Source organism: Magnolia sinica, chromosome 12 (assembly GCF_029962835.1).
Source record: "Magnolia sinica isolate HGM2019 chromosome 12, MsV1, whole genome shotgun sequence".
NCBI classification, from domain to species: domain Eukaryota; kingdom Viridiplantae; phylum Streptophyta; class Magnoliopsida; order Magnoliales; family Magnoliaceae; genus Magnolia; species Magnolia sinica.
Window position 1 is genome coordinate 60,014,640 of NC_080584.1, and position 64,713 is coordinate 60,079,352.

Consider the following 64,713-nt stretch of genomic DNA (forward strand, 5'->3'; position numbering starts at 1 on the left):
ATTGCCCAAGCTTTATGATATGAATACTTATTTTATTCATTTTAAACACTTTATAGGCTAGCTAAACGCACAATCTGTTTACCTATAAATAGAATACCACTTAAAAGGCAAACAGAATCGCATATAAACTGATGACACTTGAAATTCTTTTCAGTTGTAATGTGTTTACAACTAAAAAAATTACACGCATCCAAACGACCCCTAAGGTTAATTTCAGTAAGATTTCATTGTTATAATCACCATATGAAATAAAAATTTTGTCACTAATTTTATAAAGAGTAAGGAAATTATCATTTTATGCCCTGTATTTAAATATAAAAAGATTATACACTTTCGGCAATTCAAATCAAATGCCATATATAACCCATCATTACATAGTTTGGATAAATTTTTTTATGAAGAGGTTCACAATACAAGTGGTTAAAATCTCACTTAAAATATATAAACATTATTGTGTTTGTATAGCATAAAATTGAAATTTCCTTGATTTCTACCAAATTAGGAACAAAAGTATTATTTCACATAATCAACGGTCGAATTTAACGGAAGTTAACCCTTGTGTGTGTGTAGAGAGAGAGAGAGAGAGAGAGAGAGAGAGAGAGACCATTTAGACTTAGACAAAAATGAAAAGTTTAAATAGGGCATGTTTGGATACCACCAAACATTACCCTACTTTTTACACTTAAGTTAGTTTGGTAAGTATTATTATAAAGGTAACTTAATACTAAAAGCTACTTAGTTCAATAATTTTTTTTTAAAAAAATAACTTTTCGACCTATTATTCTTTTATTTTTCTCTCTTCGTCATGGTCAATGTCAACGGAGGCTCTCTCATAGTCCTTATCAAAGGAGACCACATGTAATGGATTGTCCCCATCAAAGGAGGGGCCCACATGATGGAAAGTCTACATCAAAAGTGAGCCCCACTTGATGGATGACCCTATATTAATGTGGGCCCACATAATGGATGATCCACATTAAAGGTCAGCCTCTAATGATAAATAGCCCACATCTAAAGTGGATCGATATAATGGGCCACCCACTTCAAAGGTAGGGCCTACATGATAGATGGTCCACATCAAAGTTGGTCCACGCATGATGGGAAGTGGGCATTGAAGTGGGAACCCCACACGATGGATGACCCACATCAAGATGGGCCAAAACTGATGGATGGTCTACTTTCAAGGTCGACCCTTAATGATGAATGACCAACATCCAAGGCGAGCCCCATGTGATGGACAACCCACATGATGAACAATCCACATCGAAGGCTTCATAGGATGGATGAACCACATCAAGGCGGGCCCCACATGGTAGACAATCCACATCAAAGGTTAGCCCTAATGATGAGTGGTCCACATCCAAGCTAGGCCCAACATGATGGATGACCCACATCCAAGTCGAGCCCCGAATGATGGACGACATCCCACATTAGAGGTGGGGCCCACATGATGGATAGTCTATAGGATGGGTGGTGGATATTGAAGGTGAACCCCACATGACGGATAATAACATTGATGGTGGGTCCCCAATGATGGATGACCAACATCAAAGGTGGGCCCTACATATATAATGTATGAGGCACATTAAGGGTCGGCCCTTAACGGTGAATAGCTCACATCCATTATGGGCTCAGCATGATGGATGGCCCATATCAAAGGTGGGGCTCACACAATGAACAATCCACATCCAGGGTGGGGGTCACACAGTGAACAGTCCACATCCAAGGTTTGCCTCACATGATGAATAGTGAATATGAGGGTGAACCAAAAAAACATGAGGGATAAATACCCATGTGATATTGGAAACATAATATATTTTTTTACTTTTTAGCCGACATACATTGTTTACTAAGCAAGCTTGCTTACTTAATAAGTAGAAACAAAGATAAGCTATTTAAGGCTTTAGTAGTTTATCTAAAGTAACTTGCAATCAAAACCACCCTTTGGTGTAAAATAAAAAGAGGGAGTAGTATATATAAAAAATTTCGTGTAGTATAGTACTTGGGTTATTGCTTTGTAGAAGTGCGGCCCACTTTGATCCAAACTGTTGACATATTGGGATGCAGTGTGAAGGATCAAGAAACAAATATCTAGCTAACATACAAGTGGTTCAAGAAAGAAAATGACAAAAGTTTGCATTCAATGAATAAAAGATCAAATACTCTATCATCACTAGGATCTTCCAATGTGAGGGATTATGGGGGCAAGTATTTACAATGTGTCCTATCATATCAACACTCTGGATCATTGGACCATTGGGCCACTTGTATAAACTGATAGACCGAGCTTACTACGCAATATCTCAGCCCGAGCATAGTTACTATTTTTGGCCTAAAACCTTCACACTAGTAGACATCACGACCTTTTATAAATAGTTAGTTAACTATTTATAGTAAGTTGTGAATTCTAAGAGTTTTAGTTGTAGTTTGCTTGATTTCTCTCCCACTGCTTGGTATCCCTATTTAAAGGGTTGTGGACTCGTTTATTTCATCTATCAATCAAATTACGAATTTATTAGAATTTATTTCTATTTTTCTTGCTTTCTTTCGTCGTGGATTCGAGAAGTCTCTGTGAGGAGTCCAGAGAAGCTCCGTGGAGAGGGAGTAGTATATATAAAAAATTTCGTGTAGTATAGTACTTGGGTTATTGCTTTGTAGAAGTGCGGCCCACTTTGATCCAAACTGTTGACATATTGGGATGCAGTGTGAAGGATCAAGAAACAAATATCTAGCTAACATACAAGTGGTTCAAGAAAGAAAATGACAAAAGTTTGCATTCAATGAATAAAAGATCAAATACTCTATCATCACTAGGATCTTCCAATGTGAGGGATTATGGGGGCAAGTATTTACAATGTGTCCTATCATATCAACACTCTGGATCATTGGACCATTGGGCCACTTGTATAAACTGATAGACCGAGCTTACTACGCAATATCTCAGCCCGAGCATAGTGTAAAGGGTTGGCAATGGGCCCGTAAAAATCAAGGGTGAACATCTCTCCTAACATTTTTCTTTGTTGTGGCCACCATAATGTAGGCAAGCCTTTTTTATGTTTTTAGGCCTAAATGAGGGTAAATATCTACCGGTTGGAGTGGATCTTACATAAACATCGTAATGGGCCTCATGCGGCATCCTATACAATGGCTAGAGTGGAAGTTAATCCTTTTTATGATTGTATATGAAAAAAAAGTTTTTTGGAAGAGGTTCATTGTTATAGTTATCAAGTAATTGCTTTGTGGAAATGTAGCCCATTGTTCACTGATACAAATTGCCGGTGTCTTGGGATCCAACATAAAGGATATATGCAACGAAATATGTAGCCAACATATATATAAATGGTTTGAAAGAAAATGACAAAAAATTCGCATTCAATGAATAAAAGATCAAATATTTCATAACTTAGATATTCCATTTTGATGGGATTTTGGTGCACAAAGTATTGACCATGTGTTACATGGTATCAACATTCCATATCATTGATCATTGGGCCACTTGTATGAATTGAAAAACTAAGTGTACTACACAATATCTCCGTCGAGAGCATTGTATATAGAGGGCTAGCAATTGCTATTTATTTACCCCATTACCCAATATAACTAACTCGAAAAATTGAATTTAGATGTGTTTAACTTCTAAGTGGGCATATCCCACTTACACGTTTGATCGTAGAGTATTTTTATATTTTAATATTGAGAATTTTACAAAAAAACCAAATTAATATGGAATTTACATTCCAATACCTTAAAACAAAAGCTACCTCATTAATCATATAATTATCATTCCATTACCTTTTGTCAAGGAGAAAATGATTTAGTGGCTTAGGTGGGTCTAACAATGATACTTACATATATCCACCCCGACCACCAGGTGTATGTCACCTGACGTTAGGCCACATACCTGGAAATCAACTCCATTTATTATTCCGTGGGCCACATGATTAGCGATAATGTATAGGCCAATGCTCACCCTCCAAAATATTTCCAATACCCATGTGAATTACATATGAGTATAATTTTTGGGTCACATACCTAAATTTGTGTCTGTAATCTAATAGTTGGCATGAGTTTCATATAATTATATCATGGTAGGCCCAATAAAAATCAAGGGTATACATCTCTCTCCCAATTGTTTCTTTTGCTATGGCCCAACAAAATCACAATTGAGTCTTTCTTTTTCTCTCTAGGCGTAATATGAGATTAAATATCTAGAGGTTGGAGACATCATAGTGGGCCCATATGGTGCCCATACAATTCCTTCTTCTTTTTTTTTTCCTTTCTTAAGCAATATCTCTATGCAATTAAATTTGGATGTCGAACTTGATTTTTGGTGGGGCCACCACAATGTGTATACGAAATCCACTTTAACCATTAGATGTGTAATCCTAAAAGCAAAAAAATTAAGCTGACTTGTGAGGTAGTTGGGCCATCCCAAAAGAAAAAAGTTGGGAGAGACATGTCCATCCTTGATTTTTATGGGTTTATCATTGTGAATATATGAAATCACTGTAACCAACTAACCATTACATGCCACACGATTTTTATTTTTTGAAAGGTAACAAAAGCAGATTAATCACTCATATTACAACGTCCCTATCGCCAAATCTAACAAGTGTAAGAGCCGCACAAAAATTTAGGCCGGAGACTTAAAATTAAGGCCATCTGTGATTCAGATAGGCAATACCAAAGAAAACATTTTGGAGGGCAATCGTTGCCTGGTACACTATTTCCAACCAAGTGCTCCACCCGAATCACGGGTGACCTTGTCCTAACATGAAGGGTACATGCAACCAAATATCTAGCCATCATATATACCAATGGTTCAGAAAGAAAATGGCAAAAAAATTCGCATTCAATGAATAAAAGATCAAATATTTCATAACTTAGATATTCCATTTTGAGGGGATTTTGGTGCACAAAGTATCATTTAATTTAAATTAGACCGTACGAATTAGTGGTACAAATTTAGATCTATCGCCAAATATAACGCCTATTTGATTGTCTAACTATCAGATTGGTTGGCATTTATTGGACGGTCAAAATTAAAAATATCCAAGCCGCTTGTTTAATAAAGTGGCCAAGAATCAGCGGTTAGGATTGTGGATTCTTGGGTGTAACTTAGAGACAGTGGATCCCACGATGAACTCTAGTTTAACTTGGAATGTAAGACCATATGCACAATATCAAGTGCCTGTGTATTAAGCATTGTACTCTATCAGAGTACCAAACTAGTGCAACGAACTAGCCTCCTAATAGCCAATACCTATTTTAAGCCATGGGCAAAACACCCAAGCTCTGTGGGTTCCACAATACTGTATATGTAACATCCACTACATCCATTAGGTTTTCTCTTCAATAGGAGGCCCTAGGATAAAAATTATCCATAGCTTAGGTGGGCCACACCACATGGAACTATGGGGATGGCATGCTAAATATAGATACGAGGATACCATGAGGTGGGCCACACCACAGGGAACTATGGGGATGGCATGCTAAATATAGCTACAAGGATACCATGACGTGTATCTTTCATCAAACCTATTAATTACTCATGCCTAATTCACTGGGATGAAGTGAGGAGAAAAATGAACCTTGTTCAAAACTCGGATAGGCCATGCCACTCGAACATAAAAGATTTAGGAGCAATTTTACATTGTTCCCGTAGGTGAGACTTACATGGATATTCCACGTGCTCGTAAAACATATGTAGTGGACTACTGACATAGGGATGGGTGTGATGAGGTTGATCATCGTCTTCCTCAAGGATAACTACTCCGAATTCATGGAGCTTCTTTGAAATCCTTATAGAGATTAGCAGCTGATCCGGACTCAAAAAGTTCCTACTACAGGTTGCTGGGATCATCCAAGTGGGGGACTTTTGGAAACTCTTCATACGTGGTGAGACTCAGCAATAGTCATGATTACTTTACCCTGGGCCACACTTGTAAGAAATGGAAATTCACGCACACCTTGCAGAGATGCAGCCGAGAATGTCCAAAAATTTTGCAAGCATGTGTTTATAAAAGTGGGGTTTATCTGATAGCGCCAATCATCATCATAGTGGAATAAAAGTTTCCTACACCAGAAGATCGTAGCAGATGAATGTCATCCAATCCATTCAGTAGATGAAAAGCTTCATATCAGGTTTACTCTTCAAATTTTAGCCTAATCCTTGACATAGTTGTGCCACACAAATGGGAACAGCCAGGGGAGGTTAACGCCTACCATAAAAACATTGGAATGGAAATAGTCTATCATGAGATGTATATGCCATCCATCCCAGTGATGGGATGTGATTCATCAGGATGAAGGGACACCGAAATTCAATTCATTCCAAAGCTCATGTTGGCCAAATTCCATGAAAATATTAGGTTTGGGTGCTATACTGCATTGCTTTCTGTGGTGCTTCCAACCTGAGTTTTGGATTAGGATAATTTTGGGGATGTACGGTATGAGGAGATGCACCATATGCATAGAATGATTCTACATACACATGACCATAAACGCATATAACATTACTGATTGATTCAATCTCCTCTCCGATGGCTGTTTTATACGGTGATGCATCTCTCTCTTTCCTGGCTGTGAGAGTGATGAGATGTTGTGAAGGGATCTTTCTAGTTTAGATGATGGTAACCGTGATAATTCTGATATCCATTTACCCGTCTATCACACACATATTGTATATATTTGACAATATCTAGGGCTGTCAATAGCCACATTAGCCTGTAGCAATTTCGGGTCAGGCCTGGCTTGGACTGAAGTATCATGCTGGAGGGTGGGCTCACGGTTAAAGCTCCAGCCCATTTCTCAACCGGGCTAGGCTTGGATAGTGTACAAAAGCCTGTCAGCCCAGTCTAAATTTTAGTTTGGCATGTAATAGTTGTAGTGGATTTTAAATAACCATCATGGTGGGCCTGAAGATAATCAAAGATCAATGTCTCCCCTCTTAAACATCTTAGTGGGCTGTGTAAAAAATTAAGGGTGGGTATCGCTCTCCCAACTATTTCCTTCATATAGCCCACCTGAACCATAGATTGGGCTTTATTTGGGCCCTATAGCTAAATTGGGGTGTCGCACAGGTAATTGGGCTGGACCACTTAAACATTATGGTGGGGCACACTTCAGCTGGCCACACCTTGAGACCTCTGTCTCTACACACACCAACCTTAGGCTTGTGCTCAAGACCATCATAGACATTACGAGCCAAGCTCGATCTGGACTATCTTGGCTCTTCATGGGCCTGCATTAGGCCTGGACAAAGTTTGGCCTGACCTTAATCTGCCTGTTGACACCTCTAGGAATATCTGACCCGAAGCTTGATCCAACCCCAAACTGGCCTGTTGACACCCCTAAACCCGTATACAACCCCACCCATTTCACTATTTATTAAGAAATAAATGCTATGGGAGTCTGTGGGACTATGCAATCAATTACCATGAGCCAACAAGATTCAAACAAACATCATGAAATCTAAATTAAGCCAAGCCAAATATCTCACACCTCTTAGACAGAGTGTTTTGTGATCTGTTTCAAGCAAACATCTTGAATGTGGTCACTTGTGTATTCAATCCATATTATACAGACAATGTGTATAAATAGTTCAAACAAAATAAACCGTGGACATATGGAAATCAAAAAGATAAATAAAAAACAAAGAACTAAACAAGGTGCTAAATCTTTCCAGTTGAGGAGCTGAAACACATGCTGTAAAGATGGACAACCGCCAAGCTTCTTGCAAACCTACATTCCACAGAGGAGAAGAAAAGCAAATGTGAGACAAAAACATGCAGTAATTGCATTGGTTTTACGTAAATTGGCACTCCAATGATTTTCCCTTGCTTGTTGGTTAGCCCAACTTCACCATATATGTCACAATCACTGATAAATATTTTATCAGGTGGGCCACATGACAATGAATGAGCCTAGACAGTGATAGAACTATATGGTAGAAAACTTGTGTTTGTATCCCGTGGAGAACTAATGTTTATATACAACTATACAAAATCAAAGATAAACTCAAATATCCTGATATCATCAAAGATATCATAATCCTAGCATTCTAGTTTCCTCCATACTGTTGCCTATTGAATGTGAACGGACGTCCACATATTTTTTTTTCAACTCTGTATTTGAAAGACCATTGGCTGTAATGTTGTGATAGTCCCATGGCAACAATTTTGGGAATGCACCATATGATTTATGTGATGGCTATACACATAGCAGCATATTACAAACCCTGAATGAGTCCAATGAATAGTCATTTTGAGTAGTTTACATTAATTTGATGGTGTCGTTAGAGGTAGTTTTCATTCTTTGCATTAGCAATCTCACAATATTTTACTAGTGCAACTATTATGTAGCAGATTGAAGGATTCACCACTATGCTGAAACCCCTGAAACCTTTTTATCTGTCACTAATGACTCTGTACATAACTCATTAGTTTTAAATACTTTAAGTTCAAGTGGAGCTTGGATTTATGCTTGTAGTATGGAATTTCTTGTTTTTCACCCAAAATATACTACTACACAAAAAAAAATTTATTACATAGATTCCAAAGGAGGGAAAGAGAAGAAAGAATAAAAGGTTCATAATAGAATATTAAGGAGAAAAGTGTGGAATGCATTCTCCCTTTATTCTTTTCAATTAGAGTTATTAGGCTCTTGTTTTTTTTCAATTCGTTAATTGAAGGCATGAATTAGCCAATTTTATCTTCCAAGTTATTTTAGTTTAGTCGGTATCCAATTTGTGTGATGGGCAAAAGTTTTCAATTTTAGTCAGTGATGTAGAAAAGAAAGGAAATGTGTATTTACCTCACTTTGTAAAGAGAAGAATAAAAAACAAGTATTAACAACATGCCAAGTCTTCACATTTAATAACTGAATTTAAAAGATAACAAAAAGAGCCACAACGACTCTAAATACCTAAGAGGAAAAACAGATGCAGAGTTATAGAGTAAACATTGAATGAATTACAAGAAAATTCAGTTAGAAAGAGATCCAGTGAATGATTATATTATCCTCTCCAGAAATGAAAATCTCGAATGAGAAATTAGACCTGCCCATCCATGTATAGAGTACTAGATAGCTAGGATTCTCACATGGGGGCACTATGGTTCAAAATACTTAATTGTTGATCTGAGGGCCCACCATGGATGGGGAGTGTCGTGAAAATCTCCAATAGGAAAATTCAAACGCTTCAATAGGTGGGCACTTTCCTCATCAAATGTGGATGGATGGTCTACTTTATTTTCACTTCACCATATAGTTGAATTGAAGTATGATCTTCCCAACTTGGAGACTTCCTTGACAACCTCCATTTTTGTTGCGCCATCAAATCAACAATTTAGATCATTGAACAATGGGTCTAAATGTATGGAGCTCTAGACTATTTACTCTATTCACGATCATTCATTTTGCATGATATATATTTTAGGTGTGACATAGAGGGCCTCACTTTCTGGACGGTTTTGACTGAGGAACAAAGATTCCACACAATCAGTGGCTATGTGCATATGCATTGTCAATAATAATTGCCTCCATGAAAGGAAGTGCTAGTGTTCTGGGGCCTTAGAAGTCTTCCAATTTATTAGTATAAGATGTATAAAGCTGAACATAATTTCAGGGTGCTAATGTTCTAGGCCTTAGAATTCTTCCAATCTATTAGTATAAGAAGATGTATAAAGATGAATATATGATCTCCACTCCAACCATTATATGTCACACCAAAATTTAGTCATGAGCCCTAAAATTAGGCCCACAGGGGATTCAGGTGGGCCACACTAATGGAAACAGTTTAGAGGGTGAGTGTTGCAATGTACACTGATTTAAATCATGTGATCCACCTGAATCATGAATGGAGCTGATTTTTAGAGCATGGGGCCTAGCGACGTATCTAGTGGTTGGGATGGATTTCACATAAACATCACAGTGGGACCCACCCGTGCTGCCCACCCCTTCGGCATCACTTGTCCCCATTGAGAAATATAAGGGAAGGTATTCTATTGATAATTACTTAGATTGGTGAGATAGCTTACTGAAGACCTTTTAGCAAAGGTACAAGATTGTAAATTCTATAATAAGTAGGTAGTTTATCATAAAATTCTCTTAAGGAAACTATAATATACTCCTTTCTACTTTAATAAACTAATAACTGAATTTCAATCCTACAGCACATTCAAACGCAGACTGGGAGAAGGCTAGAAATCAGGAATACTCATAAAACAATACTAGCAATTTGAAAGGTATTGTTTTAGTAGATTAGAGGAGTAGCATCTTTAAAGTAAAGGACGAGATAAATAACGAAAAAAGAGGGAAGTTGATTACACTAATATTCACTGCAGTTGTCATTTGAGGAGCCTGTGTAAAGAGAAAAAAGAAAAGAAAAAGAAAGATAAATAAATAAAATATAAGGTTTTAGATGGGAAAAAATTTGATAATGAAACTACATACAAATTGACCATTACAAGGTTCTAATACGTAAGAATACAAACAGAGCTCAAGCTTCAAGTGTTGTGACCGTTGGTATGAAGGAGCCCACAACGGATCATGGTTGGTGAGAAATACAACATCATTTTGTGCATGGATCCGATGGATAGAATTTGGGGCATGGTCCATTAGACTAGTACTCATTATATCAAATAACTTCCATCACATAAATGTGGGTGGACTAGGGCTTGAAAATCTTCTCAAGAGAAGAATTCTAATTAATTAATGGAAAAAAAAAAGGAAACAAGAAATTGTAAAAATTCAACTGAAAAGAGGGAGCTGGAATATTTATGTCATGGCTTATCAACAACAGGCCACCTCAGATTGATGGTCTTTAATTCTATGCTTACAGACCATAGCCTTAAAAAAAAAAAAATCAAAATCTAGAAATTCATGACACCGTCCCATTGAAGGTAGGCCATGACAGAGCAATGGTTTGGATCGCCCAGTGGCAGATTGGAGCAGGCAACCTTTAATCCCCGGCAACGGCGCCAAAAACTTGTTCACTCCCCAAGTATAGGGTTGTGATGTAGTAATAAGCTCGGTGAGACCGAGGTCGAATCCCAAGGAACTGAAACCTATACATTATCTGAAACTAGGTAGAAATAGAAATACCTAAGATGAAATCGAAATCAAATATAAATTGATGAATAATGGTGAAATACTAATCTAAAACTTAAGGAATTCAGAGGAAGGAAACTAGGGATTCAGAGGATCCACTTGTAGAGATCAGGGTGATCTTATGCTTGTTTCAAGAACTCAACTGGACTTAGAGTCCCCTCTTCATCCAGTTGAAGGGTGTAACTATGAAAATCAAAACTGAACCTCCTTTGATATAGTTTTCAAGAGATGAAAGGTATATGAATTAGGATGGATTCCATCACCAAACCATGCCTAGAAGACAAAGCAAACAACAGAATTAAACTAATTACCAACCAATCAACAATGTATGAAGGTTAGGAAGGGTACCATCATCCGACCATGCCCAGGAGACGATGGTGAACAACGGGGCTTCCTAACGTCATAAACATATAAGGAAAAAGGAAATATTCAAAGCCATCGCAGATCCATTGTAATTTCAGTCACAACAGACCATTAAAAATGAAAAACATTCCCTTAATTAACTAAAATCAACATCAGTTCAGTAAAAACAAAAGGCATAAGCTAAAGGTCTCCCATCACACTACACGCTTCACCTCTTAGCCCTAGCTAAGAGGTTTAGCCTAACATGATGAGGCTAGAACACATAAGAATAAAATGAAACAAAATAAAAATCTCCAAAAGAACAACTCTCCCTGACCTCAAGTTCTCCTTCAATCTTCTCAGCTGCCTCCCCCCTTCTGTCCTCCCGTCTCTCTCCTCTTTTATCTCTAGAGTCGGCGAACCGACTCTCTTTGTGCTCCACCGTTCGCAGCAGACTCCTCGTGGGACTCTGCTCTTGACAGCAAACCATCTTGCATTGGGGTGATTGGTAGAGCACAAGATCAGCGTCGGTGGAGAGATCCACCACGTCCATTAGATGCGCCTCGCAATTTTGATCAGAGATGGACGGTTTTGGATTGGATTTGGTGTGGTCCACGGAATCAATCACGCTGCACTTTTTTGAACGCTGCAAAACAGTCTTCTTGTGACCTCTGTAGCGGGAATTTGTCAATGTGATATTACCCAAATTCAACATGGGTTTGACTGGTTTTCACCCCTCTGCGTGATGAACGGGTTGGATGGTCAATCTGATCGTGATCGGGATCATAGAACCAGCCTTCAGCGACCAGGTTTCTCAGACGCACGGCCTTTTACGCATTATCGATTGCAGCGAATGCTGTGGGGTCCATGTTCGGAGTCGAATGAGAAATCCACTCCGTCCATTAGTTTCCCCCCGACAAACCAATGGAACCTGATTGGTTTTGGAGCAGATTCATGGTGGACTGTGAATCATTTCAATTCACCGTCAGTCTTCCATTTAGACGGTCGAAAACCGATCTTCGCTGTTTCTTGAAATTCCGTCATCTAGGCTAGGATGATAGGGAGCGTGGGCTTCTGATGGACGGTCCTGATTAGCCTGATGGGCCCTGATGGTGGCCCACAGGAGTTGACTACCACTCCCTGTTGCAAAACAGAGACCGCACAACCGAGCGCTGTAACGTTAGTGGGGCCCATGATCGGTGATGTTACAAAAATCCACTCCGTCTACTCGTTACATCTCGAAAAACTGTTTATGATGGTCGATTTTGGGAGAACTTCTGGCGTGGCCCACTGAATTGTAAGCCAGCCGTCCGTCATGCATTTAACGGCTGGAAACGCGCATACACTCGCATGGGGGAAAAAGGACACCTAGACGTGGGTTAAAGCTCACATTCGGACACCATGGACGGTCCAGATCTAATATATAAGTGATGGGTGGGGCCCACAACCAAGAACCGGAGACCGTCGTCAAGACGCTTTTGCGTTTTGATTTTTGGAAGAAGAAGTCGGTTAAGGGTTGTTTGGACCGATTCTTCGTTTCTATGCACGGCCAATGCACTTATGCACTATGCACACTCATACTCCAGTGGAGTCCATTATGATGTTTTCGAGAAATCTGCTTTGTCTATCCGTTTTGTTAGCTCATTTAAATAGTTGAGACCAAAACTGAAGAATATCCAGATATCAGGTGGGCCCCACTTAAGGATTTAAGGGGTTGATCTATCCGTTGGGCCACTTCCATAGCTATCCAATGGCTGATTTTTTATTTGTACGGTTAATTTTTTATCCTCAGCCAACATATAGAGTTTTGAACTGGACGGATGGTGGGAACCTTACGATCTTGCATTCTGGACGTCTTTCGGGCTGCTTGAGCATCAGTTTCTCGATTTTCTTGGATCCCTGGCATGCAAATCTGTCGATCTTAGTCTCATGGGGTCCGTCACATGCTTCGGTGTCATTAGAGCGTTAAATTCATGCTTTAAGCACCCTTTTTCGGTCCATGCTCGTAAATACACTCTGCATCACAAACACGATTAAATCGAGCCATTAAACGGTATCATGCTTGTAAATCCATACAATAACTAGGTCTGATATGCAATATTTGACCCACAACACAACCCCCAACTAGCATTTTGTCAGTCCCGAGCAAAGCATGCGAAAATTACTTTCAGAACTAAAAGACAATTCCTATCACACAACAGGAAAGAGTGGTGATTGATCAAAAAACTTCTATTGGGACATAAAAGTTTTCAATCAAGCTGCGATTTTTTTATTTTTTATTTAAAAAAAAAAAAAAATCTTTCTCCAAGTTTGTGCGATCTTATCAACCATTTTTATTTTTAATGGTGGGCATTCAATCATCAATGTTTCCTATGGTATGGTCCACTTGATATGTGGATCTGCTTCATATTTGGGTTAACATACTAGAATGAGCCGGAAAAACGGTTAGATGGCGTGGATATACAATACATACATCAAGGCGGGCCCGAAAGTTAGGACCGCACCTAATCCCCTCTCCAAATGTAGAAATCGAAAACACAAGTGAATGATGCATGTCTTTCGTGTCATTTTACCTCTCATTCTACCAGATGAATAAGGGGTTGAATGCGGGCTTTAAGGCTCTCGTCTTCCCACTCCACCTCCTCCAACCATTCTTTGGTTGATGAGAATCTCTTTAGGTTTGGCGCGCTATTGGGTCCCATTGGGATCTTCTTGAAATTCTGACACCTCTCTAATAGAAGATATTCTAAGGAAGGCCAATCAAAAAGTACCCCAACTCCTTCGTAGAAGCTTGTTAGCTGTTTTAACCCCACTAATTTTAAAGTCCTTAACCTTGGAAGCATGCCTTGATCTGCCACTTCATTGTCTACTTCTTTTGCTATTATCGCCTCCATTCCCTCGCACGAGATGACTTCGAGATTTTCGAGTTGCGAGAGACCTTGGGCAACACTCAGTGTAAATAGATTCCGGAGGCCGTGACAATTATAGATGTCCAATGTTTGGAGGTTAGGGAACATTCCTCCATGTGGAAGTGAGTGAGGAGTACACATCAGTTCAAACTGCCTTGACCCTGACGATGACGATAATGATGCAGTTGTGATCTCTTCTTCTTCTACCCCTATCAATGTCTCCATCTTCTCGCACTCCCAAATGTGAAGGTTCTTTAATTGCTGAAGTCTTTCTGCCAGCGCAAGCGAGAGGAGATATCTCAGTCTCTTGCAATGTACGACTCTTACCTCCTCTAGATGGTGGAGGCTACCAAGAGGAGGAACGGACCCCTTCCAAATACTCGTCAGTTCTGGTAGACCAGACAAATCGAGTTTCTTTAATTTTGACAGCAGAGCATCTTCTTTTGAGGTCCCTTGGAAGTGAAAGACTTCCACCAACTCGTCGCACCAACTTACATCGAGTTCCTCCAGACTCTGTAATAGATCAGATGGCATGATATTAATTAATTTATTACAATAGAATACCTTAAGCTTGCTCAGGTTTTGGAAGGAACCAACTAGAAGTGGGGCCCAGTAGATCGTCTTTATATTCTTCAAGTCATACAAATTCAACTCCTTCAAATGCTCAAATACATTTTGCAGAGGCTCTTCTCCTTCTTCCACACTTAACAAATGTTCCATTTCACCACATTCTTTGATAAGGAGGATCTCTAAGCTATTGAAACCAAGTTCATGTGATTGACTAACATTCTTGAGACCCTTACAGCCCATTAATTCTAGCTCGTATGTTCTTTCAAACAACACCTTAACCCAACTTGCAATTAGAGTTGGTGAATTCTCAATTTTCATACTCCTTGTTACCACACTATTCATGTAATCTCCACCCACGCATATGCGGAATTTCGTCAGGTTTTTCCAAGGACCAGGGATGTCCCAAAACAAGCATTCGACATTTTCCACATGGATGTAGTACATTCAGGCAAACCAAGGATGCTAGCTCACCAAAGCTAGCATTGCTTTCATCTCCTTTTCCATCAACCTCCCACTTGCTAAAGCTTCTTCCCATATACAATTCTTCTAAGCAGGTTAGTCTTGATATCACATTACACGGTACCCTTTCGAGATAGATGGTATTTGACAAATCCAAGAGCTTTAGATTGGCCAATCTTCCTGTTTCTTTTGGGAGTTCACAGATGCCGGTTTCTTGTAAGCAAAGTATTTCTAGCTTCTTCAATCTGCCAATAAGAGTTACATCTTTTAACTGAGGACATCTATCCAACCACAACGTCCGAAGATTTTTCAGGCCCTCCACTGATGGGGGCAACATTGAGATATCAATGCCACATATATCCAAAACTTTAAGGGAATTCATCCCTTGAAAGAAATCATCGGGAATCTCTTTCAATGAATGATTCCCAAACAAAAACAAGGTTAGGAGCTGAGGACATTCAATTTGATACGGAAGTTTATTAATTTCATTGTACACAAATGAAATCCTCTTACATTTCTGCACATTTTCAATCTCTGGCCACTCTTTCAAACCTACTTTGGCTTTTACCAAAAACCCATGCTCAGCTCTTGATGCTATTGATACGGCGACGTCTCGAACAACATCATGCATTTTTACAGAGTTTGATCTATCTCCTTCTAGCAACAAGCATGAAGCCTTAAGTTTGTCGAACAACATATGAACTCTACATGATGCTTCCTCCAATGTATTAACATCCTTGAAGAGACCTTCCCCAATTCCATATTTCATCATCTCATTTTCAGAAACAGAATAACCTTCTCGAAATAAACAGCAAAACAAGAAGCATACCTGGGCCTCCTTACTTTCTAAGTAATTGTAACTCATCTCCAAAGAAGAGAACACCTTCTGATCCATACCCTTGATGTTTGTTGGATTAGACCTCTGTAATTGTAGTAGTGCATCATCCCACACTTTTTTATCCTTATCTTGTAATGCCATTCCAAGTGTGATGATCGCTAGAGGCAAGCCCCCACATTCCTTGACAACTTCTTTTGCCACAACATTCAATTCAGAGGAGTCGACAGCATCACCTGCCTTTTCCTTGAATAGATGCCATGCCTCTTTTTTTGATAACACATTGACAGGGATCTTTGCCTGGCTCTTCATGTGACTGCATACTTCCACTTTTCGTGTAGTAAATGTAATCTTACAACCCCTATCATTCCATTCTAAAGGGATTCCTATGTCATCTAGATCCAACCTTTCCCAAAGATTATCAAAGATTAAAAGGATCTTCTTGCCTTTCAGCAGATCCTGCGTCAATCTCTCTGACAGCTTCCCTGCTCTTACTACTTGACTCTCTTCCTTGAGTTCCAGTCCCAATTGCTCTGCAATCTGGTCTTGAATCTTCTTCAATTCAGGTTTCTGGGTTAGGTTCACCATGATCGCCTCTTGAAAAAGTTCTTCACTGTTCACCTTTCTAGCCACTTGTTTCATCAAGGTCGTCTTGCCTACACCCCCCATGCCATACACTCCGATCATGTGATGTTTTCATTCTTCATTGCATGAATGTCCTCAGCTCCTAACCTTGTTTTTGTTTGGGAATCATTCATTGAAAGAGATTCCCGATGATTTCTTTCAAGGGATGAATTCCCTTAAAGTTTTGGATATATGTGGCATTGATATCTCAATGTTGCCCCCATCAGTGGAGGGCCTGAAAAATCTTCGGACGTTGTGGTTGGATAGATGTCCTCAGTTAAAAGACGTAACTCTAATTGGTGGATTGAAGAATCTAGAAATACTTTGCTTACAAGAAACTGGCATCTGTGAACTGACAGAAAAAATGGGTGAGTTACACAATCTAAAGCTGTTGGATTTGATGGAAACGGATTCTCTTGAAATGATAGCACCAAATGTCATATCAAGGATGACTCAGTTAGAGGAACTGCGAATGGGAATTAGCTTTAGCAAGTGGGAGGTTATGGGAAATGGAGATGCAAGACAAGCTAGCTTAGCTGAGGTGGCATCCTTGTCTCGGCTAACTGTTTTATACATCCATGTGGAAAATGTCGAATGCTTGTCTCAGAACATCCCTGGTCCATGGAAAAACCTGAAGAAATTCCGCATATGTGTGGGTAGAGATTACACAGACAGCAAAGCAGCAAGGAGTATAAAAATTGAGAATTCACCATGTCCAAATGCAAAGTGGGTTGAGGTGCTATTTAACAGAACCAACGAGCTAGAATTAGTGCATTGTAAGGGTCTTTACAATCTCATGATGTCACATGAACTAAGTTTCAATAGCTTAAAGATCCTCCTTATCAAAGAATGTGGTGAAATGGAACATTTGTTAAGTGTGGAAGAAGGAGAAGAGCCTCCTCGAAATGTATTCGAGCATCTGAATAAGTTGTCACTAGAAGAGTTAATGAATCTAAAGACGTTCTGCCGGGGCCCACTTCCAGCCGGTTCCCTCCAAAACCTGAGAAAGCTCAACATATCTCGTTGTAATAAATTAATCAATATTATGCCATCTGATCTGCTCCAGAGTATGGAGGAACTCGATGTAAGTCACTGCCATGAGTTGGTGGAAGTCTTTCACTTCCAAGGGACCTCAAAAGAAGATGCTCTGCTTTCAAAATTAAGGAAACTCAAATTGTATGATCTACCAGAACTGACAAGTATCTGGAAGGGGGCCATACCTCCTCTTGGTAGCCACCACCATCTAGAGTTCGTAAGTGTCAGATATTGTAGGAGACTGAGATATCTCGTCTCACCTGCTCTGGCAGAAAGACTTCAACTATTAAAAGATCTTCACATAGTAGGGGAAATATTATTACAGCTCAAACAATACTTAAAGTCTAAGATACGACAGTAAGTAAAATCTTAAGATATCATTTGAACTCCAACGACTAAACTACATCGGTATGAAGGCTCTCCTTGCCGAACTCCTACTCAACCATCCTTGGAATTCCATCATAGGCGTCGTCTTCCTCTATCATACCTGTGTCTATTTGGTGCAACTGTACGATAGGGTGAGTGAAAACTCAGTGGGAACTTCTCGCTAGGATTCATGCATATCATATCATTCCAAAACAGTTTAAATCAACATATTCAAATTACAAGGAGACTAATCATGAAATTATAAATGAATGTATGGGTGTATGAATGTATGTACAAGTCACAGATTTGGGGATGCACATCTAGCTGTCAAAATAAGGAGTCGCCCAAGGCGAACTAGTCACCCGGAAAAATACTTGTAAGTACGCCCAAAGAGAACTAGCCACCCGAAAAAGACCATGCAGACTGCCCGCGGTAAATTATCTACCTGGAAAAAGCCATGCAATTGAGTGTGCCCAAGGATACCTCCTAGAAAAATACACAGGGTACACCCGAGGAGTGTATAATCCTGGAAAAGCCTCATGTAAAGAAAGAGCGCCCAAAGTGGCACAAATGCACATGCTTTGTGAGTTTAACTGAAGTGATAGAGCCTTCAGGAATTCAATCAGAGTGTGACTTACATTGAGCACTCGAAAAAGCTCATATGTCATGCGTGAATGTCATGTACCATGATACTCATGCACATTCCATATGATTAACAAGATTACTCTCATAAGCATGATCAAGGCTTGTAGTCCTTTAATAGGATCTCTAATATTCAAATATGAGTTCAATATAAATTCATTTACTTTCCCAAGGTCCAAAAGAGGGCCCAAACATGACATTTCAAACATATCAAGATAGTAATAGGATTGCTACACATATTAAGAAAAGAGATTCTTTGTACATCTTATGAGATAGAAGGAATACAAGCATCGCGATTCTTTTCTCCACTAATGAAACTATGTATAAAATTGAGAAATTTCTAGGATAGCATAAAGAATGCAATCCTAAGTCCTAGTCACATAATTATTAATCATTGGACTTGAGTGATAGAAGTTAATGAAATAACTCATGTTCACCACATCCAAATGAGAAACTAAGGAACCAAGTTATTATTTGCAATATTCTAATACTTCATTAACTTCAATTTAAAAATAAACTAGCATATATATTGAGTTAATGGAGCAACCTCATCATGGGAACAAGATCCATTACCTCTTAGTGCAAATAATAGAAGGATACATGTACGTAAGCAATTTCAAATGTGGCATAATGTGCATAATACAATTCTTATAAGATGGATTAAAACAAAAAGATTCAAAATAATCCCACATGATTATCAATGTCAATTCAAGATTAAAGGAAGCAAAATTAATATATACACAATTAAAATATCTTTATACAACTACTTTAGAATTCCATGAAATGTTGAAGCCGTGTGGGATATCCCTCTCCTGAAGTGGATGGAGTGAATGCTCTTCTTAATTTGTACTTCCTTGTGAGGTGAGTCTGATGAGTTTTGATTCAAGGAAATGTAAATCAAATTCTATTCTAGCTTAGGTATGGATTAGATAAATTTGAGGTTTCTTTCACTTACCTGATTTGAGGTTGACTGAAGGAGAGTATCTCTCAAGGATACCAGTTTGCAAACAGTACTTGGATAAGGCATTTCAAGATTTCGGTGACTCATGACCGAGTTGACTCAGTTGGGGTCTGCAACTAACGACTAGTGAAGAAATTTCAAGAGATCTACTAATCATGCGTTTAGGCTAATGATCCTTTGGATCAAATGTTTTCCAGATCCGCTCCAGATATTTCCAATATGGAGTCAACCAGGAGATTGGCCGAGTCAATCCATTGCTGAGTGCAGGGTTGATTCAGTAGGAAGACCAGTTGATTCAGCCCCCAACAGGGTAATTCTAGATCGCCCTGGACTGGGCCTTAAACTTGCAGTAATGAACTGCTAATCAAGCCTAGCTGAGTTAGAGTTTTCCTCCCTGCCGAACCTGAGTCATTGACTCATTAGTGACTTGAGTCAGACGGCCATCCACTAGCTGGTTGTGGTAACCATCGCTCGACTCGAAGTGTAGGTTCTAGCTTTGGACAAACTGAACATGGCCATGATGGCAGATCAGGGTTTTTACCCTGGAGTGTGGAGCTGAGTCACTCAAATCATGACCGAGTTGAGTTGACTGAGAACCCAAATGGATGAGCGGCTGAAATCTAAAAGGAAAAGAGGGAGGGTAGGCGTGGTTACCTGATCAGAAGCTATTCGAATGCTAAAAAGAGGTTTGGAATGATCGGTTTCACCCGTGGATGATGCAAATGGACGGCAAGTGGGTTTGGGACTTGATTTATCTGGTCAAGTCAAGCAACAACTGGAAACCGAATCCAACAGCTACTACTCACTCTCTCCCTTCTTCTGTCGAGAGATTTCAAACGGCCGGCTAGAAACTTATTCCAGCGGCAGCCATGTTCCTTCCTCACAATCACTTTCCTCCCTACTTCTATCTTTCTCACCAACTTCTTCCTCTCTCTCAATCTTACTTCCCTCACTTTGTTCTCTTTACGATATTTGAATGACACGGGCCGAGTCAAGTTGCTACCGAACCAGCAATTCGCTCAAACGGCGTTCGAACTCTCCCACTCTCTTTCTCTCTTACTATTCTATCTCTCTCTGCCTTGGGATCTGCCCTAACTACACGACTATTTATAGTCATACCATTTCTAGACATTTTTACAGTTAAATACGGTGGTTAGTGTATAGATTATCAGAAAGCATCTGAGAGCAATCATCATCAAAAGCTTCCCTAACATCTGATCTTGTGCATGGGCCCCAGAACAAACTTCTGATGGATATAATATGGGGTGGGCCACATGATGGACGTTTCAGATCAAAGAAATGATCATTACCATAGGATGCGATTTTTCCTGGCCGAACGGGGAAGATGGGTCCCTGATCATGGCATTTTTATGTTGGACGGGTGATTTAATGATCTGGGACATTCAAAAGGTCCAAATGGGGTCCAACAGGCTTGTACGGTCCATTCAATGGTGGGTGTAGATGGCGTTGATGATAGTTGTCTTAAAACGGAGTCGGTGCGAGATGTGGCTCTAACTCATCAAAATCTCATCATTCCTTATGAGATTTTCAACCGCCCTAACACAGACGGTCAGGATCTACTCCAGAGAAGCTTCCAGAAGTCGTAGGAGGGTGGAGATCATGAGGCGGATATAACGTCAAAGTGGCCATAATGCTTAGTTTATGTGCCTAAATGGGTATCATTTGACGATCCTCGAAGTTCTGACGATTAGATCTTTTCATACAAAGGTTTAGTTAGTGGTGGATTTAGTGATTAGGTCATTTAATATAGATGGTTAGTATTGGATCTTTACATTGAGTGATGGTAGTCTAACCATAGATGTATTTAGTGATCTATGCCACCAATTCCATGACGATTGCATTCATTCAGGAGTACCTATAGTACAAAATTAGGGATTTTAAACAATGATGTTAGGCGATCTAATAGTTGGATGGCTTGAATATCGACAAACGATAGTAGAGTTTTCTAGTTTGATCTGAGTTAGAATTTGTAGCTGATCATCTGGTTTACTTATAGTGTTCAATGTGGATTATAAAATAATAGTTATTGTGGCCTGATGAACGACGGGTTTGATGATTAGGGGTTTGTTATTGATGATGGACGGTTCATTCTACTTATCGAGGAAATCGAGGTCCTAGAAATGAAGTTTTCAAATGATGTGATGGTCCTACTTGGAATTCAATGGATGAAAGGATCAACCTATGGATAACAATTGTACTAGATGGTTGGATCCATGTTAGCATGAGGTTGAACATTTAAGTAGGCTAGATCTATGTTTACACTAAGTTATGTTTCCATAATAACACTCGTGTACTGAAAAGTACAGGGTGTTACAGGCATTAAAGAAACTCGATTTGTCTGGTCTACCAGAACTGACGAGTATTTGGAAGGGGTCCGTTCCTCCTCTTGGTAGCCTCCACCATCTAGAGGAGGTAAGAGTCGTACATTGCAAGAGACTGAGATATCTCCTCTCGCTTGCGCTGGCAGAAAGACTTCAGCAATTAAAGTTGCTTCACATTTGGGAGTGCGAGAAGATGGAGACATTGATAGGGGTAGAAGTTGAAGAGAGCACAAGTGCATCATTATTGTCATCATCAGGGTCAAGTCAATCAGAACTGACGTGTCTCCCTCACTCACTTCCACATGGAAGAATGTTCCCCAACCTTCAAACATTGCACATTTCTAAATGTAATGGCCTTCAGAATCTCTTTTCATTGAGTGTCGCCCAAGGTCTCTTGCAACTCGAATGTCTCTCTATCATCGATTGCAAGGGAATGGAGGTGATAATAGCAAAGGAGGCAGACGATGAAGTGGTGGATCAAGGCATGCTTCCAAGGTTAAGGACTTTAGATTTATCGGGGTTAGAACAGCTAACAATAGTGATATATTCACGATCCATGTGGTCCCACTATTTATACAATAAAAAGGGGACCCCACACTCTCCTGCATTTCACAAATACCCATCATTCATATTATAAGAAAAACCCACAACATCTATAAAGGAATCACTATACCCTCTTGTCTTTCACAAACTCTCACCATTCATACAATAAGAAAAACCGACAACATATATCATAGGATATAATTCTTTTGAATTCATCCGATGATAGTGCGCAAGTGATTGCATGCCAAATTAAATCTTTAATAGTGGAATTTAAATGAATAAAGGAAAGATAACACTTTAAACAAATCACAGTACAAAAATGTAAAGCAACCTCAAAATTCAAGTCTTGAGAGGTTGATACAAATGTTGTTCTAAGGACAACCATGCACCATAAAAACCAAGGGTTTATAGCAGGACAACCTTATTTCTAGGACGTTCTTTGTATCAAAAACTCAAACTAAAGAGGAATAAATAAATAGCAAAGAATCGAAATAAATTGTAGGAATTTAAATTTAAGTTATTACAACATTCCCCACCGTGCTTGAAATGTAAAAATTACAACATTCACATCCACACATACATTCCACAACTTGAATGATAAATGATAGAAAATTAAGCAAACATTCAAACCACAATACACAAGGAATTATAGTGGTTCGCCTGTGTGTTCACCAACTGTTAAAAAACAGCTACACAACTACTTCACTCCTAATATCCTCACACAGGGGATATTAGCGTTTACTATAAAAATAGGTTTCACAGGTTCACCTAAAACCTTCACAATTGTGTTTTTAACTGGGGCTTACACAATCTAAAAACCCACACTTTCTGAGTTTTCTGGCTCTCCTTAGATAACCAACATAATGAGATTTTTCTGGCTCAATCTCAAAAAAAACCAAAAGAATGTAAACTACATAATGTAAAATACTGACTTTCTCCTTCATTGTAGCAGCCCAGAAGAACCAGATTTGAATGTCAAAGTTCAATGTCCAATACTCACTTTATAATGGTTCTAGGTTCTAATAGATTTTAAATTAAACCAAAATGGGGTAGCTTTAATTGATTTTGATTCCAAAAAAAGGAAACTAACACTTCCTCTTTTCAGATCAGATTGGAATACAAAAAATAAAATCAATTTAAAAAGCTAAAGAAAAAGAATATTAAATATTAAAATTGCTTGAGTCGTTATTAATATTAAGAGATTCGTACTCTATTTATAGGTGAACAAATCGTATCTTCGACTGGTTTAGAGATTGCTACGACTGGCCTTAGAACCAACGGATATTTAAAAATTTGAGCGCGATAAGATAAGGAAGTTTCATGACTGGTCGTAAGTAGTCTACGACTGGTCGAAGGACACCTTCGACTGGTCTTAGGTTGATCACGACTAGTCGAAGCCAAGAAAAATACATTGCTATAGTTTGAGTCGTAGGTTCACGACTGGTCGAAGGAATAGTCGACACCGTTCATACGACTGGTTGAACAGACTCCAGGACTGGTCGAAGCTTAACAAACAATTTTGAATTTTTGCAACGAACTCACGAATGGTCCAGGAAAATCTTAGACAAGTTGAAGTAGTACTAGGACTAGTCGAGAAAGATCCAAGACTAGTCTTAGAGCAAACCAGATTCCCAAATATAAAACATTTGCATTATGTATCCGAAACGACCTACTCTAAAGGTCAACCTAAGGTCAAACATATCTTACTAGTGAAGTAAGGATATTAAACCCTTAAGATATGTATCCTTTAAAGAAAGTGAAGCTTGAAATCTTGATGTAGCTTTTTCTTAAAAGCTTCAATTACGCAATCTTGAACTTTACTTGTAACTTGTAAATTCAGTAGAACATTCTCGAGTCTTGACTTGTAAACATGTCTATTCTTTCGAAGTCGTTCTTGCAAGACAATGTTGAGGCTTGACATATCTTGAGTTGAGCATTGTGCTTCACTAATGTAGTCAACATCCATACACTGAGACTTGCTTCATCCATACATGCTTCATCCATATTGTGTCTCGAACATTTGCATTATCTAATGGTTGGAGTGGATTTCATATAATTGTCTTTATACATCTTCTTATACTAATAGATAATTCTGAGCCTGGAACATTGGCGCCTTAAATTATATTAAGCTTTATACATCTTATACTAATAGATTGGAAGACTTCTAAGGTCTGGAACATTAGCACTTCCTTTCATGGTGGAAAATATTACTGACAATGCATATGCATATGGCCACTGTATGAATGGAATTTATGTCCCTCAATTGAAACAATCCAGATAGCAAGGCCTCTATGTCACACTTGAAATATCATACAAAATCAATGATTGTGAAGAGTAAATGGTGGAGAGCTCCGTTCATATAGACCCATCATTCAATAATCTAAATTATTGATTTGATGGGCCCAACAAAATTGGAGGTTGTCCAAGAAGTCTCCAATATTGAAAGATTATACCTCTTTAATTCAAATAGATGGTTAAGAGAATGAAGTAGACCATCCATCCACATTTGATGAGAAAGTGCCCAGCTATTCCAGCATTAGAATTTTCCAATTGGAGAGTTTCAGGGCACTCCCTATCCATGGTGGACCCTCAAATAAACAGCTAGGTATCCTGAACCATAGTGCTCCCCATTTCCATAACCTAGCAATCTAGTAAACTATACATTGATGGGCAGGTCTAAGTTCTCATTTGATATTTTCCTTAATAGAGGGGATAATATAGTCATTTAATGGATCTTTCTCTATTTAAATTTTCTTGTAATTCATTCAATGTTTACTCTATAACTCTACATATGTTTTTCCTCTTAGGTATGTAGAGTTGTTGTAGCTGGTTTGTGATCTTTTCAGTTCAGTTATCAAATGTGAAGGCTTTGGCATGTTGTTAATACTTGTCTTTCTTCTGAGGTAAATAATATATTTCCTTACTTTTCTACATTACTTACTGAATTTGAAAATTGGCCATCACACAAATTGGATACTGACTAAACTAAAATAGTTTGGAAGATAAAATTGGCTATTTCCTTAATTCAAGAAGCAAATAAAAAAGAAAAAGAAAAGTCCAAAGATAACACAGTGAACGGCACGAGTCCGCACTACCCATGCATTAGATCACTCCCATTCTACACACTTCAATGTGAACCACTTAAGGCACCAAAGTGCTCACCTTCTTTTTGTGTACTAGTATATTTTGGGTGAAAAACAAGAAATTCCTTACTACAAGCTTAAATCCAAGCTCTACTCGAATTTGAAAGTATTTCAAACTAATGAGTTATGTACAGAGTCGTTAGTGACAGATTTAAAAGGGTTTTGCGAGTTTCAGCATAGTAGTTAATCCTTCAATCTGCTACATAATAGCTGCACTAGTAAAATGTTATGAGATTGCTAAAACAAAGATTGAAAACTACCTCCAACGACACTATCAAATTAATGTAAGATACTCAAAATGACTATTCATCGGACTCATTAATGGTTTGCAATAAGCCGCTCTGTGTATAGCCATCAAACAAATCAAGTGCATTCCCAAAATTGTTGCCATGGACTATCACAACATTATAGCCAATGGCCTGCAAATACAGAGTTCAAAAAAAAAAAAAGGAAAAAAAAAAAAGATTGTCTGTTCACATTCAACAGCCAACAATATTGAGGAAACTAGAATGCCAGGATTATGATATGTTTAAATTCATTTTGACTATATCTTTGATTTTGTATAGTTGTGTATAAACATTAATTCTCCATGGGATATAAACACAAGTTTTCCACCTTATAGTTCAATCACTGTCTAGGCGCATACATTGTGTGGCCCACCTGATAAAAGATTTCTCAATGATTGTGACATAAATGGTGAAGTTGGGATAAGCAACAAGCAAGGGGAAATCATTGGAGTGCCAATTTACATAAAACCAATGCAATTACTGCATGTTTTTGTCTTACATTTGCTTTTCTTCTCCTCTGTGGAATGTAGGTTTGCAAGAAGCTTGGTGGCTGTCCATCTTTACAGCATGTGTTTCAGCTCCTCAACTGGAAAGATTTAGCACCTTGCTTAGTTATTTGTTTTTTTTTTTTTATTTATCTTTATGAATTTCATATGTTCATGGTTTATTTTGTTTAAACTACTTCTACTCATTGTTTGTAAGAAGTGGATTGAATACACAAGTGATCACATTCGAGATGTTTGCTTGAAACAGATCACAAAACACTTTGTCTAGGAGGTGTGAGATACTTGGCTTGGCTTAATTTAGATTTCATGATGTTTGTTTGAATCTTGTTGGCCTAGGGAATTTGATTGTGTAGTCCCACGGACTCTCATAGCATTTATTTCTTTATAATGAGTAGAAGGGGCAGGGTTGTAAATGGGTCTAGGGGTGTCAACAGGCCAGTTAGGGCCGGGCCAATCTTCAGGTCAGATATTGCTAGGGGTGTCAATGGACAGATTAGGGTCAGGCCAAACTTTATCCAAGCCTAGTGCAGGCCCATGAAGAGCCAAAATTGTCCAGTTCGAGCCCGGCTCGTAATGTCTTTGATGTTCTTGAGCCCAAGCCCAAGGGTTGGTGTGTGTAGAGACAGAGGTCTTAAGGTGAGGCCAGCTGAAGTGTGCCCCACCATAATTGATGTAGAGCAGGCCGCGGACAGTTTCATGGCCAAGATGGATCAGAAAAGGTCTGGTCGATGACAGAAGTGATCCGGACCATCGGACCTTAGATCGGGCGTATCTCACAATATGGTTTTAAATGAGGGAAAAGGGAGAAATTTGAGGAGGGACAATTTTGGATTTTTTTTTTTTTTATAAAAAATGTAAACAGGCTGGGCTGGGCTGATGGGCTTTTGGATGGCTAAGTCCAAGCCTGGCCCACTAAAGAAATGGGCTTGGGTTTCAAGCCTGAACCCAGTCTGCGGGCCTGATACTCTCAACTCAAGCCCATCCCAAGGCAGAGGCTAATGCGGCTATTGACAGCCCTAGATATTGCCAAATATATACAATATGTGTGATAGACGGGTAAATGGATATCTGATTTATCACAGTCACCATCATCTCAACTAGAAAGATCTATTCACAAAATCTCATCACTCTCACAGCCAGGAAAGAGAGATACATCACCGTACAAAACAGCCAGCGGAGAGAAGAAGTTGAATCAATCAGTAATGTTACATGCGTTTATGGTAATTATATTATCATGCATTCGAGATGTGTGTGGCCCACCCATCATGTGTATGTAGAATCATTCTATACATCTAGTGGATCTTCTCATACAGTACATCCCGTACAGGGGAACATGGGTATTTAGATGGTCCTGATCATCCGATAAATGGAGTTTTGCCTTTTGTGTGAACTTATGTCTATCTCTGATTTATTGCCCGTTGGGTCCCATCAAGTGGACGACCACAGATCTTTTATTATTATTCAAACATGATTGGGAAGCCTATTTGCAGTGTCCACCGTATTGCGGCTGATAGATAGTGCGCATGAGAGAGATATTGATACTCTTAAGAGAATATGACCTGCCATGCTCATACACATACGCATAGTAAATGGGACAAATATACTCATCAATCTAACCCTTCTAAATTGTGGGCCCCATGAAAGGTGTGATGTGTTGGGCCGCAAAGTCAATGAAACACTCACTAATGTGTTACCCGGGTGACACCTAATCTGCTCCCCACCCCTATATGGGCCATTTTTTCTTAGTAATCAAACAATTCAAAGTTTCTTACCCTTTGATGAAATATTTTCAAGGAAACAATGTACTAGAAATGGAGTGTTTGGGTGACTATTTTCCTAAACCATTTGTTTTCTTCACTCAACAAGCCTCTGATTGAATGGCTGAGATGTGAAAACTAGCTCCATTTTTATCAATGGCCCCTTCATGATAAGTCCTTATAGTTGGACAGTTCTGATTTCATACATGTGCCCCAAATCCTATAACTTGTTTGCTAATAACATGAGCACGTGCGACAAAGAAGATGCCTGTATAAGAAATGAATCAAAGTGCATGTGTAGGAAACTGTACGTGCAGTGCCATACATATGGGAGACTGAGTTCAATGTAGTTGAGTCCTATCTTTAATGTGATTTTTTAAAAAGGCTAATTAAAATTAAATGATTTTTCTTAGCTTTTTTGAAATGATATTGTCATAAGATGTCATTGTGAATTGATGATAGAGATAAAGGAATTTTGCAATGAAGTGAAAGGATGCTTTATGTGTGACCTACCTATCACCTCATGTTTTTCTTATGATTTTGCATTATAAAAGCTTCGTATGGTATAGACTTATACCTATGAGATAACTCAAAAATGAGTTATGATAGCCATATAAATCTTTCAAAGGTAATTAATTTTATTTATGAAAAACATATTGCATTTCGTAAAGCAATTGTGAATTGTGTTTAATGGTTAATATACCCTTTGTCTATCACTATAATTAAATCGGTAAAAGTGAATTGCACATGTATGTTAATCAAGTTAACAAAAAAGGTGAATTACGTCTAAACATTGTGTTTGGCAAGGGAGAGGATTCACATTAACTTAACTCTCTCTCTCTCTCTCTCTCTCTCTCTCTCTCTCTCTCTCTCTCTCTCTCTTCATCCTTCTCTCGCGACTCGACAAGCTTGATTAGAGAATGAATCAATATATATATATATATATATATATATATATATATATATATATATATATATATATATATATATATAAACATTTACATAGAAATTGTGAGAAATGCGCAAGCCACTAGAGTGCGGATATAATGGCATTGGTTTCATTTAGCTAAATAAAGAGATCACTATTATTTTTTTAGAATTATTTACATTTAACAAATATTATAAAATGTTCTTATAATGTATATTTTTTTACTCATTGTGCCTCAACTATTTGTAACAGTGTAAACCCACTCCAACAAATGAAATATGGGAGGAAACTAAAAAAGGTATGGTAAATATAAAACACTAAAAAAATGTATTTATTATATATCTAAGTTCAAAATATAAAAGTTCTATCTTTACTAAGAATCAATTTTCAGGAATTTAACAAGAATTCACAAATGTAAATTCTTAAATGTACATTTTGATGCATTAACATCCTTGTCGCTATTGTTTAGATGATGAGAGAATGCTATCGCACAATATCTTGAGGACTTAAATTGTTGACGGAAAGATTTACCCACCAAAAGGATATTAGAGACTCGAAGTGCAGCAGGTATTGAAATATGAATAAAATAAAATTTTAATATTGATCAGAATTGTCAGAATTTCAAGAAGATTCAAATGGGACCTCATAGCGCTCCAAACCTAAAGGCAATCTATTCAAGCAAAGAATGGTTGGAGGATGTGGATTGGGAAGACGAGAGCCTTAAAACCCGCATTCAACCCCTTATTCATCTGGTAGAATGAGAGGTAAAATGACACGGAAGACATGCATCATTCACTTGTGTTTTCGGTTTCTACATTTGGGGGCGGATTAGGTGCAACCCTGACTGTAGGGCCCACCTTGAATTATGCATTGTATATCCACGCCATCCAACCGTTTTTCCAGATCATTCTATTTTAGGAACCCAAATATGAAGCAGATCCAAATATCAAGTGGACCACACCATAGGAAACACTGATTATTGAATGGCCACCATAATGTTTATTTCTCATCCAACCATTTGATAAGATCACACAGACTTCGATGAAGAAAAATAAAATAAAATTCAGCTTGATCAAAAAGTTTTATAGCCCAAAAGAAGTTTTTATCATCAATCACCACTCTTTCTTAGTGTGATCCACTTGAGATCTGGATCTGCTTCATTTTCTGGTTCATACCCTAAAATGAGCTGGAAAAATGGATAAATAGAGAGCATATAAAATACATACATCAAGGTGCATGGGCCCCACAGTCAGGGCTGCACTGTGTTGGGTGAGGCAGAGAAGATTTTCAAGCCCTAGTCCACCCACATTTATGTGATAGAAGTCATTTGATATAATGAGTACTAATCTATATAGACCATGCCCCAAATTCTATCCATCGGATCCATGCACAAAATGATGTTGTATTTCTCACCAACCATGATCCGTTGTGGGCTCCTTCATACCAACGGTCACAACACTTGAAGCTTGAGCTCTGTTTGTATTCTTACGTATTAGAACCTTGTAATGGTCAATTTGTATGTAGTTTCATTATCAAATTTTTTCCCATCTAAAACCTTATATTTTATTTATTTATCTTTCTTTTTCTTTTCTTTTTTCTCTTTACACAGGCTCCTCAAATGACAACTGCAGTGAATATTAGTGTAATCAACTTCCCTCTTTTTTCTTTATTTATCTCCTCCTTTAATTTAAAGATACTCATCCTCTAATCTACTAAAACAATACTTTTTTGAAGTGCTAGTATTGTTTTATAAGTGTACCTGATTTCTGGCCTTTTCCCAGTCTGCATTTGGATGTGCTGTAGGATTGAAATTCAGTTATTAGTTTATTAATTAAAGTAGAAAGGAGTATATTATAGTTTCGTTAAGAGAATTTTATGATAAACTACCTACTTATTATAGAATTTACAATCTTGTACCTTTGGAAAAAAGGTCTTCAGTAAGCTATCTCACCAGTCTAAGTAATTATCAATAGAATACCTTCCCTTATATTTCTCAATCGGGACAAGTGATGGCGAAGGGGTGGGCAGCATGGGTGGGTCCCATTGTAATGTTTATGTGAAATCCATCCCAACAACCAGATCCATCACTAGGCCCCATACTTAAAAATCAGCTCCATTCATGATTCAGGTGGACCACATGATTGGAATCAGTGTACATGGCAACACTCACCCTCTAAACTATTTCCATTAGTGTGGCCCACTTGAATCACATGTGGGCCTGATTTTAGAGCTCCTGACTAACTTCTGGAGTGACATATAATGGTTGGAGTGGATTTCATATATTTATCTTTATACATCTTCTTATCCTAATAGATTGGAAGAATTCTAAGGCTAGGAACGTTGGCACCCCGAAATTATATTCAGCTTTATACATCTTATACTGATAAATTGGAAGACTTCTAAGGCCGGGAACACTAGCACTTCTTTTCATGGAGCCAATTATTACTGACAATGCATATGCACATAGCCACTGTATGAATGGAATTTATGTTCCTCAATTGAAACTATGATTTTGTTGTTTATTTCCAGAAGGTTATTCTGTTGATGAGGATGAGATGACAAAATATGGAATTGGCGAAGGTCTCTTCAAGGATGTTAATATGTTGGAGGAAGCATCATGTAGAGTTCATATGTTGTTCGACAAATTTAAGGCTTCATGCTTGTTGCTGGAAGGAGATATATCAAACTCTGTAAAACTGCATGATGTTGTTCGAGATGTCGCCTTATCAATAGCATTAAGAGCTGAGCATGGGTTTTTGGTAAAAGCTAAAGTAGGTTTGAAAGAGTGGCCAGAGATTGGAAATGTGCAGGAATGTAAGAGGATTTCATTTGTATACAATGAAATTAATAAACTTCTGGATTGAATTGAATGTCCTCAGCTCCTAACCTTGTTTTTGTTTGAGAATCATTCATTGAAAGAGATTCCCGATGATTTCTTTCAAGGGATGAATTCCCTTAAAGTTTTGGATATAAGTGGCATTGATATCTCAATGTTGCTCCCATCAGTGGAGGGCCTAAAAAACCTTCGGACGCTATGGTTGGATAGATGTCCTCAGTTAAAAGATGTAACTCTAATTGGTGGATTGAAGAAGCTAGAAATACTTTGCTTACAAAAAACTGGCATCTGTGAACTGACAGAAAAAATGGGTGAGTTACAGAATCTAAAGCTCTTGGATTTGATGAAAACGAATTCTCTTGAAACGATAGCATCAAATTTCATATCAAGGATGACTCAGTTAGAGGAACTGCGAATGGGAAATAGCTTTGGCAAGTGGGAAGTTATGGGAAATGGGGATGCAAGATAAGCAAGCTTAGCCGAGATGACATCCTTGTCTCGGCTAACCGTTTTATACATCCATGTGGAAAATGTTGAATGCTTGTCTCAGGACATCCCTGGTCCATGGAAAAACCTGAAGAAATTCCATATATGTGTGGGTAGAGATTACACAGACAGCAAATCAGCAAGGAGTATAAAAATTGAGAATTTACCATGTTCAATTGGAAATTGGGTTGAGGTGTTGTTTAAGAGAACAAACGAGCTAGAATTAGTGAGCTGTGGGGGTACTGAGAATCTCATGCAATCACATGAACTAAGTTTCAACAATTTAGAGATCCTCATTATCAAAGAATGTGGTGAAATGGAATATTTTGTAAGTGCGGAAGAAGAAGAGACTCCATGGAATGTATTCAAGCATTTGAAGGAGCTGACGCTAGATGAGTTAATAAATCTAAAGTCATTCTGCCGGGGCCCACTTCCAGCCGGTTCCCTCCAAAACCTGAGAAAGTTAAAAATATTCCGTTGTAATAAATTAATCAATATCAAGCCATCTGATCTGCCTCAGAGTCTGGAGAAATTGAAAGTAAGTCATTGCGATGAGTTAGTGGAAGTCTTTCACTTCCAGGGGACCTCAAAAGAATATGCTCTACTTTCAAAATTAAGGAAACTCAAATTGAATGATCTACCAGAACTGACAAGTATTTGGAAGGGGGCTGTACCTCCTCTTGGTAGCCTCCACCATTTAGAGTACCTAACCGTTGAAGATTGCAAGAAACTGAGATATCTCATCTCACCTGCTCTGGCACAAAGACTTCAACAATTAAAGTTGCTTGGCATTGAGTCCTGTGAGAAGATGGAGAAATTAATAGGGGTGGAAGTAGAAGAGAGCACAATTGCATCATTATCGTCATCAGCAGGATCAAGGCAATCAGAACTGATGTGTCTCCCTCACTCACTTCCACATGTAAGAATGTTCCCCAACCTTCAAACATTGCACATTCAAGAATGTCATGGTTTCCAGAATCTCTTTTCGTTGAGTGTCGCCCAGGGTCTCTTGCAACTCAAATATCTCGATATCTCCTATTGCAAGGGAATGGAGGTGATAATAGCAAAGGAGGCAGATGATGAAGTGGTGGATCAAGGCATGCTTCCGAGGTTACGAGTTTTACAATTAGAGGGGTTACCACAACTAATAAGCTTCTACCAAGGAGTTGGGGTACTTTTCGATTGGCCTTCCTTAGAATATCTTGATGTGCCGAGCTGTCAGAATTTCAAGAAGATTCAAATGGGACCTCATAGCGCTCCAAACCTAAAGGCAATCTATTCAAGCAAAGAATGGTTGGAGGATGTGGATTGGGAAGACGAGAGCCTTAAAACCCGCATTCAACCCCTTATTCATGAGTTCATTTCAGGACATGTGTCAAAAATGAACCGTATCTAAAACTGAAGCGGGCCGTACTAAAGGAAAATGTGGTCAGGGGAATTCCTACCGTTGAAACCTACTTGGGTTCGACAGTGATGTTTACATGCCATCCATACCGTTAATAAATTCATTCCTACTGGGATGAACTGAAATCACAAATATTAGCATGATTCAAAACTTCTGTGGCCCACGAATATTTCAACCATGGAGGTTCTATTATCACATTTTCGGCCCACTTGAGCTTTGAAAATGGTTCATTTTTGGCTTCGTGTCTTGAAATGAACTCAAAAAACGGATGGACGGGTAGAATTTCTCACAAAGCTCATACGCGTACACAGTAGAGCAGAGTGTGGGGGTGCGGATTGGCTACTGGCATGTTAGAACCTGCTACTGAAATGATGTCACCAAGTTCCGCAGCCCCCACCAAGATGTGTGTTTTGTATCCACGCCATCCATCCATCTGGAGAGATCATTTTAGGGTAAGATTCAAAGAACGAGTCACATCCAAAGATCTAGTGCACCCCACTAGAGAAAATAGTGGGGAGAGTGACACCACCGTTAAAAAATTCTAAAGGACACAAAAGTTTTAGATCAAGCTGTATTTGTGTTTTCCCTTCTTTAATGTCTTTTTTAACTTTTGAACCGGTTGAATTTCAAAATAACATTATGATGGCCTCAGGAAGGTTTTAAAAGTGGGCATCAATATTCCTCAGCTAACAAGCTTCTACCAAGGAGTTGGCGTACTTTTCGATTGGCCTTCTTTAGAATATCTTGAGGTGCGGTTGTGTCAGAATTTCAAGAAGATTCAAATGGGACCCCACAGCGCTCCAAACCTAAAGAGAATTGAATCAACCAAAGAATGGTTAGAGGAGGTGGAGTGGGAAGACGAGAGCCTTAAAGCCCGCATTCAACCCCTTATTCATCTGGTAGAAAGAGAGGTAAGATGACACGGAAGACATGCATCATTCACTTGTGTTTTCGGTTTCTACATTTGGGGGCGGATTAGGTGCAACCCTGACTGTAGGGCCCACCTTGAATTATGCATTGTATATCCACGCCATCCAACTGTTTTTCCAGCTCATTCTAGTATGTTAAGACAAATATGAAGAAGATCCAAATATCAAGTGAACCACACCATAAGAAACACTGATGATTGAATGCCCACCATAATGTTTATTTCTCATCCAACCTGTTGATAAGTTCGCATAGCCTTGGATGAAGATAAAAAACAAATTTCATCTTAATCAAAAAACTTTTATGGCCGAAAAGAAGTTTTTATGATCAATCGCCACTCTTGACACGGAAGACATGCATCATTCATTTGTGTTTTCGTTTTCTACGTTTGGGGGCGGATCTGCCCATGCATCAGAGCTGCACCGTGTTGGGTGAGGCAGGGCTGCACCTAATCCGCTCCCTTATGGATCTGCCCATGCATCAGCGCGATCCAAACCATTGGTCTGTAACGGCCTACTTCGAAGGACTGTCTCATGAATGTCATCTTTATATGAAATTTCCAGATTTTGAATTTTGTGGCTATTAAATAGAAGGTGAAGTCATCAATTATCTACATAAATGAAAAAAAGCCAACATTAATTGATGGCCCAGATCTTCCAACATGAGAAAATTTAAAGGACCCAACAGACCAATGGTTTGGATAACTTTGCCATCACTCCCACTTATATAAAATAAGGACTCTATTATTGTGTGATACACTAAGGATATTTGCCATATAATGCATGTCATTACCTTTTAGGTTGTGCATATGGGGCTATGGTTTGATAGCATAGAATTAAATATCATCCATCTGATGTGTCCTGTTGTTGATAAGCCATGAAATAAATATTCCAGCTCCTTTTTTCAGTTGAATTTTGACAGTTTCTTGTTTTTTTTCATTAATTAATTAGAATTCTTCTGTTAAGAAAATTTTCAAGCCCTGGTCTACCCACATGTAAGTGATGGAAGTCATTTGATATAATGAGTTCTAGTCTTAATGGACCATGCCCTAAATTCTATCCTTCGGATCCATGCACAGAATGTTGTATTTCTCACCAATCATGATCCGTTGTGGGCTCCTTCATACCAACGGTCACAACAGTTGAAGCATGAGCTCCGTTTTTATTCTTACATATTAGAACCTTGCAATGGTCAATTTGTATGTAGTTTCATTATCATTTTTCCCCATCTAAAAGCTTATATTTTATTTATTTATCTTCTTTTTTTCTCATTACACAGGCTCCTCAAGTGACACCTGCAGTGAATATTAGCGTAATCAACTTCTCTCTTCTTTCTTTATTTATCTCCTCCTTTAATTTAAAGATACTCATCCTCTAATCTACTAAAACAATACTTTTTTGAAGTGCTAGTATTGTTTTATAAGTGTACCTGATTTCTGGCCTTTTCCCAGTCTGCATTTGGATGTGCTGTAGGATTGAAATTCAGTTATTAGTTTATTAATTAAAGTAGAAAGGAGTATATTATAGTTTCGTTAAGAGAATTTTATGATAAACTACCTACTTATTATAGAATTTACAATCTTGTACCTTTGGAAAAAAGGTCTTCAGTAAGCTATCTCACCAATCTAAGTAATTATCAATAGAATACCTTCCCTTATATTTCTCAATCGGGACAAGTGATGCCGAAGGGGTGGGCAGCATGGGTGGGTCCCATTGTGATGTTTATGTGAATCCATCCCAACAACCAGATCCGTCACTAGGCCCCATACTTAAAAATCAGCTCCATTCATGATTCAGGTGGACCACATGATTGGATTCAGTGTACATGGCAACACTCACCCTCTAAACTATTTCCATTAGAATTCACCAAAGCATGGGACGGACCCCAGGAGACCAAGTTCGACAGATTTGCACGCTAGGGATCCAAGAAAATCGGCGAAGCTCAAGTGGCCCGAAAGACATCCAGAATGCAAGATCACAGGGTTCCCACCATTTGTTCAGCTCAAAAATTCATACATCGCCTGAGGACCATAAATTAACCGTACACGTCGAATTTCATCCGTTCAATCCCTGTGCAAGTGTCCCAACAGACAGATCAGCCCATAAACCCTTGATTTGGGGCCCACCTAAGCTCTGGATACGCTTCAATTTCGGACTTAACATCTTAAATTAGATGGGGAAAAGGATGGACGGTACGGATTTCTTGAGAATATCATAGTGGACCGCACCTGCACTTGAGGCGTGCACTGGACGGTCAGCCCGGTCAAAGACTGGCTGCCCCATCTTCTTCTTGGGAAGGAATAGCGGACGGACGTTGTCCGTCCATTTTTTAGTAGTAGGGCCCACTCATCATCCAAATGGATGATCCAGACCATCCATTGAATCTCTTGGGTAGACGTAACCCTCACCTAGGTGTCCTTTTCGACCCATGAACGTACGGACAGGCAGATTACCGTTCAAACACAAGATGGACGGCGGAGTAGATAATCTCATGGGCCACACAGAATTCAATCCAAAAACGACCATATCCAAATCATTTTTCAAGTAGATCTCAATGGACGGCGTGGATTTTCCACCTGACATCGATCGTGAGCTCCACAAACATGACAGCAACTTGCGGCGACTCTGTTTCACAATCAGACGCCGGTTTCATGCAGTGGGGCCCACCCCTCACCCATCAGGGCCCATAGGTCTAATCTGGACCGTCCATTAGGAGCCCACGGGTTCTCTCTCCCTAACCTAGGTAACTCATTTTAAGAAACCGCAGAGATCAGTCTCCATTCGTCCAAACAGAGACTGATGGTACAATGAACAAGGCAGGTGGGACACACCAAATTCAGTCTAGAAATCATCCAGTTTTACTGAATTTTCAAGGGCAATCCAATGAATGGACTGGATTTCTTGATGATCGTCAGGAATGGGTCCCACCAAACAACCAGCGTAAGCTCTGTTACACACGTTCTATTACAGTGCGTAAAACTTTCGCACCGTTTTCTGTTGTGCGTAAGAGTTACACATGCAAGCTGCCACCGACTCCTTGCTTTATAAAAGGAAAAGAAAAAGAGAGAAAGACATTCAATTTTGTGCTGAGCGTGGAGCAGAGAAGCCTGGACGTGAAGTAGTTTCTACAGAGTTTTGTTTTCTTAGTTTTCTGTTTAATTTCTTTATGATATTTGAGGATAGCCTAATCATGTTAGGCTAAACCTCTTAGCTAGGGCTAAGAGGTGAAGCTTGTAGCATGATGAGAGAACTTTTTGCTTGTGCCTTTTATTTAGACTGAACTGAAGTTGATTTTAGTTTAATTAAGGGAATATTTTTTAGTTTTTAATGGTCTATTGTGACTAAAATTACAATGGGTCTGTGATAGCTTTGAGCATGTTCATTTCCTTTTTATGTTTATGACGTCAGGAAGCCCTGTTGTTCACATCATCTCCTGGGCATGGTCGGATGACGGTACCCTTCCTAACCTTCATATCATGTTGATTGGTTGTTAATTAGTTTAATTCTGTTGTTTACTTTGTCTCCTGGGCATGGTTTGGTGATGGAATCCATTCTAATTTATATAACTTTCATCTCTTGAAAACTATATCAAAGGAAGTTCAGTCGTGATTTTTATGGTTAGACCCTTCAACTGAATGAAGATAGACTCTTAAGTCCAGTTGAGTTTTTGATGCAGGCATAAGATCTCCCTGATCTCTACAAGTGGATCCTCTGAATCCCTAGTTTCCTTCCTCTGAATTCCTTAAGTTTTAGATTAATATTTTACAATTATTCCTCAAATTCAATCGATTTAGATTTCATCTTAGTCTAGTTCTATTTCTACTTAATTTCATATTACGTATAAGTTTCAGTTCCTTGGGATTCGACCTCGGTCTCACCGAGTTTATTACTACATCACAACCCTATACTTGGGGAGTGAACAATCCGCAAACCGATGGCCAGACCGAGAGGGTCAATCAGATCCTCGAGGATATGCTTTGGGCCTGCGTGATTGACTTCGGGGTAGCTGAGATGAGCATCTGCGATTGGCTAAGTTCGCACACTTGAATCACATGTGGGCCTGATTTTAGAGCTCCTGACTAACTTCTGGAGTGACATATAATGGTTGGAGTGGATTTCATATATTTATCTTTATACATCTTCTTATCCTAATAGATTGGAAGAATTCTAAGGCTAGGAACGTTGGCACCCCGAAATTATATTCAGCTTTATACATCTTATACTGATAAATTGGAAGACTTCTAAGGCCCCAGAACACTAGCACTTCCTTTCATGGAGGCAATTATTAGTGACAATGCATATGCACATAGCCACTATATGAATGGAATTTATGTTCCTCAATTGAAACTATGATAGCAAGGGCTCTATGTCACACCTAAAATATCATACAAAATCAATGATGGTGAAGAGTAAATGGTCAAGAGCTCCATACATATAGACCCATCATTCAATAATCTAAATTGTTGATTTGATGGGCCCAACAAAAATGGAGGTTGTCCAAGAAGTCTCCAATATTGAAAGATTATACCTCTTTAATTCAAATATATGGTTAAGAGAATAAAGTAGACCATCCATCCACATTTGATGAGGAAAGTGCCCACCTATTGAAGCATTGGAATTTTCCTATTGGAGATTTTCACGGCACTCCCTATCCATGGTGGGCCCTCAGATCAACAATTAAGTATTTTGAACCATAGTGCCCCCATGTGAGAAACCTAGCTATCTAGTAATCTATACATTGATGGGCAGGTCTAATTTCTCATTCGATATTTTCATTTCTGGAGAGGATAATATAATCATTCACTGGATCTTTTTCTATCAGAATTTTCTTGTAATTCATTCAATGTTTACTCTATAACTCTACATCTGCTTTTCTTCTTAGGTATTTAGAGTCGTTGTAGCTCGTTTTGTTATCTTTTCGGTTCAGTTATTAAATGCGAAGGCTTTGGCATGTTGTTAATACTTGTTTTATATTCTTCTCTTTACAAAGTGAGGTAAATACACATTTCCTTTCTTTTCTACATCACTGACTAAAATTGAAAACTTTTGCCCATCACACAAATTGGATACCGACTAAACTAAAATAACTTGGAAGATAAAATTGGCTAATTCATGCCTTCAATTAACGAATTGAAAAAAAACAAGAGCCTAATAACTCTAATTGAATAAAATAGGAATTCCTTCCGCTCTTTTCTTTTTAATGTTCTATTATGGATATTTTATTCTTCATTTTTCTCTCCTTTCTGGCATTCTACATTGTAAATCCTTTTTTATTTAGTAGTAATATTTTGGGTGGGAAACAAGCAATTTCATACGACAAGCATAAATCCAAGCTCCACTTGAGGTCGAGTGTTTAAGACTAATGAGTTGTGTACAAGATCGTTACTGACAGATTGAAAGGGTTTCAAGAGTTTCACCATAGTAGTGAATCCTTCAATCTGCTACTAGTAAAATGTTGAGAGATCGTTTGTGCAAGAACAAAGATTGAAAACTACCTCCAACGACACTATCAAATTAATGTAAGATACTCAAAATGACTATTCATCGGACTCATTAATGGTTTGCAATAAGCTGCTATGTGTATAGCCATCACACAAATCATATGGTGCATTCCCAAAATTGTTGCCATGGGACTATCACAACATTATAGCCAATGGTCTTTTAAATACAGAGTTGAAAAAAATTATATATGATATCTTTGATGATATCAGGATATTTGAGTTTATCTTTGATTTTGTATAATTGTGTATAAGCATTAATTCTCCATGGGATATAAACACAAGTTTTCCACCTTATAGTTCAATCAGTCCAGGCCCATACATTGTGTGGCCCACGTGATAGAAGATTTACCAATGATTCTGACATTCATGGTAAAGTTGGGCTAAGCAATGAGAAGTCATTGGAGTGGCAATTTACGTAAAACCAATGTAATTGTTGCATGATTTTATCTTACATTTGCTTTTCCTTTCCTCCGTGGAATGTAGGTTTGCAGGCAGCTTGGCGGTTGTCCATCTTTACAGCATGTGTTTCAGCTCATCAACTGGAAGGATTTAGCACCTTGCTTGGTTCTTTGTTTTTTATTATCTTTTTTTGAGTTTCATATGTTCATGGTTTATTTTGTTTGAACTACTACTCATTGTTTGTATAATGTGGATTGAATACACAAGTGATCACATTCAAGTTGTTTGCTTGAAACAGATCACAAAACACTCTATTTGGGAGGCGTGAGATATCTTTATTTAGATTTCATGATGTTTGTTTGAATCTTGTTGGGTTAGGGTATTTGATTGCGTAGACCCACAGACTCCCATAGCATTTATTTCTTAATAAATAGATAAGAGTAGGGTTGTAAACGGGTCTAGGGGTGTCAACAGGCCAGTTTAGGGCCGGGCCAATCTTCGGGTCAGATATTGCTAGTGGTGTCAATGGACAGATTAGGGCCAGGCCAAACTTTGTCCAAGCCTAGTGCAGCCCCGTGAAGTGCCAAAATTGTCCACTTCGAGCCAGGCCTCGTAATGTCTTTGATGTTCTTGAGCCCAAGCCGAAGGTTTGGCGTTTGTAGAGACAGAGGTCTTAAGGTGAGGCCAGCTGAAGTGTGCCCCACCATGATGTTTAAATGGTCCAGCCCGATCACTTGGTGCATCACCCCATTTTATTGGTAGGGCCCAAATAAATCCCAGTTTGTGGTTCAGGTGGGCCATATGAAGAAAATAGTTGGGAGAGCGATACCCACCCTTAACTTTTTTTACAGAGCCCACTAAGGTGTTTAAGAGGGGAGACAATGGGCTTCTGTATACTATCCAAGCCCAGCCCAGTTGAGAAAGGGCCAGAGCTTTAAGCCTGAGCCCAACCCTCCAACCTAATACAACAGTACAAGCCACGCTTGGCCTGAAAATGCTATGGGCAAATGCAGCCCATAGACAGACCTAAATATTGCCAAATATATACATTATATGTGTGATCGATGGGTAAATGGATATTAGATTTATATATACAATATCTGGGTGATAGACGGGTAAATGGATCTCTGATTTATCATAGTCACCATCATTTCAAGAAGAAAGATCTATTCACAGCGAGGCACCATCATCACAGCATACTCATCATACATCTCCATAATTATCCTAATCCAAAACTCAGGTAGAACGAACTACAGGAAGCATTGCACTATAACACCCAAACTGAATATTTTCATGGAATTTGGCCCACATGAGGTTTGGAATGAATTGAGTTTCGATGTCCTTTCATGCTGATGGATCACACCCCATCAATGGGATGGATGGCATATACATCCCATGAAGGACTACACGTTCCATTTGGATGCTTTTATGGTAGGTGTTAATCTCCCGCTAATGTTCCCTTTTGTGTGGCACACCTAACTTAAGTATTAGGCTGGAATTTGTAGGGTAGCTCTAATATGAAACTTTCTATCTAATGAACGGATTGGATGGCACTCATGATGCAAGATAGGACCCACATGGAAATCCTCCCGGACAGCCAATTTCTCTATAATTTAACGCATTGGTACTTGGAATGTAAAAATTTTAAACATGTTGTAGTGAGCCAGTCAATTAGAAGCTTTGTGGGGTCAACCATCAAGTATTTGTTATATCCACTCCGTCAATTATTTCCACCAGCTCCTATTTTGGACATCAGCTTAAAATAAAGTAAATTCAAAACTTAAGTGCATCACCACGAAACCTAACAGAACAAAATGGATACTCATGCTAGGGTATTACATAAGCATTTTTTTCCTTCATCCTTTGGTAATCACCTTATTAACGAGTTGGAGGGCACACAAACATCACGATGGGCCCAGGAAAGTTTGAATGGTAGGTATTCATTGTGGCCTACTTCAGATCTCGACCTCATGTCCTCTCCTGCATCACTAATGGATGGATGTCACACACAAACATCATGGTGGGCACCATGGAAAATTTATTTATCTGTGCTTCCTCTAACATGGGTTGTAGATGGGATAGTTGATGTAGAGCGGGTCGCAGAGACTTCCATGTCGACTAGAGAAGGCCCGATTAGAGGCAGAGGTGATCTGAACCATCAGAACCTTACAACAAGCATATCTCACAAATCGGAATGAGTTACTCGACGTACCATATGTGATTTTGAGGTAAGCGAAGCTACTTTAGCCAACCAACCTGTGTTGCTAGGTTTCCCACGTAGAATTTACGAGATTCCATCAGATCGACGGTCGAAATTCATTTTATTTTTGTTTTTACTATTTGTAGAAAGTTTTAGTTTGATTATAAATCTTCATTATTTGAGCTTTAGGAGTTGTGTCCAACATGAAAAGTACTTAGAAAGATTAAGAGAATAAAGTGGTTAAGCCAAATAGGACACTTACAATAAATAGTAAATTTACTATTTATAGTAAGTTACGAATTTTAGTGAGTTTAAGTTGGAGTTTGATTCTGAAACTTCTTCCAAGGTTTGGCATCACTATTTAAATGGTTGTAAATTTGTTTTTTTTATTATCTATCAATGAAATTTTGCATTTATTAGAATTTATTTCTATTATTTCTTTTTTTTTTCCTCGTGAATTTGAGGAATCTCTATAAGGATTTCAAAGAAGCTCCATGAATTCGGAGTAGTTATCCTTGAGGAAGACGATGATCAACCTCATCACACCCATCCCTATGTCAGTAGTCCACTACATATGTTTTACGAGCACGTGGAATATCCATGTAAGTCTCACCTACGGGAACAATGTAAAATTGCTCCTAAATCTTTTATGTTCGAGTGGCATGGCCTATCCGAGTTTTGAACAAGGTTCATTTTTCTCCTCACTTCATCCCAGTGAATTAGGCATGAGTAATTAATAGGTTTGATGAAAGATACACGTCATGGTATCCTTGTAGCTATATTTAGCATGCCATCCCCATAGTTCCCTGTGGTGTGGCCCACCTCATGGTATCCTCGTATCTATATTTAGCATGCCATCCCCATAGTTCCATGTGGTGTGGCCCACCTAAGCTATGGATAATTTTTATCCTAGGGCCTCCTATTGAAGAGAAAACCTAATGGATGTAGTGGATGTTACATATACAGTATTGTGGAACCCACAGAGCTTGGGTGTTTTGCCCATGGCTTAAAATAGGTATTGGCTATTAGGAGGCTAGTTCGTTGCACTAGTTTGGTACTCTGATAGAGTACAATGCTTAATACACAGGCACTTGATATTGTGCATATGGTCTTACATTCCAAGTTAAACTAGCTACATTGTGAGATCCATTGTCTCTAATTCATGATCCCAAAATTAGTGCTTTAGAAATCCTAACATCCTATTCAATGACATTTGTAGGTTAAAGTTGGACCATCATATATTTTTCATTTTAATCACATAAATAATATTTATAATGTACTTAAAATATTAAAGGGAATTTTATAAAAGCTATCTATTTTATGTTAAACTATGTATAAATTTCAGAACAATTTTTAAAAAAAGATTTCAAACACTTCAGTTTGATCTTTCATCATGAATAGTCGTCATGAATAGCTATGTTATTCTTGTACGGGATGCCCTTGCAAGAAAATACTCAGTGGCCTTACCATGATGCTTACATGACATCCGTTCTTTGCCAATGGTCTTTTCATCTCATGTTAGGACTGATAACTTGGTGGATATTTTGGATGAAAAAGTAGTAGTTGACTTTTTATATTGGTTTATCCCCAATGGAACTTATTTATAAAGATGTACAACCTATAAATCTTGTTAAACATGAAAGAAAAGTAAATTATGATTTATATTTATGGAAAATAATAATAATATGCTATCAATTCAAATATTAGATTACTGGAAGAATGTTTCTTTTTACATCTATCCACATAACCCAATGGACATTGTAATTGCTTTTTTGTTGGATTAATTGGGAGAGTGGTTCACATGTGATCTCTTCGTTTATGGCTCCTCCATCCTCTTTAAAGACCTTTGGCATTCTGGATCTGATCTCGCGCGCAGGCGGATAGAAATGACGGATGAGGGTAGCTTGTTGGTAAAGGATTCATTATGTGCTTTAGCCTTTGTACTGGATTTACAGATGGTTGATTGTTTTTTGCATTTCCACAATATAAGAGAAGTGCCAAGAAACATAAAAGACCACGTCGTAGATCTTCGAGTGAGGGCACGTCTAGCCCAATCAACATTGGCAAAGGCAACAAGCTCAATGGGAGATGTAGATGAAAAGAACAATGACCGATCTATAGTGCCTTGCAAATATTGTATAATCCCCAAAATGATAGTCATATGCAAGGTACGGGGCTTGGCAACGAACTAACTAACAACCTATATAGCATAGGCAATATCAGGTTTGCTCATTGTTAGGTAAACAAGACTACTAACGAGGCTATAGAATAGTGTGTTGTTCCAAGATATCACCATCAAGTTTACCATATTGAACATTCAATTCCATTTGTGGTTGTCTTTTAATTAAAAAGGTGGGCGAGGTTTATTAGATCCTGGGTATATTTTTGTCGGTTGACCAGAATTCCACGATTAGTACGAGAGACTTCCAATTCAAGTATGTAAGTGAGCCCAGATCCTTCATGTGTAAGGATGACTGAAGAACTTGCTGAAGCTCCATGATACCAGCTGTGTCAATGCCAATTAAGAGTAAATCGTCAACATAAACTATTAGAATCACAATACCCTAGGGTGAATATCGTGTGAATAAGGTGGGGTCGTGACCATTCTGAGTAAAACCAACACTAATTACAACGTTGTGGAACTGTTGGAACCAAGCACTAGGTGCCTGTTTGAGCCTATATGACTCCTTCCTAAGTTTGCATGCCAAATTTTGTCGACCTGTTAGAACCAAGGGGGCGAGCCATGCCATGAAGAAAAACAGTCTTAACGACCATCTGGCGAATAGCTTGACCATGAGTCACGACAACTGCAAGAAGACTACGAACAATATTCATCTTGACTACTAGGGCAAAGGTCTCCTCATAGTCAGTGTCATACTCCTGCCTATAGCCTTGGGCCACAAGACAAGCTTTATACCGATCAAGAGAGCCATCCACTTTGAGCTTTGATGGAATACGCCCATTTACTACCAATCACTTGTCAACCAGGTGGGCAGGGAACAAGATCCCATGTGTGATTATCTACTATTGTTTGTAACTCGTTCATCATAGCGTCCTGCAAACATATTGCACAGAAGCCTAAGAATATGAGGTAGGTATAGAAACAGACTCAAGACTAGAAAACATAAAGTAAATGAGTTTGTTTGGAGGGTGTGATGGACAAGTGGAACAATGAAATTTTTCAACAACCCGGGTTGAGCTTAATGGTGAATCCAAAATGCGCTTCGCGAATTTTTAAAAAAAATCCAAAATTGCCCCGTGCGACAAAGATTTTCTCCTTTTACGTGATAAACGACTCAACTTTCAACATGTGATACTTTTTTGGGCCCACCATGATTTATGTGTTACATTCACACTATCCATCAACTTTTTTATATCATTCTAAAGCATGATCCCAAAAAATATATGCACATCCAAAGTTCAAGTCAACCACACACAAAAAGTAGTGAGAATGGAACGACTACCATTAAAATCATCCTGAGGTCCACCGTGAGGTTATTTGCCATTTAACCTCTTTATAAGGCCACACAGATGAAGGGAAAACACAAAAATCAGCTTGATCAAAGCCTTTGTAGCCCCAAAAGTTTTCAATGGTAGGCACCAAATTTCCACCATTTCTTGTGGTGTGGCCAACTTAAGCCTTAGATTTGCCTTGTTTTTGTCTTAATTTCTAAAGTGATATGAAAAATAGATAAACAAGATGGATAAAACATATATATATATATATATATAGGCCCACAAAGCCCTTGACTCTACTATCTGTCGACCAGGCTTGGTGTGGGTAACTAATCCCCACCCAAATTTGTGGGGAAGTAGATTGTGTGGTGATTTTTTCGCAGGAAGTTCTTGCGATGGAAACCTAGGTGGGGCTCACGGTAATGTACCTATAAATCTAAGTTGTCCATCCGTGTTTTGAACTCATTTTAGGAGTTGAGATAAAAAATAAGTAGATACAAAACTCAAGGGGGCAGCACTAAAGGAAAAGGTGGGTAGGGGAATTTATACCGTTGAAACCTCCCCGGGTCGCAGTGATGTTTACATGCCATCAATACCATTCATAAAGTCATTCCTACTCGGATGACTTGAAACCACAAATATTAGCTTAATACGAAACTTATGTGACCCATGAATATTTCAATTATAGATGTTCAATCCTCACGATTTCCTAGCCATTTGAGTATTGGATTTGGCTCATTTTTGGCCCTATGATACGAGATGATCTCATAAAACGGATGGACGTAGTGGATTTCTCACAAACATCACGGTGGCCCCACCTAGTTTTCCAATCCACTAACTTCCTACAAAAGGCTTTCGCACGAAATCCGCGACTTAATATGGGGAGCGGATTAGGTGTGACCGAATCCACCGAGGTGGGTGAGACATTGTTGAGAGTCAAATATTGCATATTAGACCTCATTTATTACATAGATTTACGAACATGGTATGGTTTAGCGGCTCAATTTAATCGTGTTTGTGATGCAAGGTGTATTTACGAGCTTAGACTGAAAAAGGGTGCTAAATGCATGGATTTGACGCTCCAGAATCACCAAGGCAAGGGATGAACCCCATGGGAGCAAGATCAACGGATTTACACGCCAACGATCCGAGAAAATCGAGAAACTGAAGATTAACAGGCCCGAAATTGGTCCAGAATGCAAGATCACCGGGTTCCCACCATCCGTTTAGCTCGAAATTTTATATCTGGCTTGAGAAACTCAAATTAACCGTACACGTCAAAATTCAGTCATTGGATCCTTGTGGAAGTGGCCCAACAGACAGATCAGTCCATAAAACTCTGATTTAGGGCCCACCTGATATCTAGATATGCCTCAATCTTGGGCTCAACTCATTAAATGAGCTGACAAAACGGATGGATGGAGCAGATTTCTTGAGTACATCATGATGGACCCCACACGTACATTGCGTGTACATAGGGTACACATGCATTGGACGTGCACTGGTCCAAGATCCGGTCAACCATTGCGCTGACCCGTTCCTTTCTAAAAACCAAAACGAAATTTCTGTTTTCCGCTAGAGAAACGGATGAGCGTTCGCTGAACCACGAAGTGGGCCCACACCGTCCATTATATGTGCAATCGGGTCCATCCATTATGCTTGGGAGGAAAAATAGACCGTACACCAGGTGTTTTCTGGGACCCATGCATGTGTATACACACGGATGCAATTTCAAACGTATAACGGACGGTGGCTTTACAGATTTCGTGGGCCACGTCAACGCAGATCCAAAACCAGCCATCTCTGAATAGTTTTTTGTTCTGATTCTAATGGACGGCGTGGATTTACTATGGAACGTCGTCCTGGGGCCCACCGATCATCAAAGCAGCGGTCCGTAAGCTCTGTTTCACAACAGAGCTTGCAGAGGAATGTTGTGGGCCACCCTCTGAATTGATCAGTCCGATCTGGACCGTCCAGTGGACTCCAAAGGGCCCTGTAACCATCGCCTAGGTGGCAGATTCCCAGAAGGCATTGAGAAACGATTTCCAATCGTCTAAATGCAGGTCGGACGGCAGAGTGAAAAAGTCTATGGACCACACCGAAATCATTCAAGAACCGTCCATTCCTGATGGGTTTTTTGAGTTGAATCCGATGGACGGCGTAGATCTCTCAAACGTCGGCTGCAGTGGGCCCCACCGACATCGCAGCGTAATCAGTTACGCACCTGTTATAGAGCGTCCAAGACCCGGACACTGCAAGTTATTTTGCAGACGTGGCTAGGATCGGTCCGACGATCCTGGCCGTTAAAAATCTCTCCAAAGAAGGACCGACCAAGGCCAAGACGATTGAACGTCTTAGATTTTTTATTCATGGCCGTAAATTCGATCGGATGCAAGTGAGTTGTATGTTGCTGCCGCACCAAACTGAGGGTGCGTAAACACCTCCAGCCGTCTCCAGCCAGCTTTCTACGCACTGCTCCCTGTGCGTATGCACCATCCGACCGACCTTCCATCTCTTTAAAGGGAAAGAGAAGCGAGAGAGAGGGGGACGAAGGGTGGACGTGAATGCAAGTTCCCAACAAGATAGAGGGAGAAGGAAGAGAGATTTGTTTTATGTTTTCTTTTCTTATTTGTTTATTTTCTGAATTTTTGGAGGATTAGTCGAATCATGTTAGGCTAAACCTCTTAGCTAGGGGTAAGAGGTGAAGCTTGTGGCGTGATGGAATGATCCTACGGTTTTGATTCATGTTGAACTTATTATTGATTGGTTTGATTTTAAGGAAGACTTTAGTTTTTAATGGTTTATTGTGATTGATATTACAGTAAATTTGCGATGGCTTGAGTGTTTCCTTTTCATTATTCTAATTATGCAGTTAGGAAGCCCTGTTGTTCACCATCGTCTCCTGGGCATGGTTGGATGACGGAACTCTTCCTGACATTCATACATCATTTAGATTGGCTGTGAATTGGTTTAATTTTGTTGTTTGCTTTGTCTCATGGGCATGGTTTTGTGATGGAATCCATTCTAATTTACACCCGTCTGATCTCTTGAAAACTAGATTAAATAAAGTTAAGAATTGATTTTCAGGTTATATCTTCCAACTGGATGAAGATGGGACTCAAAGTCCAGTTGAGTTCATGAATTAAGCGTAGATCTCCCTGATCTCTACAAGTGGATCCTCTGAATCCCTAGTTCTCTACCTCTGAATTTTATATATTTTAGTTTACTATTTCACCATTATTCCTCAAATTCATTCGATTTAGATTTCATCTTAATCTAGTTCTAGTTCTAGTGAGTTTCAGATTACGCACAGGTTTCAGTCCCTTGGGATTCGACCTCGGTCTTACTGAGTTTATTATTACATCACAACCCTATACTTGGAGAGTGAGCAGACACTGATCGTGGGGCCCACTGTGATGTATGTGACTACATTCACACCGTCCATCAGCATTAAAAGCTCATTTTAGGGCATGGTCCAAAAATAAAGTAGCTCCAAATCCTAGATGGAGCATAGTATAGAAGCAGTGGTGATTGACCATTTAGAACTTCTTGGAAGACACAAAAGCTTTAGATCAAGATAATATTTGTGATCATCTCTTCATCTATTGTTCACTTGCATCAACAGTTTAGATGAAAAATAAATGTTTCCGTGGGACCTACAAATGTCTATAAAGGTAGGGATTCAATCAAAATTGTTTCATACGAGTAAATGTGTCAAATTAACATATTTCAAATATTTCGGATGTTAGTTAACAAACAAGTTGTTCTAAATTTACTACTAGTTTTCGACTTTAGATTTAGATTTTAGATTCAGATTTAGATTTAAGATTTAACAAACAAGCCCCAAGTAGTTTTAATATTAAGTTACTTTTATAAAGATGCTTACCAAATTAACTTAAGTGTAAAAAGTAACTTATTTTTTTTTGTAAAATTTGATTTTTTTCAACGGTGGGAATCATTTTTCCCAAGAAGAGAAATGAATGAAATTTTGAATTTGTGCTATAGGACTCAATAATGTTTATATATTTTGAGTGAGATTTTAATCACTTGTATTAGAAACCCCTTCTTAGGAAAATTACCCAAACTATGTAATGCTGAGTTATCTATGATATTTGATTAGAATTGCCAAAAATGTATAATCATTTATATTTAAATACAAGGTATAAACGATAATTGCCTTCTTCTTTATAAAATTAGGGACAAAAGATTTATTTCATATGGTTAATATGATGACCCTCAAATCTTACTGAAAAATAACCGTAGTGTTTTTTATTACTATGTGGAGATGAGTCATTTGGTAGATGACAAAAGACGACCTTCGTATACATTAAAAGCTCAAATAATAATTCCTTCCCTTCGTGGAGTGGAGCAGGTGTTATCCGGTAAATAACTTACTAGTGGGGTTACCCTAGCTCACGGGTGTTACCTTTATCTTGTGAGGCCCACCTTGATGAATGTGCTGTATATCCACAAATTAAGCATATACAAATATCTGGTAGATCATACCATTGGAAACATGGGGATTGAGATCCTACCATTGAAAACTTACTAGGACCCACCGTAATGTTTCAGAAATGTTTATTTGCCATCCAACACCTGTTGATAAGGTCGTATAAACTATATAGATGAAGGAAAAACAATAAATATTAGTTTGATCCAAAACTTCGGTGGCTCATTAATGGTTAATCACCACCGTTTCCTATGATATGGTGCTTCATTTTTTAGATAATGCCTTAAAATGATATGAAAATGAGTGAAGGTGTGGTCCCACAAAAAAGAAGAGGGAAAACAGAGAGAACCAAGAAGCCAATGCAGGGAAAAACAAGCCGCAGCGGCAGCAGAGAAAGCCTCTCGATCTCGATTGAACATAATACCATGTCTGAGCTCCGCACATCAACCTCAGCGAGAGACTCAGACCGGCCGAACATAATACCATGTATGAGCTCCTCCTGTATCCTCTCATTATCATCTACATTCGTAGTGTTTTTTTTTTTTTGAGAAAGGAAATTTCCTTTGAATTTAAAGGATCACAAATTGATTGATGCCCTTCATCCTATGGTCAGAGGCGATCTGCTCGATATCTTCCCAGCACTGACAGAAGCCGCAGGGGCCATCATCGACGTATGTCTATCCCTTTCCTTTTTCTTTTTTTCTTTTTTCCCTTTTTGTGTTAGATGTCATCGTTTCATTTTTTGGATGGAAAAATTATTTTGGTAGTTTCAATTTTGTATTTTAATGCAAGAGTCGATTATTTTGGAATTCTTTGTTTCTTTCATTCTGAAATTGGGTTTACAATGCGCGATAATTGGGTAGTGTGGGTTGATTAGTGAATGCTAATTCTATTGTTTCTGATTGGAGTTTTGAATTATACATGTTTGGTACACTAGAACCCAGGATGAGGTCAATGTGACGTTAAATATCCCTAATTAGGCATCACATCCTTATACTCCTTGAATAATGGTTCCACCACATCCGACACACTTTTCCTATCACTAACATCATGTGCTACCAACACATACACTTGCCCTCCTCTTTGACGCCTCTACAAATAATGACATGGAGACATGTTTTTGACCTCTTTCAAAGGCTTTGGTGGAAGGAATTGGATTGCGTGCTGAATAAACTATGTGGCCAACCATGGATGTATGCGTCTTATTCACGCCGTCCATCTTTTTCTCCAGATCATTTTAGGGCATGAGCCCAAGTTTGAAGCATATCCAAAGCTAGCTTCTCTATGCCCTCATGAGAAACAACATTCTCATACCTTCCTCTAATGTAAGTCATCTGGAAAATGCTAGAACAATGCTAGTCTTTTAGATTGGCATGCTTCGACATGAAGAGACTTTTCCAAAGCGCCAATGCTTCTCCATCGTTGCCACACACAATTTTATCATCAGTGTCACCATCGTTATGATCGTAGATCACATCTCCCTCGATTTCTTGATCACCATCCACCTCACCTCCTTGCACCATGAGTTGCTTGCCTTTGTTGTAAGCGGAGGTTTTGAGTAGCAATAGGTCACCTAGTGGCCTAACTAGCCATATCGGAAACATTTGAAAGTTCGTGTCTCGACATTCTCTCAGGTGGCTAGTGTTGCTCGACCACCACCCATGGTAGTGTTGGAAGGTTTTCAGGTTGTGTAAGGGAATTTTGACTCAAACTCAATCTCATGTGGTCAAGGTTGTTGTTGATGCCAATCCCAATCCTCTTCCAAAGTAAAGAGAAAACAAACCAAGTAACTTCTATCCAAATCATCATAATAATGCATTGCACCTTCATAAGATAGCCTTATATATGCTTAAAACCAGAAGGAGATGCCCTAATAGTGGAAAATGACCAAACTACCCCTAGATCCCATCATTACCGTATGGATCCATGTAAATGGCCATAACTCACTCAAGCAGCCTCAAATTTACATGATCTTGCGCTGGCTTGAGAGCTAACTCGATGAGGTATCAAAAGGGACCAATTTCCCATCATTTGGACATCATTTGGTGCCTCAAAAGTGGCCCACCAAAATAATGCCGAAATATGAGAGGGGAATTTATTAAGTGCTCGATTAGCCCTAATAACTAACTAAACAAATAATTCCTAGAAATATAATGACCATATGATTGATCTCTCATCCCTACAATGTAATTTGACCATTGATCTCATTAGATTGATCATCAAACCGCAGATCTGGTCTAGATCATCAATCAAAACAATTTGAATGGCCGCATTCTTCAAATATTGATCAATCGGCTTATGCGGCCATTGGTTGCATAATTTATCCTTCCTCATCTTGCCACTGATCCATCTCAACATCTTCATTTTAGCCACGCTCATGCTATGAACATTTTGTTCCTTGACCGCTCAACATTATGTCCCATACAACATCTTCAATGGCAGTTGCCTGTGGAGACCTACACGCCAGACGGACAGCCTGTGCATAATACAACACTGAAATACATGACATCTCTTCTTTCACTTCTTGGTGGTCCTCCATGTTTTAAGCGTCCATTGTGGCCTTCCGACCTTTGTACCTTGATTGACATCGAGACAGTACCATGTTGTTGACTTCCATAGAGTTTGACACTAAGATCATAGCAGTATCCATCTCTTTGACCATTAAATCATCCATAGCTGTTGATCCTTCAATCTCTTCTACAGTGTCATTTGATGGTTGATCGTCCGATTTCATTGGTGCTTCCTCCAATCGGGCCATTGATCCATCAGTAGGTGCATCCATAGATCCATCGAACAAGCCAACAGTGGATTCCTCTCAAGCCACCACACTTGCTTCAAACGTGTCTTTCTTGGGAACTCTAGAGACAATGGATTGAAGTCCATAGCACTTTTCCCGTCCAGCTAAGGGGCGCTTGAAGCAAGCTCTCACCACCTCCTTGAGTTCCTTGAATTCTTTTGCAATATCTACCTTCAATGTTTTCGTATCCTTCTTGAGTTTCAACAAATTCTCTTCCCACATCTCCTAAACATTCTTAGCCGTTTTTGACATTTCCAAGCAAGAGGATGCTTTTGAGTAGCCGACATGTGGTTGTTATCTTTCATAACATTGGGACGGTTGTTGAAAGGAAACGCCATAAGGAGCCTATGAAGATGGTTACATGTGATATGAAGGATGACCGTGACAATCAAAGTAACCCAGATAAGAATAATGTGACGAATATTGATGGGCATGGAGTTCAAATAGAAATAATTATATGAGACATGTGAACATCTTCTTGTTCATGACAACTCTAAGAAAGAACATGAAAGAATGTGGGTCGAACTTTAGGCTTGAGCTCCACATCTAAGGCTTTTGCAGTTTGGGATGGGTTTTAGGGTAGGTTGATTACTATCATGAATATGTCGTGCAAATGCGTCTGCAGACTCAAATGGCCTATGTGAAACGGACATGGGTATGAGATCTATAGACATTCTACTAGGCTTGTACCCAAATACTATCTCAAATAGACTCATTCCTGTAGACCTATTGATAGAATTGTTGTATGCAAACTCGGCTATGGGCAAAACCGCATCTTAGGTCCTGATACGGTCTCCCACCAAACATCGTAGCAAATTTCCTAAGTCTCTGGTACACTCAAGTAGGTCCTCTGATGTCCCCAACAATTCTCCCTGGATGAGAAGAATTCGCCACTGGCGAAATAAAGCTGTGATAACACTCGAGGACGTCAAGATCAATGCGCTGGAACTCTGCCCCTATAATCCAGGTATTGTCTGACTCTGGCCTGTTCTTCCATTTCACGAGGTATTTCTGATATCCTCCATGGCAGATAGAGACCGCTTAGTGGTTCAGAACATCCTCGATCTCTTCTTTCCAACCAGGTAGTGATGGAAGAGAAGGCAATGGGTGAGAAGTAAAGTCTGGTAAAGGCCATGGGCTGGGGACAGGGTCAGGGACACCATCATCTGGTATAGGAGAAAGGATTGCAGAAGGGATATAAGATAGATGTGTGGGTCCATCACAAGGCACAAGGTCCTCCGCTTTGAATGTTGCACCAATGCCCATGTCAAATGGAAGATCCACCACATACACATTAGGGCCTACTCTTGTCAAAATTTTATATGGACTTGCACTATGGGCATGTAATTTCCTCATGGTTCCCTGTGAGAATTGTTCTGGTCTAATGCAAACCATGACGTAGTTACCCACCTGAAACTCATTAAAACTACGATGTGAATCTGTAGAGATTTTACAATGTCGATTATTAGCATTAATGCGCTTCTCGATCTCACTATACAAATCATGAATATGCCATGCAAATGCTTCTGCGGACTCAGATGGCCTATGTGAAACGAACATGGGTATGAGATCTATAGGCATTCTAGGCTTGTCCCCAAATACTATCTCAAATGGACTCATTCCTGTGGACCTAATGATGGAATTGTTGTATGCAAACTCAGCTATAGGTAAAACCGCATCTCATGTCCTAATATGGTCTCCCACCAGACATCATAGCAGCTTTCCTAAGCTTTGATTAACAACCTCTATCTAACCATCAATTTGAGGATGGAATGCCGAAGAGAATTGTAACTTAGTCCCCATCATGTGCCATAGAGTTTTCCAAAATAATTCATAAACTGTACATCTCGATCTGACACAATGGCCTTTGGCAAACCATGTAGACGAACTATCTCCCTAAAGAATATCTTTGCCACGTTAGTGGTATTAGATGTTTTAGAATATGAGAGAAACTTTCCCTGACGAGATCAGACATCTTGTGCCACTCAAAATAATGGTCTATGTCCGCAAGTCAATCGAGGAAGACCTTGGGGTCTAAGTGACCATCATAGTTCGGGGACTCAACCTTCACGCTCTTCGTGACTCGATCAATTAGGATCATTGTGGTCTAAATACCCTCCACAGGGTGGCTAGGTATGCACCCTATCACGACCACAGCCTCTTCCACGCCTTCCAATTTGGTTTCCTCCAACTTCACTTCCCGCTTAAGATTAGTTGTCTTCTTTATTGTCAGGGTTTTGCTTGGATGGAAGATTCCAATTGGGTCATGCGAGTATGCATCTCATTCTTGAGGACTGCTAGTTGGTGACTAGTAGCTCTACTTTGGGCCTCGATGGTTGTGAGACGATTATTGATGGAATTGATAGCCTCAAAAGGCTGTTTTAAATTCATTGTGAAGCATAGACCAAAACTACACCTCATGTGAGTAGGCATAAGGTGGGAATCTACTGGGAAACATAAGAGCGAAAGACTCTAGATGCAATGTAATGAGAATAAGAAGATTGCTAACCCTCAAACAACAATATGAAAAGTTATCCTAAATGCAACATGAAAGTCCTATGCTAAACCTAGTATCTAATACCAAAATTTGATGCAGGATACATGATCTAGGCTAGATATGATGTAAGGAAATTATAGACAAATTGAAGAGCAATTCAAAGTATTCATATGATAATCTAGCACAAATCTAAGAAATCAAATAAACAATAAAATTCATATTTCAGTCTAAATCATAATCCCAGAATAAACTAAACAATATAAAACATAAAATTTCGAAGGATCATGGAAGGTAGAACTTTCCTATTTAGCATAGGCTTAGGACTAATTCAAAGGGGCTGATTTAGTCTTTCTAGGGTTAGGGATATGGTTTAGGATTTTATATGGAATTGAGGATTAGGGTTTCATAGGGAATTGGGGATTAGGATTTATGGGATAGGAAAATGGATTGAAGAAATGGAAGAAAATGGAGAGAATGGGCTGACCAATTGGGTTTGGTGGAGTGAGGAATAAGAATAATGGATTTGGGGTAGCGGGTTTAGGTTTAGAAGGAAAGAATAAAGGGATTTGCAGTCCAGCCACTCTGTGTGGAAGGTTGTTCTTACGTTGAGGGTATATGGAGATGTCTTTGATTAGTAATGTGGTTCTAGAATACACTTTTGGGTTCTTTCTTTTCAAGTAGATCTGGTGGTTTGGGGAGTTGGTTTGGGGAGTTAACATTCCAATGGGAATGATCAGTTTTATTACCCCTTTCATTTCACAGTAATAAGGGGTTATGTTTTCCATCCTCACTAAGGGCCCGTTTGGATAGGATAGCATCAGATAAGTAACTTTTTCTACTTACAGCAGTAATTCAGTAACATATTTGAGATAAGTAAGTTTGGTTTATATTAATTATAAGTTAATTTTTTACTTAATTATTTCAGTTATTTTTTTATTTTTTTATTTTAGTTCTTTTAGATTTAGGATACTGATATGTTTCTTTCCATTTATTTCTTTTCACTGATTGTTTTGTACTTGTTTGATTATTTCGATGCTATTTCCGAGAATTAGATTTTGTTGGTTATTTCCAAAATGTGCTGAAAATCCCGCCATTTGATCAAATGGTCATGGGTATGCAGATTTAGGGGATGTTGGTGTCGCCAAAGACCTGTTCAATGAAATGCCAGAGAAAAATGCAGTGTCATGAACAACTATGATTGCAGGGTCTGGAAAGTGTGGAGATGTGAAAAGTTCCCGTTGGGTGTTCGATGGAGCACCTGTACGAGATGATCTTCCCAAAAAGGCAGGGGCTTAGAGAATTCGAATTGAGAGCTTCTCAAACTTTTCAGGAAACTAATCAGGTTGCATTCTTCAGCAAGCATTCCAGCAGCATTTCATTTTATGGATGTGGATGCATCTCTCTATGTTGAATGAACATCTAGCATTTAGATAGTTTGTTATATGCCTGTATCATACAGTCAACGGAATAGCAGCATCCAATCCTTTCATTACAAGAGCATGGTTAATGATCCATGCGTATAATATTTTATCGAAGTGGAAATCTAGCCTGAGTGCAGATAATTATCCTTGCAGAGAATTCCCCTTCACCCTATAGACTGTTTCCCATAAACTCGATCCCCTATTATGGGATGAGTCTCTGTTATAACACCCCCTACCCAGACCCCATATTTCCTTTCAGGTACTTGCTTCCATTATCTTCCGTCCTCCACCCTAATTCTCCATAGCATCTTCCTTAGTACTGACAGTGGACTTTGTACTATGTAATTTGCATTAAGACTATATTTGGTTAATTTCTAATTTTTGTTTGTATCTTCATTCATTAGCCATTTTTCATTCCCGCAAGCATGTGGTTCATCTCCTTATCCCTTTTGTCCAGCGAACTTCTCGTACTTCAAAGCAGGGGAAAACAAACAAGCTCTCGTGAAACTTGTAGGTTGCAACTTGCAAGAGGTAGTTGCTCTGCATCATGCTTTAGTCATGCCTTCCACATTGTATTATGGCATTGAAGAAATATTGTTGGGGTTCTTTTATCAAGCAACTTTTGACGGTTTTGGCATTGAATACTAATTACTAGTTTGAATTGTTCTCTGCCCGTTTCTTTAGAAGTGCCTGAAATCATTACCATTTTACAATGCTTTAATAAGCTATATAAAAGTGTTTTCTTCTTATATGTGTGTCACATTATTTTTCAGAAGGCAGAGGTACTGTAGCGGATGTGTTTGATGGCAACTCTTTGGTCTTGTTTCATTCTTTATTCTATCTATTACATATATGTGAATATCACAATCTGGATTCATGTTAAGGAACCATTTCGAAAGTGGACGAATCTTGAAAATTTTGGAATTTTACCTCAAAAACTTGTGTTTCATTTCATCTAAAAATTCCCTGCACTGAAACAGAAACTTGTTAGAATGGGCTCCATTTCCAGTTAGCTACTTTCCATTGGCTAATACAAGCTGATTCAATCAGAGTCGTTCGCATGCAGACAAGACCTAAAATTTCTTGGCAGGTGGTAAGATAGTTTACCAGTTGCTGGTGTACCTCTCCCTGCCTTACATTAGAATGTAATCACTAAAATGACCCCTTATTTATCATCCATATAATCTTTTCCCCTGCAGAATAGATTTATTGAACGCTTTAATCATTCATGAGAATATAGTTGAGCAGTTGTTGTGGCACTGGCATGCACTATTTAAGTGCATGTGGATGACCTTAATCTATTGAATTAGACTGATTCTGAAATTTAAAATTTTTCTATGCTTGAATTTGAATTTGAATTATTTTATGAATGGTTACGGGAGAAGTTGATAAAAAGGCGGGTTTTTTTCCTTTTTAGTCGAAATAAGAATAAGTTTTTGCTTCTCATACATATGTATCACTACTGTCAGAACAGGATCTCACCATGTTTCTAGTTTAAAAAGGCCTTCTTTCTCGTGGGGCCTTTTGATATTTGAGATAAACATTCAAATTGATTTTTGTTTTTAATTTTCTGTCCGTTGCAGAAATTGGAATCTGCAGGGGAGGTTTCAGATGAGCTGAAGAGGAGTTGTGCTGATTGCAGGACTGCCAAAATACGCTTGTGGAAAGGTGTTCTTACAGGGCCCAAGGTGAGTTAAAAAATAAAAAATAAATAAATAAATAAATAAATAAAAGAAAAGTGAATGTTTTTTTTTCATGTGGTTCTTTTTTACCTTTTTACCTTATTTATTTATTTATTATTATTTTTTTGTAGCTTGTACAGTAATTTAGTATTGGAATTGATATTTAAAACCACATTAATTTCATCACACCCATTTTCAATTTGGGAATTTGAAATAATGCAAAAATCAAACGAAGGTGTATGCAAAATAAGGGGTGTGCAAATCAATCTGAGTGGGCACACACATTCCTTATTTTCAAATCCTATGGCCATGTTAATTTTATGTAGTTTTTTTTTTTAAATCCAGATACTAAAGTAATTTAGCATTGGAATTGATATTTACAACCAGAATGATTTTGATTTTCCATTTTCAATCTGGGAATTGAAATTTATGTTGGGTAGGTGCTCTCCAAATTCTATAGCTGTGATTTTAAGATGAATGTTGTAATAAATGAAGGTTATAATGGATAACTATTGTAATAGATGAATTTTTGTAATCGAAAAATGTTGAGATAAAAGTATGTTGTAACGAATGAATATTGTGTGATGGATCATCGATATTTACTATTGATCACACATATTTATTGTTGTTCGTTGATATTTTCACTATGAATCACCAATATTCATGTAGATAGTTGACATTTACTATGGATTATTAATATTCCATGTGGATTTCTAATATATCATTGTGAATTGCCGATATTTTCATTGTTAATCATTGATATTTCCTTTATGGATCACAAATATTCACTATAGGGTACCAATTCGATGAAAATGACCATAATTCTCCCATAACATGTTCAATTTAGGAGATTATGTGCTCGTTGTAAAGGTAATTTAATGAAATTTTAAATACATTTAGAATCATCTCATTTTGATACCATTTGATTGCCCAAAGTAGGCCCAAAGTTTATCATTTAATGTAAGATTGTCGATATTCACTATGGGCCATTGATCTAACGAAAACGATCATAAATTCCTCGTTACATGTCCAATTTGGATGATCTTGTGCTTATTGGAAATGTAATTTGATGAATTTTCAAATAGTTTTAAATTATATAATTTTAACACTATTTGAATACTCAAAAGTGATCCCAAAATTCACCATTCATTGTGGGATCATTAATATTTACTATGGGTCATCGATTTGATGAAAACATTCATAACTCCTTCATTACATTTATGATTTAGGTAATCTTATGCTAGTTGGAAATATAATTTGATGAACTTTCAAATGACTTTGAAATCATCTCATCTGGATACCATTTAATTGTCTAAAAGTAGTCTCAAAATATATTATTTGAAAGTCTATAGTGAATGATAAAATTTGGACTCACTTTTCAGCGATCAAATGGTATCCAAATGAAATGATTCGAAAGACATTTGAAATTTTATCAAATTACCTTTATAACGAGTATAATATAACCAAAATTAGACATATAACAAGTGAGTTATGACAATTTTTGTCGGACCAGTACCCCATAGTAAATATCCGTAACTCCATGATGAATGATGAACTTTAGGTTCACTTTTGAGCAATCAAATAGTCTCTAAATAAGGTTATTCCAAAGACATTTAAAAGTTAACAAATTACATTTTCAACGTGCATAAAGATCACCCAAATAAGACATGTAACGAGGGAGTTATGACCGTCAAATTGATAACCCACAGTGAATATCAGTAATGCCATAGTAAATAATGAGCTTTGGGCCTACTTTTGAGCAATTGAATGGTGTCAAAATAAGATGATTATAAAAATATTTAAAAGTTTATTAAATTACCTTTCCAAAGAACATAATATCACTTAAGTCAAACTTGTAACGATGGAGTTATAGCCATTTCTGTTGGACCGAGACCCCACTGTGAATATCTACGATTCATGGTGAAAATATCAGTGATTCATATTGAAAATATTGGGGATCCATGGTGAATATTGATGATATATATTGAATATCGACAATCCGTATTGAAAATACGAGCAATCCATAGTGAATATAGACAATCCATAGTAAATTTCGATGATCCACCATACACCATTCATTCATTACAACATACATCCATTTCAGATTTTTCCATCATAAAAATTCATCTATTACAACAGTTATTTATTATAACATTAATACATTTTAACGTTCATCATATTTATCCATAACAATATTCTTCTATTACAATATCATTTCATTATAAAAAGTTATCTATTACGATATTCTTATATACCATATTCCCTTTCACAAACTTTCACCATTCATACCAAATATTAAAAATAAAAAATAAAAAAAACAAATACAAAAGAAATCAATGAAGGAAGAAGAATGAAGGAAGCTAAAAAACACAATTCTCCCATCACGTGAAAAAAAATCAAGAAGAAAATGACCAAATAACTCTCGTGTGAAAGGGCACAATGTTTTGATATGGGGCCCACTAAGTAATGTTGAAGCAAACTCATCTCGTGCATATGTAAAGGGTTTTAATTTCATGTCAATCATCCCAAGTTTCAGGACAAAACTCATAATAGATGGACTATACATGAGAAAATAATTCATAATTAATGCACAATATTCTTATAGTTATAAGTCACAAAGAGCTTCAAATATAGAATTGGAAAGACCCTTCTGTCAGTTCATAGTTATCCAATTAAAATAAATGCATAAGATCGGCTAAGCTTTTGGTGGCTTACATCCTTTTTTAAAGAACTTTTTTACTTATCGGGATAAGAGCCCGCTGTACAAGTTGTATATGTGCGGAAGAGCACTTTCACGTTCCAAAATAATGAAGATGTGGATTCAAGCTACAATTCCATTTCTTTGGCCTAGATAGGCTCATGTGACAACCACCTGACAGAGCAGGGCCACTGGGACCAAAAACCCATATCCACTGCAATGCCAGGCTAAAAAGATTGTACACTGGTGGCATTCAGTTTGCATAAGTGGAGCCCACTGTTCAATGATCCAAACCGTTAATATTATGATCCTCCTTGTATATAGTCAATGGACAAAAACTAATGATATTTACATATATCCAACCCGACCACCAGGTTAATGCCTACCATAAAAAACATTCAAATGGACCATATATTCAATCATGGGATGTATATGCCATCCATCCCAGTGATAGGTTGTGATCCATCAGGATGGGTGGGCCCCACACATCTCGAATGCATGATAATTCAATTACCATAAACGCATGTAACATTCCTGATTGATTCAACTTCATAAATGCATGATAATATCTCTCTTTCCTGGCTGTGAGAGTGATGAGATTTTGTGAATAGATCTTTCTAGTTGAGATGATGGTGACTGTGATAAATCAGATATCCATTTACCCGTCTATCACACATATTGTATATATTTGGCAATATCTAGGGCTGTCAATAGCCGCATTAGCCTCTAGCAATTTCGGGTCAGGCCTGGCTTGGACTGAAGTATCATGCTGGAGGGTTGGGCTCACGCTTCAAGCTCCAGCCCACTTCTCAACCGGGCTAGGCTTGGATAGTGTATAGAAGCCCATAACCGCATGTAACATTCCTGATTGATTCAACTACAACTCTCTCTTATATAATCATCATGGTGGGCCTGAAAATAATCAAGGATCGATGTCTCCCCTCTTAAACATCTTAGTGGGCTATGTAAAAATTAAGGGTGGGCATACCAACTATTTTCCTTCATATGGTCCATTTGAACCACAGACCAGGTTATTTTTGGGCCCTATGGCTAAAATCAAGTGATGCACCAGGTGATCGGGTTGGACCACTTAAATGTCATGGCAGAGACCACTTCAGCTGGCTGCACCTTACGAGCTCTCTCTCTCCATACACCAACCCTTGGGCTTGGGTTCAAGACCATCACAGACATTACAAGCCGGGCTCTAGCCGGACTATTTTGGCTCTTCATGGGCCTGCACTAGGCCTGGACAAAGTTTGGCCTGGCCTTAATCTGTCCGTTGCACCCCTAGTAATATCTGACCCGAAGCTTGACCCAACCCTAAACTGGCCTGTTGACACCCCTAGACCTGTTTACAAACCCACCCCTTTCACTATTTATTAAGAAATGAACGCTATGGGAGTCTGGGGGGCTATGCAATCAAATACCATAGGCTAACAAGATTCAAACAAACATCATGGAATTTAAATTAAGCCAAGCCAAATATCTCACACATCCTAGACAAAGTGTTTTGTGATCTGTTTCAAGCAAACATCTTGAATGTGGTCACTTGTGTATTCAATCCACATTATACAGACAATGTGTATAAATAGTTCAAACAAAATAAACCATGAACATAAGGAAATAAAAAAGATAAATATAAAACAAAGAACTAAACAAGGTGCTAAATCTTTCCACAGTTCAGGAGCTGAAACACATGCCGTAAAGATGGACAACCGTCAAGCTTCTTGCAAACCTACATTCAACAGAGGAGAAGAAAAGTAAATGTAAGACAAAAGCATGCAGTAATTGCATTGGTTTTACGTAAATTGGCACTCCAATGATTTTCCCTTGCTTGTTGGTTAGCCCAACTTCACCATATATGTCATGATCATTGATAAATCTTTTATCAGGTGGGCCACACAATGAATAAGCCTATTCAGTGATAGAATTATGTGGTGGAAAACTTTTGTTTGTATCCCATGGAGAACTAATGTTTATATACAACTATACAAAATCAAAGATAAACTCAAATTGAATTTAAACATAGCACGATATCATTAAAGATATCATAATCCTCGCATTCTAGTTTCCTCCATACTGTTGGACGTTCACATTTTTTATTTTTTTTTTTAACTCTGTATTTAAAAGACCATTGGCTATAATGTTCTGATAGTCCCATGGCAACAATTTTGGGAATGCACCATATGATTTGTGTGATGGCTATACACATAGCAGCTAGCTTATTACATCTTCTTCTTTTTCTTCTTCTTCGCGGCAGCGGCTACGCTCTCTGGCTGCATGTGGCTTCTTCTGTTCTTCTGCTTCTTCCTCTCTCTCTCTCTCTCAATCTCTTCGTTCCCCCTTTCCCTCTTTTTTTCTTCTCTCTTCTTTCTCTCTTTTTTTCTTTTCGTTTCCCTTTCTCTCCATTTTTTTAAAATTTGCAGCAGCTAGCTGCTGACTGCTGTAGGTACGTGTCACGCAAAGACGAGCGCTGACACTCCTCGAGCTCCGAGTTGTACGAACGGTTCAAAGGAGATCAAAGTTATATGGGCTCCACAGTGATGTATTTATTACATCTACACCGTTCATCTATTTTCAGAGATCATTTTAGAGTACCAC

At 38.5% G+C, this 64,713-nt stretch overlaps 4 protein-coding genes across 4 annotated transcripts; 2 read left to right on the plus strand and 2 right to left on the minus strand.

Annotated features, from left to right (window-relative positions):
• Positions 1-7,452: 7,452 nt before the first annotated feature.
• Positions 7,453-15,374, minus strand: LOC131220102 (disease resistance protein RPS5-like). Its single transcript, XM_058215072.1, has 3 exons — positions 14,025-15,374; positions 10,327-10,359; positions 7,453-7,743 (listed from the first exon to the last, which is right to left on the minus strand). Exon 1 carries the CDS (start codon positions 15,372-15,374, stop codon positions 14,028-14,030), a length of 1,347 nt encoding a protein of 448 aa, XP_058071055.1. The 3' UTR covers positions 7,453-7,743; positions 10,327-10,359; positions 14,025-14,027.
• An 18-nt stretch (positions 15,375-15,392) lies between these two features.
• Positions 15,393-16,893, minus strand: LOC131220103 (probable disease resistance protein At4g27220). The gene is made up of 2 exons (XM_058215073.1): positions 15,514-16,893; positions 15,393-15,425 (listed from the first exon to the last, which is right to left on the minus strand). The coding sequence occupies exons 1-2, from the start codon at positions 16,891-16,893 to the stop codon at positions 15,393-15,395; spliced, it is 1,413 nt and encodes a 470-aa protein (XP_058071056.1).
• A 121-nt stretch (positions 16,894-17,014) lies between these two features.
• On the plus strand, positions 17,015-32,663 carry LOC131220104 (uncharacterized). The gene is made up of 5 exons (XM_058215074.1): positions 17,015-18,240; positions 19,684-19,752; positions 22,180-22,676; positions 31,888-32,129; positions 32,238-32,663. The coding sequence occupies exons 1-5, from the start codon at positions 17,015-17,017 to the stop codon at positions 32,661-32,663; spliced, it is 2,460 nt and encodes an 819-aa protein (XP_058071057.1).
• Positions 32,664-32,678: 15 nt separating this feature from the next.
• Positions 32,679-34,076, plus strand: LOC131220105 (disease resistance protein SUMM2-like). The gene has a single exon (XM_058215075.1). The coding sequence runs from the start codon at positions 32,679-32,681 to the stop codon at positions 34,074-34,076; it is 1,398 nt and encodes a 465-aa protein (XP_058071058.1).
• Positions 34,077-64,713: the final 30,637 nt, after the last annotated feature.

Coding starts and splice junctions, on each gene's coding strand:
- LOC131220102 (XM_058215072.1), bottom strand. CDS start 15,374: ATGTACTACATCCATGTGGAAAATGTCGAATGCTTGTTTTGGGACATC.
- LOC131220103 (XM_058215073.1), bottom strand. CDS start 16,893: ATGGGGGGTGTAGGCAAGACGACCTTGATGAAACAAGTGGCTAGAAAG. Junction 15,426..15,513: donor ATACCATCTATCTCGAAAGG/GTACCGTGTAAT, acceptor TTGATGGAAAAG/GAGATGAAAGCAATGCTAGC.
- LOC131220104 (XM_058215074.1), top strand. CDS start 17,015: ATGAATTCCCTTAAAGTTTTGGATATATGTGGCATTGATATCTCAATG. Junction 19,753..22,179: donor AATTTGTACTTCCTTGTGAG/GTGAGTCTGATG, acceptor TGAAAAGTACAG/GGTGTTACAGGCATTAAAGA. Junction 22,677..31,887: donor CGATGAAGTGGTGGATCAAG/GCATGCTTCCAA, acceptor GTTTATTTCCAG/AAGGTTATTCTGTTGATGAG.
- LOC131220105 (XM_058215075.1), top strand. CDS start 32,679: ATGACATCCTTGTCTCGGCTAACCGTTTTATACATCCATGTGGAAAAT.